The 72,089-nt window shown below is 41.0% G+C and overlaps 1 long non-coding RNA gene across 1 annotated transcript; it reads left to right on the forward strand.

Moving 5' to 3' along the window:
* The first annotated feature begins 4,880 nt into the window (after positions 1-4,880).
* LOC120752472 (uncharacterized) lies at positions 4,881-14,826 on the forward strand. The gene is made up of 2 exons (XR_005700718.2): positions 4,881-5,021; positions 9,930-14,826. It is a non-coding gene; the product is annotated as an uncharacterized LOC120752472 (long non-coding RNA).
* Positions 14,827-72,089: the final 57,263 nt, after the last annotated feature.

Consider the following 72,089-nt stretch of genomic DNA (forward strand, 5'->3'; position numbering starts at 1 on the left):
AAGGTCATCTCTACTTTGACCCAATCTCTTTAAACTACTTTGTGCCACCATCACTGCAGAAAATGGAGTGAGGGAAGAAGAAAGAAGAAGCAGGAGACAATGCCCAAAATCTTCCATCTTGCTCCCATCCACTTCCATACTAAAAACCCAAAACTACTGTTTTCTCACCCTGTGATAAGCTAAACTACTATCTTTCACACTCTTGTGGCTTGCAATCCATCCCGCAGTGCAGGAAGCCTTTCCCATGGACTGGGATCAAATCCAATGTCCCTCTGGGCTCTGTGCCAGGGTCCCAGACCCCCCTGTCCAGGTCTCTGACCCTCCAGGGCAGCCAAAGGAATGCCTTGGATTCCAACAGGGTGTTCCAGACCACATGGCATCATGCTCACATATACAGCTGGGGGAAGAAAGAGAAGGAGGAAGTGAGGGACATTTGGAGTAATGGTGTTTGCTGTCTCAGGGAAGTCTTGAATGTGATGGAGCTGAGCCCTGCTCTCCTGGAAATGGCTGAACACCTGCTTGCCCAGGGGTAGCAGTGAATGAATTCCTCATTTGGCTTTACCTCTGTGTGTGACTTTTGCTTTATCTGTTAAAATGTCTCTCTTTTTCTCAACCCCTAAGTTTTCTCACTTTTTCCATTCTCTCGCCTCTGCCACTGTGAGGGATTGAGTGAACAGCAGCATGGTGCTTAGTTGCTGGTTGAGGTTAAACCACAACACTGCAGAAAGTCAGGGGCAGCATTTCAGTGTGAGGCTAGCAGTGTGTTATTCTGGGCTGCCTTCAGTGTCCAGAGTCAGGTGGGATAAAGGAAAGCTTGCTGACAAGGAAATTGTTTCTTGTTTAGTATCACCCTCCTTGTCCTGAGAAGTTAGTTTCTAGAATTTTTTGTTTCCGTGACACAGAAATATTATCTACCTTGACCTTTTTTTTTTTTTTTTTTTTTCATTAAGCTTGTCTGCATGAAGATTGTCATACACAAACCCCTTAATTTATATTGTTATACTATTACAACAGAGATGGTTACATTGAATGAAGATTGTTTTATATTGAAGTGCTTTTCATTACATAATTTATTGATGCATTGGGTGCTACCACAAGGAACTCCTGAGAAAAGAAAATGTTTTAGCTTAATATACAACGCACAAACACTTCCCAAGCCTGTATGGCAATTACTCATCCTTGTGTCTGAAGCAACGGTCTTTTGGCAGAAGCTTAATGGCTGCTATTCTATTGGGCAAGCTAAGATTCTGTTATTCACTTAGAGAGTTACTGTCTAAATTCTTTGTGTCTGGATGATCTCAGAAGTTGTTATTAATAATAGATTGGAGATGAAAAATAAGAGGGTCTATTCATCAAAGACCTTATCCAAAGGATGTAGGAACTCTGGCCAGCTGGACCGATTGTTTTATGCAATGATTGTCATTTGTACAGCAGTTGTCTAATAGTAGCTTCTGAAGTCACTGAACTGCATTTTTCTCTGGAAGATGTAAGAATCTTATCAACTTTGCAAATTGCAAAGCTAATACATTTCCATAGATGAGGCTGAGTTTCATAGAGGAGACTGCTGTCAAGCAACTAAAGATGTCATGACTTAATTTTATTGTATGACTCTAATCCAAATGCAGAAAAACTGGAATAGAGAAAAAGTTTGTAGTAGAAGGCAGCATGAGAAGAAAGACTCAAAAAAGTTTTGCAAGTATTTTTATTATGAAGAGTTCTTCTATCATGCATATGGCTATGGTTCCTAGATTTATCTGAATGGGAGATATTTTTCATCATCTTTTGAAGAGCTTTAAAATAGCTGACCTTTTATATATTGACTATTTGCTTTTCTACAGTCAGTGGTGGGAGAGGATTTTTGTTGTTCTGAAAACAGCACCATTTTCTCCTACACACAGCCATGTATGATGGACTCACAAGAGGAGTACATCTTAGAGGTGGAGGAGTTTGGGAAAGTGTAGGAGTCAGACAACTGGTGTGCTGGAAGCAGCAGAAACCACAGGAAAAAACAGCATCGGGCAAAGTATTTTGGAACACAGTTTACAAACAGTTATTGATGTGAGCAAGGACTGATAGACAGTCCAGATTAGTGTATTAATGTGATGGGACTTCAGGCTCTACAAGATCAAAATAACAAATGCTCGATTATGGCAGTAATCAACTGGTAAAAGTACAATAGATGAAGCAGATAAAATACTTCCGTGTGCATTAGCTTCACTAGGTGGCAAATGTATTATAGGACACCATAGGCTAATGCTTTACCTGACAAAGAGAAAATGTTAATGGAAATGATAGAAAGATAAATTAGAAGGAAGCCAATCCATGTTCAGCCATTACAAATCCCACTCAATGTTCAGCCTAAAAATAGTTATTGGTGAGTCTGTGTCTTGTTTTTGAAAGACAGTTGTCTGCCAAGGAGAGCAAGAGCCTCCCTTGGAATGGAGAATGTAAACCCCCTTCCCTCCAAATTATTATAATTTTGCAATTAGGGGCTTTCAGGCAAAGATATGGGAATAGGAGTAGCGATTCTTTACTAGGAATATTTAAAAAAAAGGAAAATACAAACATAGTAGTACAAAAAAACAAGCAAGGAAGCAAAAAAAAAAAATCTTGGAAAAACCCTGACAGAGTCAGGGATATGACCTGGCACCCTGGTGGTCAGGGTGTTGGAAGCAGTCCAGATAAGTCCTCCTGGACTAACAGATGCGGTTCTGTGGAGTAGAGATGGTCCTGTAGAAAATCCAGTGATGACGAGAGGGGTCCAGTCTTCCTCTAGGAATCCAGTGGAAAAACCAGATACCTTGTGTCCTTCAGTCCCAGTTTTTATCTAGCTGGGAACAGTTGGCCCCTCCCCCACTGTGTGGAGCATCTCACAATGGGATGATGGAATGTGTCATGTCATTGGTGGCCCTAATGGCCCATTATCAGAAGATGTCCCCCTGGAGGATGGAGGGGTGGTGAAAGAGATAAGAAACACTGCCCCACCTGGTTTTAATGGCTGGGCCATTATCAGAAGGCATCTGCCCCCCTCCCCCCCTGGAGTTACAAGAGAAGGATAAAACATCTCCCAAAAAACCAGCTTTCAACAGATGAAATAGAATACACACTTTAGGTTACATAAGCCAAGACAGTCTGTGGTCAGCATCCAAAATTTTTCCTTCTGATCCAGGTGTTTGAGGGGATTTAGGTCAGGCAGCATCTTTCTTACAACTTGGCTTCTTGGAGCCAAGACAGAACCATTTTGATTTTTAACTCAGGGAAACAGATAGCTAATTCACTTGCCCTTGAAGAATATTGGAAGTTAAATAAATGATCAAGCACTGTCAAGCATTCTTCAGGGAAAAGCCATTTGTAATCAAGATTTGCAAAATGAAAGACACATATAACTTGGACTGAACTAAACTGCAGCTTTTTAACAAGAAAACATTAGTTTTACTTGTGTACGTGTGGGTCCCTGCCTTCTATCATAAATATGGCTTAAGATTTTGCATGTAACTATTTTACCTATATTTTAAATGTAACATTTTATTAAAGTAATTACTTTTTCTTCTTCTGAGGAAAAATCTTTTAGCTCATGAGGTACCAGCGGATTCCAATATGATTTTAAGAATTTCACCATTTCCCATACTGGCTGAGCCAGGATTTTAATATTCACTCGAAGGTCTGGGTAGAACAGAACGTATAGACTTTTACCAACACAGAATGCATTCCCACCATAATGGTACTAGATAACAAGCTGTAGAGAGGAATGTCTCCTTTCCAGATCTTTCTCAAATCCTTCCAAGCAAGTCCTTACAAAGCTCTAAAGAGCCCTCCAACACTTACACGCAGAAGATCTAAGGGTTCTAATTACAACCAAGTCTTCAGCACTGACACAGATGATGAGACAATGAGATCTCAGCGTGTTCCTTCTCTTTTTTATTAACCTATAGTGAGTGTTACAGACACAAATAGCTTCTATTGATTGCATGTGCCACCACAGGATACTATGATACTCAGGATACCAGCAAAAAAATTACACAAAAAGCTGATTGTGTAACTCATCTGAACTAAATTTGGTGCTCATTTCTAGTTTAGGGCCTCAGAAGACAGATATAACTGTACAAACTCTTTGGAGTTGTTACATTTACCTCAAGATTCAAGCCTATGTAATGCTGGTGCTCAGGAAAAATTATACGGTAGCTGGAGAGGAATAAAAACTCAACAGGATAAAACAGCACAATAACTGGAAAAAAATTAAGATGTAAAAAGGAATGGGTTGTTTTTGAGGTTAGTGGAATGGGGCTTTATGTCTAAACCCAGCTCGCCTGGAGGAAGAGAAAAATAGGCTAAATTAAAATGTGTAAATAAGAAGCACTGCCAATTAAGTTTTAACATGATTTGGGCAAGAAAGTAGCAATGTTTAATAAAAATCTAAGTGTTAACTGGCAGGGGCAAAGATATGTAAGCAGCGAGCTCTTATATAACCAGCACGTATATTTGGTATTGTCAGCAATGTATTTCTTCCAAGGAGAATTTCAAAACATATCACCAAAATTTCAACAGTTCTCCCATTCTCTAGACCAGATTTTCTTCCCTTTTTTGAATCTCTGCATGCTTTAATAGCTTCAAAAATGTTGCAGAGGGATAATTAAATTGTTCTGTAGCTAACTCTTCCAGACAGAAGTTAGGAGAGATCTGGGAGAAAGAAAAACAAATTTTCTGAAGAAAGAAAGAAAAAATAGTGATAGAGTGTGGGAAGATGGATAGAGATAGTGCTGAGGCAATCTTGCCCCCCATACATTGCAGCTGTGTTAATTATCAAAGTGTGGGAACAGCCTTGCCCTCACAGCTATGGGTGTGATAAAACAGTGAATTACCTAGGAGAAGAGTCAGTCGGAGTCTGCTGGCAGTGCTGTGAGAAGGAAGGGACAGGAGGTCGTGCCAGGGAAAGGAAGGAGCGAGCTAGAAATGCAGAAAGAAGAGAGAAGGAAAGAGCCAGAGCTGTGTGGAGCAACTCATGGGACTGCAACATAGAAAAGGTATGAAAGACTTTGAGATAACAAGGTACTGATACTTGGAGCCCTCTGAAGGATTTAAAGAAGCACTCTTGAATGCTGTGGCCATCTTGATGATGATGGCAGTAGAGATCGAAGTATGCTTTGGGGCAAGCAGTTCTTTATGATTGCAGCAGGTGATGTAACTTTGCTGTGTAGTGAAGGTTAGGTAGGCTACCGTGCATCATCCTGAGGTGCCTTGGCATATGAGTGTCACCTAAGCAGTATATACTCCCTTGCCACAGCTTGTAGGAATTGAAGAAAATAGTCTTGTGACAAACTTAGGTGTGACTAGTCTCTCTCTCACAGGGCCCTCCGGCTCTGTTCTTGCCTCTGTTAACCTGTGTTTGAGTCAATATGAAGCCAGTGCATTTTCACATACTTGGTGTCTGTTGGAACTGGTGGCTGGAGTACTTTTGTGCTCCCTCCTCTGTGCAGGGCTGCATAAAACAGGGCAATCAGGGTCACACATTCAGCTGCTTTTGATACATTTCCCCTACTTTAAATTCACGTTGTTAAGAATATAATCCACATGGTGACCAGTTGGCATGAACTTTAATTCTTCCAGGTGCTACTTTTAACTGTTTCTAATAAAAATAGCTCGTCACTGCTTCCCATAAAAAGGCATAAGCCTCCCCCCACCAGACCAGTTTAGTTGAAATGGGAGAGAAAGATTGCTATGAATTTTAGAATTTACTTTTAGGGGTCAGTAGAGTGTGATAAAGGCATTTAGAACATTATTGGTGAAGGGAACCCAAACAGAAGGACATTCTTTGTGAAACAAAACATAACATTGTGCTGTCTTATTATTCAGGTCATATTGCAAAATGCTTTTAGTGTGACTGTAACAGATTTTGCCATTAGCAGATTCATATGTAGAGTACATACACTTTGACCTAGGAGATAATTAACAGGAACAGAAAACAGCATGACCAAAAGCCCTGGTTACTCTCTACTGCATTGTAGCATCCCTTCTGGGTGTCATAGAATGCAGTATTATCAACTAGTATTTTAAAAGGGTTTAATCTCAAGCCTCAGACTCTGCCATCTTCTGCATTGCTCTATAAATCATCTTTTCTTCTTAGCAGAGCTTAGTTACGTATTAAAGAGGTGTTTATATCCAGGCTTCAAAGTCAGCACTTGCTGATACAATTAACTAATCTAGAGCTCTCAAAGCTAAAGCTAGTTGTTTATTTTTAGGTAGAACTACTTTTCATCTAAAAGTGTTGATTTATCAAAATTTGAGTGTTTTGTGGGAAGATATTTTAGCAAAAATTGAATAGTATTTTCTACTGAGGAGGCATGAGGAGAATCTGCCAGCTTGATGGAACAAAAGGAAATAGCAAGTTGAGAACATTCAGCTCTAGAGCTAGGCATGTGTCTTTGCAAACTTGGCTTTTCTGTTCTCAGCTTTTACAAACCTCACCTCAGGAATGCCAGGAGCCAGCAGTAGGGAAATCCTTGATGTTCAGCTCTGAACTGCCCAGCCACCCCAAATATTGGTGTAGCAAGGCTTAGAGAACCTGAGGGAACATTGTGGAAAGGTAAAAACACAAAGAGATCTGTACTTTTGAAAACCATGATTTTGAAATTTCTTTGCCAAGACAATTTGGGCTTTTAGTCTGAAAGAGGCTTTTTACTTTCTCTCAGCAGAAAAATTCTTGTAACTAGGCAATAATATCTGCAAATGTATGTATACAGCATTAGCTTCCCTTTTCCTCAGTTGTCTGCACAGGACTTCTTAAACCCTGCCTATTTCAGACATGAAAAGAGATGTTACGGGAAACACTGTTGGAGTCCAGGGCATTCCTCTGGCTGCCCTGGAGGGTCAGAGACCTGGACAGGGGCATCTGGGACCCCAGCCCAGAGCTCAGAGAGACACTGGCTTTGATCTCCGTCCATGGGAAAGGCTTCCTGCACTGAGAGATGAATTACAGGCCACAAGAGTGTGAAAGATAGTAGTTTAGTATATCACAGGGTGAAAAAACAGTAAGTTTAGGTTTCTAACATTGAAGTGAATGGGAGCAAGATGGAGAATTTGGGGCGTTGTCTCCTACTTCTTCTTTCTTCTTCCCTCACTCCATTTCGGCAGTGACGTTGGCACAAAGTAGTTTAATGGGGATTGGGTCAAAGTAGAGATGACCTTTTTAGTAATAGTGATAGGCATTGGTAAGAAATAATAAATAAAGAATACGTAGCAATGAGTATAAAAGATAACGACAGCCCAGTTCGGGAGGAGTCGTCAGATGCCTGAGCAGCTGCAAACATCTCTCATGGGGTGCTGAGAAAATTGTAAGATAAGAACAATAAACGAAACATGCAACCTTGAAAAATCAGAATTTGAAGACTCTGTCTCTTTCATCTGTTTGGCTCAGAGCTTTGCAGAGGGCAAAAAAGACTCTAGAAACCACCTGAATGTTGGGGAACAAACCTAACAAAACACAGCAGTAGTCACCGAGGGAAAACGCTGACAAGCAGTATGATGTGGACTAAACCAAATAGAAATCCCACATTGCAGTTATACAATTTTTGGAAGGAATTTAAGAAGGCATGCATTAGTAAATACTGTTCACAGTTAAGGGGTACATCACAGCCCTGTCCCACTCTCTCTATCTCTGGGTTGCTGCATTTAAGACTTGCAGTTTCAAATTGTTGTATTTGCCTTAGGACAAAACACAAGCAGAGCATCTTCTTTGTTCCTCTGAACAGTGACTCTAGAAATCTAGGGTCAGAAGCTGTAAAATAACTACTCTTAGTTCCCCAAACAAGCTTGCTATTGAACTGTCTCCTTTGTTCTTACCCAAGGAGAGTACTCATCTCTGTAATTTGCTTGGCAGTTGAACCACAGCCTCCTAATAGTCAAGGTATTTTGAAATTATAAAGCATTGTTTTAAATGTTATTTTATACTGAAGACTTGTATAAAATAAGACACATGCTTACAAAGGTAACTTAAATAGCTCTCTACACAATTATACTACTATAATTATTACACTGCTTAGGCAATATTTGTATGATTTACCCAGGATGAGATTTTTTTTTTTTTCCCTGAAGATATAACTCTCTTTTCAAGTGACACAATTATGTAATTCTTGGCTAGGCTACAGTACTGTTTTTACTAAGACTTGAAACTTTCAGTATTTAGGTACTCTGATCAGTAAAGAATGAAAATTTGATGGATACAGTATGGATCAATGGTCCTTCCAGACTTGGCCTCCTGTCTCTTATAAGAACTTGCTATAGTGTTCAGGACAGTTTACTGTTTTGGTGGCTATGGTCAAGATGCTTCAGGACCTGCTTCTGTTTATCTATAACATCCTATAAAGTGCCAGGAGGAAGAGTGCAGTGAGTAAGCTCAGCAGAGGAGCAACAATTACCAAAAGGAAGCTGCTCATTAGCCTTGTGCTTCTTTCCCAGTAATCACACTGAAAAATCCTACTGTGATTTTCAGACATTCTTCAAATTATGCTGAGCAATAACATAAGAATTTTAATTCTTGATTGGCCAAAATGTACCTGTTTGTACAGTGGGAAATTGGAAAGGAATGTGGAAAAATTGCGCATGTAGAATTGCAGTTCCTAATACATGTTCCTGGCTTCTGGTAATCTGAAGTTTATGAATGTCTAAAGACAGAGTTCATGTGATATTAGTTTTTAAAATAAGTATTCTTATCTTTTTACAAATTTAGGAGCCTGTTTGGAGAAGTAGAAGAGTGTATATATAGGGGTTCTTCACTTTTTATCTAGATTTTGCTTCTTTTATTGGATGCAAAATTTCCATAGTCTGTGTCAGACTATGGAAATTTTGCATCCAATAAAAGAAGTTCTTCTCTCAATCAGGAGTCAGAAAAGTACTTTTTCAGAAAATTTCTTATGATCCTTAATGACTATTTGTATGTGGAATTTAATACTGGCATACCAGGAACTAGAATGAATACCTTTAGTGTTCAAAATTTTATAACTTTCCCTTCTATCTTTCTAGTATTTAAATAGTTCATTTTCATATTGCCTACAATACTCCTGCATTTGTTTAAGTGTTGTTACTACTTGTCTTTTATGGCTGCAATAGTGAGAGTTTTATTCAAATTTTAGTTTAAATTTGGGATAATTAAACCGCATTTCTGTGTTTTTCTCAATACTGAAGGATATTTGACTCTCAAATTATAAAACAGTTGGACGTATTTTACTGTTTTAGTGTCACATATATTCCTTTGGTTATCCTTGCATGCAAATAAGTTTTTTAAAGAAGGCCAATGCTGTGAATACTACGTAATGTCATGTGAACTTGGCACTGGATATAAATAGAATGTGGTGACATTTCCACAGCTGTGGGAGAATAATCTGGAAAGGTTAGGCAGGAATACCTTTTTTGTTTGTTTGAAAACATAAAATGAATCAGTTCCATTCAGTGGAGGTCATCCATTTTGGGCTTGGGCTCACTGGACCACAGCCAAAACCAACTGATGTACTTTCCTCTACTCGCTTGTATCTGCCTGTGGGGACAGAAAACTCTGGTTGCTGAGTACAGAGGCCAAGCAGTGTTAGCTTCAAACTAGAATTTAAAACAGACGGTGCCCCATGCTGTCACTGACCTTCAGCACACTCTCGTGGTTTTTCTCATCTCCCTTGTGTGTTGCCTGTGATATGACCCCATGTACAGACCAGCTGCATTTCTTTGGTTTGTTCTGTTCTGTACCCTCTGCCTTTCACATGTTGCCTCTGGTTTTATACAGAAATTGTCTCTCTGGCTGAGGCAGCGTAGAGGAATTAGAAGGGTGACTGCCAACCTCATTGGCAAAATCTGGACAAGAATAGAAATCAGAGTCAATTAATGAATAATACGATTAATATTTTGCTAAATACACTGTATGTTCTCTGTCCTTTTACTGTTTCTAGTATAAAGCCCTTCATTTATCTCATCGGATGTCCAAAGCCCAGCAGCACCACTCCAGAGAGAAACAAGCGCTGTGGTGCTCCGGGGGCTGCGCAGACCCCGCTCCCGGTCCCAACCCGCCGGCCAGAGGCTTCCCGTATTTCAGCACACGGACACCCGAGCTGGACCGAAGAGGGGAACGGAGATTGCCACCAACACGAACCTGAGGAGTTGTGCGGGTGCGGGGGGACACCTCGTGGGCAGCGCGGGAAGCTCGCCCGCTCCGGCCGCTGGCAGCCCGCGCCTGCCGCCCTCCGCCGGGGAGCCCCCGGACGTGCCCGGCCTCGCTGGACAGAGAGCAGAGACCCCCTGCTCCCAGCTGGGCTGGGCGAGCTGCGGGACTCCAGGGCTTATGGAAGAAATCGCATTTCTGCGATGGGTGTGCACTGACAGAGACTAGTCTCGCTTTAACATACATCCGGGAGCCACAGCCTCCAGCCTCAACAAAGTTCAGACACGAAACTGAGTTAGGGGATGTTTAGGCTGGGTATCATGAAGAAACTTTTCACCCAGAGGGTTGTTAGGCACTGGCACAGGCTCCCCAGGGAAGTGGTCACAGCACCAGCATGAGAGAGCTCAAGAAGCATTTGGACAATGGTCTCAGGCACATGGTGTGACTCTTGGGGTGTCCTGTGCGGGGCCAGGAGCTGGACTCGATGATCCTGATGAGTCCCTTACCATTCAGCTTATTCTAGAATTCACAGAATTCTGTGAAAGTTGTTCAGTGTAGAGCGTGTTTTGTGTCAGCAGGGAAGTGGACAGTGCCTCAGAACTTGCCTCAGAAGACAGGGATAAAAACCAGCATTGGAAGCATAACCCAAAGCAGGGAACTCAACAAAGCCTCTCAAGCTGGATGCTGTTGCCATTCAGTGATTTGAATGGTGTGCCTCATAGACCATGTTCAGTTTTGGGCTCCTCTCTACAAGACAAAGAGTTTGAAGTTCTAGAGTGTGTCCGGAGTAGGATGCTAGAGCTGGTGAATTGGCTGGAGCACAAGTCTGATGAGGAACAGCTGAGGCAGCTGGATGGCTTAGCCTGGAGGAAAGAAGGCACAGGTGGCATCTTATTGCCCCCTACAATCACCTGAAAGGTGGTTGTAAAAAGGTAAAGATTAATCTCTTCTCCTAAATTACAGATGGTAGGACAAATGGAAATGGCCTCAAGTTTCACCAGGGCAGGTTTACATTGGATATATGAAAAATTTCTTCAATGAGTAGTCAGACATTGAAAAAAGTTGCCCAGGCAAGAGGTGAAATTACCATCCCTGGAAGAGTTCAATAAACATATAAATGTGACACTGGAGACATTGTGAATGGTGAACACGGAAGTGCTGGGTTAAGGGTCAGACTCAATGACCTTAAGGGTCATTTCCAACATTAATAATTCTGTGATTCTGTGGATTTGACTGTAAACCAAGAATGGAGCCTGCAGTGTGGGCCTTACCCAGGCTGGTCTTACAGGCCTTCGAGGCAAATGGGGCCACAATGAAAGGGGATCAGGCTGAATGGGCCCCTTCACAGGTTGCAGAAGTAACCAGGGTCAGGGGGCAGCTGGGACACACTGGAAGCAGTGCTGTGCGGTGGCCTGGCTTAGGAGAGATAAGCACCAGGTCCCTGGGGCTGTCTACCCACAGAGGTTGATCAGAGCTGATGGTGTCACCCTTTGTCTGCGTTTGTCATGCTGTCCTCACTGACACCTATCGAGCTCGTTGCAGCATAAGGAACAGGAGAAAAAAAGCAATAATCTGTCATGACAGACTATCATGTGCCTGCCTGGGATGTCCTCAGCAGAGAGAGTCTGGCAAGTGCTGTTGCTACTCACGGCCGACACACTGAACCTGCGCTGCACAGATGTCGCACAGGGACTGGCATGGTATGCTCACACTATGGGGAATCACTAAGATTACTGCTCACAGCTTGTACAGCTCTGTCTACCCAGACACATGGAATCCCAAACACAGCAAATCCTCAAAGGCGTCCAAGGGGAAAAGGAGAATCTGGGAAAACACACTGTCAAAAATGGCCGTCATTTTAACCAGGGCTATGGAAGGATGGAGGAAAAGAGCAAAATCGAGGAACAGCAATGAAAAGCATACTGGGCTTTTCTGGGAGCTGGTAGTATAAAGCCCTGCTCTGCACTTTAAAAGGTGTTTACTAAATCCGCACTTTGCTTTCTGAGGGCTTTCTCCACATTCTTCCTATGCCCTTTTGGGTTAAGGAGTAGCTACATTGTGTTTCTTCAAAGTCTACCACAATAAGGCTGATTTTTCTCAGTTTTAAATCTATTTCTAAAAATAAGTATGGTCAGCTGCCACATTTTGACACTACTGTAGAAAGGTGAAGGGCATGCTAACTGAACTTCATGAAGTCTGCTTTTTATGGATCTAACAAAGACTAATATGGAAAATGTAGACCCTCATGTTTTATCTCAATTTAATTCTGTAGATGGGGTAAACAGATGGTGTGCACCTTACTGTTTTAATCACTGAAATTAAACATTCATTTTGATATATCAGCTCACTATAATAGAAATAAATATTTTGCTACACTATATTTTTGCTGTCCAAAGGTATTTGGTTTAAACTTCTACACCACAATCCTGTTTTAAGCTCTTTGCTACAAATCCCAAGATTGGGATGACACCACTATTCCGTGCACACCTTTTATTTCAGTGAGCACTACCACCTAACTCTTTTCTTGCACCCTGTGCTGCTGCCTCTATTAACATGATATAAACACCTGACCATCTAATTTTCATATTCTTATACAATATTGAATGTAATGAAATGTCCTGAGGCTACAAGCACTACCACAGTAGGGAAAAAGTAACTACAGGAACGCCAGTAATGCAATTAGTAGCCATGAATTTTGCTGATGTGATGTACCCTTAGCAGCACGTCCAGCTCCTGTGGTATTGTGCAACTGAGAGTTGTGGACAGAAATGTTAAGATAGTTTCCTGATTGAGATTGCTACTGCCTAAGAGACCACCTTGAAAACTTGATCCTTACAGCTTAAAATAACCTGAACTTTTCTTCAGAATTCTGTACAGATTTAAGCTAGGCTGCTGAAGAAGTAGGAGCTGTTATTAATCTGTCTGGAAAAAAATATACAGGGATACTAATGAAAAAAGTTCTGCTCAGTCAACTTCCATCTAGGATTTAGTTTCAGTAGATAGCTTAATGAAGATGAAAAACATTTGCCTCTGATACTGGTATAGATACAGGAACAAGGACAATTTTGTTTTATGCTGTTTTATGGGCATTTTCTTCTAATTCCTGTTACAGGATTTACATATATATATACGTTTTTTACCCTTTTGCTACTGTTGGAACTCTTCATGTGACATTGAAATGTAACATTTTTTTGGCTTGTCTTTGATCTTTGAACATTAATTTTTGAGTTGCATTTTTAAAATTAAACTTTTTCAGTTTATTTTCCAGGTGGAAAGACTATCCCACTAACAAGTTCTTGTTTCTTGTCCTCTACATTTATTATTGAGTAGGTTCTCCAAAACCATGTGTGCTTTTCTCCATGATCAGTTCAAATTCCAGGGCTTCTTTTACTTTCTCCTTCCAGTGACTGTGTTTTAAACCATTTTCTTTCAATCTGTACAATTTGCTTCTACTGCAGGTTGTGTACATTCCTCTCCTCAGAGAGAGATAGTGTATATTTCACAATGAGACAAAATAAGAATAATCAGTAGGTGATTTTTTGCCAAGGCAGAGAGCAGCTGTAGGAGCTAGGTAAACAAATGTGAAATCAGGCCAAACTGCAATGAAACAAAAGTTCTTCTAGCTGCAGAGAATGCTGGATCCTCTGCTAGTCTTTTATTGCTTGATTTATTAACATACAGACCATATCTAACAATATCCACATATTTAACATATGTGTAATCACTTTTACAACAGAAAATAGACTTATTTTTCACAGTCATGGCCTAAATGTATCTTTAGGTTTGTCTCGTATCCCAGTACGTTTGGGAATGGCTTTCTTTGTGTCTCATACATTTACACTGAAAGGGATGCATGAAATTAGACAGATCTGTCTCAGGTTTTGTATTAACAGATTCTGTGCGTTTTGTAATATATCTTAACCTGTAAATCAAAGCTAGACAGAATTAAAATGTCTGCAGGCACAGTTGTATGCAGTTTGAGTTTGTGTTTCACAGAAAAAGCAATGTCTCACACTGAACTGCTAGTAAGGAAATAACTACACTGGTTCAGCACACCTTCAACCTGACCTCCATTCCATCCACCCTGTAGTCTTTGCTATCTCTTACCACCAAAACAGCACAGGAGTCTCAAGCATGAAGTGTTATCAGTGCCACAGCAGATGAAGCTGTTGCAGTTGTTCCAGAAGCATTGCCTGGGGCTGTCTGCCTTGCCCATGTGGTGTAGGAGCTGCTGTAGCCAGTGCACCAGTGGGCACAGTGTAGATATGAGTGGGCACTCAGGATTTGGTATGTTGTGGCTCCCCAGCTGGTTTAAACCTGACACATTAGTTTGCACAGTTTGAGTTCAGTGATAGTCGTTTAAGCTGCTGTACCAGAGTCTGAGGTGCAATGGCAGAGAGCCACCACACAGCTGCTGCTGTTGCGTCACCTGTGGGCAAGAATCTCCCAAAAGTTGTAACACAGATCTATGAGAATGAAACTCCCCATGCACTGCAAATATGCCTTTTGGTATATTTGAACCTGCAGGGTATTTTTTCAGGAGTTGTTTGCCATGGCTGCTGGTCCCAGAGTACTGACTGAATGGGTACGGATGGCTGGAAAGGACCGCTGACCAAGCTCTTCTTGTCCATTGGTGGTGTTAACGTCACCAGAACTGTGTGAGGCTGTTTTGTAACAAAGTGCTGCATTTCAATACATTTGTTTTATTTCTGTGTATGAAAAATCGGTTTTTGAAATTGAAGCCTGCAGCGTATTCCCCCTTAATACAAATGAATCACTTTGGTATTCCTTTTTAGATTAATCCAGTAGTTGTCATAATGACATTTTTGAAAGTGGCTGCTGCCTAATGCTGTGTAATTTTTTTTTAGCAACTATTGATCCATAAAATAGAATTCATTCTATTCTTAATACACATTCTAACTAAAAGCAGTGATGGTGTGTGTGCAAAGCAGGCATATCAAGAATTGTCTGAGTCCTTGTTTCATGGGGCATATTAAGGCCCTGGCTGCAGCAAAAGTAGGTATTCTCCTTTGGCTGGACTGGAATTTCAGTTGTTATCAGCTACAGAGAATTCAGTCTGTGATCTGAACAAGAGCCAGACTCCAAAGCAAACTATAGGAAATTAAAAGTAGAATGGTATTTTGTGAATACTTTACTGTCTGTTCTAGACAGTGAATGAAAGGTCAAGAGAAACAGAGACAGTGTGAGAAATTCCCTGTCTATGCCTGGGGGGTTCTCTGTAATAAAACAAAAGGCAGTTCTGGATAGCTTTTCACTTGTAGGATCTCAGGCCAGTGTAACACAGTTTGAAAAAAACCCCTCAATTGTGGCAAAAGTTTATAAGTGAAAAGAAATATATATGTAACTTTTTATTTACAAGTTGTCTTAATAAAATGAAGACCCATTTGGCTCAAGTTCTTGTATACAGGATATGTTTGAAGGTAGCTATTATTAAAGAAAATATAAGGAGGTTAGGATGAGTCAGAAGAGGAAAAGGCTCCTCTTTAGTCTTGAGATGAGTGTACTTCAGTAAACAGTGCCTTTGTTTTTTGCTGGGGGGTGGAGAAACAGCACTGTGAAATATCATGTCATCTGCTGTGACAAAGGTGCCTATGCAGGCATTTTATTAGCAGCACTGCTTGGCCACTGGGACAGCAATTTAGGCCAGTTCCTGCCTATTAAAGTAACATTATTCCAGCTGTGTCTTTTCAAGAAGTTCAAGATTATCTTTTCTCTATTACTGGTCCTTGATGGAAACTACATTTTCCTAGCATCCAAGGATCTAGTCAATACAGGCATTATTTTTAATTTTTGCATCTGCTGATTTAAACACTTTTAAAAGTTGTACATTAGGTCTAATTTGGTATATATAAGTCTTAACAACAGTTGTGTTTTAAAAGCAACCTGTTCTACTCAGTACAATAAAGTGTGCTGTCAAGAGCTGGTAGGTCCATCGGGCTACAAAGACTTCCCTGGACTATGACATTCTCGTCCATTAGCGTGTGCTCTGCTTTCAGAAGGCTGCCAGTTAAAAGGGGTCAGTTCAGCTGTGACCTACTAAGCGTGAATGGGACCCAGTCCTTTATTTGCAGGCAGATGTTAATATCTGAAAGACCAAAGCACTTGAGGGCCATTACCAGTAGAAGAACAAAGGTGGGATTTGGGTGGTTTTCCTAATTTTTTGGTTGTTGTTTTTAGAGTTATAATGAAAGAAAACAAATATAATCATAGAGAGTGTTACATCTCTAACATTACTGCTATTTCTCCTCTATGTACTCCTGAGGGGCCTTCCTTAATGAGGGACCCCAGCCCTGAAGGCCCCAGCTCCAGCTTTGGTTCTGCTTTCTGGGACACTTGCTGTGCAGCAGGATCTCTGCAGGTAAAAGCAGTGCCTGCAACTTTATAACAGATGCAGAGCCAGCCTGGATGGAGAAACTGATGATCCCAAGTCAACAAAGTGGAGTTTAGTAGAATTAAGTGTAAAAGATGATAATAAGATGAAATCAAGCACAAAATATCCAATGCCTGGCAAGGTAGCAGAGCTGCAGAACAGGATCTGGTGCTTATACTGGGTCACAAACTGAAAAAAAGCCAGTCAGTGAGATGCTGTGTTATAGAAAATCAATCTCCCTCTGGGATGTATTAGCAAGAGTGTCACCGAACTGAGCAGAATTTGCTCTTGCAGTGCTGGTGTGACATTATTTGGAGAGGTCAAAGCACCAGACATTGAAAGGAAGATATGCCCAAAAAGCGCAACAAGAATAGTCAGAGGCATTTTAGAAGTGTTATTTGTGAGAAATGAAGGAGGAAAGAATTTGTTAACTTTTGGAAGAGAAATAACTATGACTGAAGAGAGGTAATGCTGATAACCTTTCAACTCAGTGAAATTTAAAAGATTATTATAAGGGAAGAGACCAGTGATCAATTGTTCTCACTGCTCATCACCACAAGCCAAGGAAAATGGCAGCCGAAGCTTCAGCAAACACTACTTTGGATAAGTATCAGGAAAAAATCAAGGTTTTTCAGTCTACCGGGGTCAGTCCCATGATAAATGGAACATACAAACAACTGTTTGCATGACATCCCACTTCTCTCTGAGACACAGCAATACTCCCCTGTATCCTCTTCCACGGGATGCAGACATGGACTTGTGGCAATGAGACGTTAATTTTGAGGAACTAAGGATTTTTAGGAAAGTTAAGATAATAAGTTGCAGAATTAGCTGAAGTAGATAGGTAATCTTTGTTCGCGGTTAACAGAAGCCGGATCTTAGATAAGCTACCTTGGATTTAGTAACTCATTGCTTGTCAACTTTATGTTTATGTAGCTGTGCCTGTAAAGAAAACCAAAATGTGGTAAATAAGAGATAAGATAACTGCAGACTTCCTGCTTAAAGAACCCATTCAATGCAGTAAACTATAAGTTTTACCAAGGATTCTTCATCACGAATGCACTGAAAAGGTAGAAAGGTCAGGATGAGGAAGACTCATCTTACTTCCTCATTTTGGGTGACCCCTCCCCAAAATAGACCCCCGACTCATTTTAGGAAACAAAGTACGCATGCTTAATAGCCTTTTTGCCAATTAGCATACGAAGCGAGGAATGGGAGGTGACAGGGGTATGAATATGCATTTGTATTTTGGGTATTCAACATTTTTGTAAATAAAAGGCTTTGTAATTACCTGTGAATTTTGCAGTGCGAATTAGGGAAATATCCTGCTGTGCTGCCGGCCGTAATGAACATACACTTTCTAACTTTAAACTGTTAAAGAGTTTTTGTCCGTCACAGTTGGGTATCAATACTAGATCGATACCCATATTTCTTTAATAAGTCAGCATCTGGAACTGATAGTGAATGCAATAATTGTTTTTCCAGTTTGTTTGTGTCTTGACTTCTTTTTGAAAGTCTGCATTTTTTTCCTACCTCCTGGATTGTATCTAAAGTAAATAGAGATGAGTTGAAGGACTTAATGTTGGCAGCCTGGAAGGAAAAGAATTCTGTGCCTGGAACTGTAACCAGGCAGCTTAGTCAATATCAACTTCAGTAAATCAGTAACACTCACTGCTCTCAGCAAAAATCACTTCTTTCTCTAAAAGATCACATTCTTGGAAATCTACACTCAAACTCCACTTCAAAACATTCCAGAGAATTAAATTGCATTTCTCTGGCCTTAAACTCCCTTTCCCCCACTCCAACAGGTCACAAAATTTTGGCTGCTTAAAAGACCACTGTAGCAATTGCAGGAGCAAAAGTAATTACTAGAAATCCTTCTACTCAAAAATAATTATTTTTGAATTAATAAACTAGGTGATGGGGGTTTTTTGGGCCGGGAACAGAAGAATATGCGATACTGTTTTGATGGGGTATAATATATATGAGAATAATTTGTATGTAGTGATAAACAGGCTCTCAAATCTGTTATTACTCCTGTTTCTTTGGCAGGCATAAAAGTGGGGTGCTGTACAAACAAGGAAGATGTTCAGGTGTATATTTTGAATGGTATGTTGGTAATACAGGAAAGTCTTGGTTCTGCCCAGGATCTGTGCAGGTGAAAGATGGCTTTTTACAAGTCATTATCCACACTTCTGCTGTCATCTGGGGATCCCAGGGCAAGTAAACTCTATCATCTTTGACTGACTCTTAAGAAGATATCACTAGAAACTGAAACACACTATTTCATGCAAGAAAGATTTCCTGCATTTTGGATTTAGAGAGTCTTGACTGCTGAAATGTTGCTTTCATACAGCCTTCTCTTCTAAAAATTGGTTTTCCCCAAATGATCCCAAACTTTCTGAAATAACCTGACAAATCCTAATTCCTGCTGAACTTTTTTTCCTCATTTTTGGTGTTATCATTGGTAAACATACCTCTAGGCTGGTATTAAGTGGCAAAGTTGATGTATTTCTAATAATTTTAACCCTTTTTTTTTTTTTTTTTTCACGGCAGAGTAAATCCTGCTGAAAAATATTTATAGTGATCATCATTTCAGATGCCTTTACAATAAGTCCAGAGGACTTAAGAAAAAGTGTTGATCTTTTCTGTGGGCCTCCATAACCGCAGTGACTCTGACTGCAGTAAGTCACAGCTCCCAAAGGGATTTTGATTATATAGAGTCAAATGCAGAGAGAGCAAAGATAAGCCTAGGAGCTAAAAACCACTGAATCCAGCCTTAAAATTAATGATCACAAAAGCTGTATCTATTTAGAGCTTTGATTTAACTAAGTCTCTCAGAGTACAGATCAATCGTAGCCATGGCATTGAAGCCAATCACCATTATGTCTAAGTGAGGATGGTTATCCCAGCCTTATTCTTCCCTGCATTAGCCTAGACACACAGTGGGATCAAACTCTCTTGTTAAACACTCAGCCATTCCTCCCTTTATATCTACAAATGAGAGGCAAGGGACAGAAACAGATATGTCTTGCAGTCCACAACAGCATATCAATATCCCAATCTGCATAGCACACAACAGGGGTCACCTTGCAGATGGATTAGTGTGCCAGCTCCCTGTTGCAGCTAGGTAATACAATGAATTACATAAAAGTTAATTAGCAAAGCAAAGAAAGTAGAGAGCCTGAAAGGCTCTGATGTTTTGTTTAAATACTGTAATCCTCTGATCTTCAGATTTACAGCAAGACTCATGGATGCCTCTTCTTTATTGGAGGGGATGGGTTTCTGCTTGGTGAATTTGATTCTTTAGATGCATAGCTGAATAATCTATAAGGCATATTTATAAGACAGGGTAATGCTTCACGAATCAGTCCCAGAGCTACATGTTATTTTGTGTCCTTTTGATTTATTCTGTTAAAATAGCATTTAATAGGATTGTCAGATTGTTCCTTAGCTTGGCTAGCCAAGGCCAGGCTTCCAAAAGGAAAAACTTGAAACAGTTTGGGAATTCAGGACTATTTAAAAGATTCTATTTTCTTTGTTTTACTTGCCTGGGTATTGCAATCCTCTAGTTACTTTTATTTTTAACAAAGTCAATTACATTTTTGCATTAACCCTCTTATCTTTAGTAATAAGTGTAAACTTTAACTTAGCTGCCATATACAATCCAGCCTGGTATGACAGAGAGACAAAATGTCTGTTCTCAAAGGTCTTGCGTCCTTTTGTAGCTTCCAGTCTGAATGCTGCAACTCTATAGAGCTGAAGAACAAGCTCTAATATTCTGCTACAAAGACTGCTTTTCAGCTGGGTGAGATAATGGTTGCACTTGTGGGTATCAGCTTTCCTTAATGGGGATCAGGTCTTCACTGTCATGGGATTCCAGGCATAGCAACAGGCCTAGGCCACACAACCTGGTGGACATCAGATGAATGTGGTGATAAGAAAGTAGAATCAAGTAGTTTATGGATTTGGAATAGGAGCAGAGCTTCTTAATTTCCACCTTGTGTGGGCCATGACTCAAACAAACTGAGTCATTGCAATAACTAATACAGCCACACTCAATCTCATTTCCTTTCGATTAGCACTCCATTGCAAAAATGTGGCTACTGCTGCAGATGCTTTTATAGATAACCAGCAGTGTTCTCCACAGAAATTAAGCCCTTAGTTGAATTTCTGCAGCTGTACCTTGCTCTGGCCATCTGAAAATCCCAGGGTAGCAGAGGGACAGAGGACTTGATAAAGACCAAAATTGTTCTCATCAGATCAGTGTTGAGCGTGAGTGACAAGGTGGCAGTAGAAAAGTCACTATCAGTCATGCTCTAGCTCTTTTTTGGTAAAGCAGAAGTTAGTTACCTAAAGCAACATGTGCAGCTTTCAAAAGTTTCAAACCCCTATAAGGAAAAAAATTAAAGGTGGGTCTGTCAAGAAAGGAGGAAATACCAGGACACCCAAGGCACAAATAGGATGGCATAAAGGGGAGCAGCCAATTTCATTCACTCAGAAAAACAACATTTCCTTGTGATTTCAGGATCGGGGCTGCATGGCCTTTGATGTTTTCATTCCTTTGGGCTTTTACTCCTTAGTTGCAATCTCCTCTTTTGATGGATACACTGCAGATACAGTAGTGAATTTTTTTTCTGAGACATAAATGTTGATACCATGCTTTGTTGTAAGAAACAAATATTTACTTAAAATGAAAACTTCGGGGAAATTCAGTCCATCACTCTTTGAATTTTGTGCCTAGAATTGTGATGCTAGTTCAGAGACCACCGTGGTTTTTTAAAAGAGGAGAGGAATGACACAATCTGCAATATTTTTCTTTTCTGCAAATGTTCTTTGTGGTAGGTTGGAAATTGTACAAGCAGCCACTGGATGGCAATGTTTCACACACAATTTCAGTCTCAATGGTTTAATAAGACTTGGAGTGCAGGTGCTCATCTGATTAAAACTTTCATCCAAATCCTAGTCTAACACTTATTTCAATTCCATGTTTGTGTCGCTGACAGAAATTGAACTGACAGTTGTATTATGGAGAGGCTACTGGCTCTGCATTGCTAAGGTCAAAACTTGTTTTCCAGTATAAACCCCATCTTGGCCTCAATTTTGAAATTCTCAGTAAAGACTATTCCTCTTTCACATATTGGGACCACAATGAGCAGCAAAGAGATGTTTTGTTCCCATTTCAGGTAAGTTAAGCAGGATGTTTATTTGGTTCAGGTCTGTGGACTCTCTGGTGTTAAAATGTATAAAACTTTTTGCAGTGCCTCTTGTCTGAAACTTCCTATGAAATTCATGACCCCCAAAACAATACAGGTCGGATCTGTAAGACATATTGAGTAAAATGGGAAGTGGAGTTCCTCCAGCTGGATTCCCTCTTCCTTCCTTATCTGCTTGCAGTGAAATTCACCTAACATTTCTGAACACATTCAGAAAATGAAAATCTAGTGACAAGTAACACAGTGACAGGTGCAGGTGTTCTGAGGAAGCAATTTTTTACACTCATCTGTCAGTATTCATGCTGAGAGCACTCACACCTGGATTCTGTTAGGAAACAAGCACAGCACAAATTGGGTGACTTGGTTCGCAAATTAGAGCTGACCAACACGGCTCACAAAGAAAATGCTGAACGCTTAGAGAATTAAGGTGGCATATCCATACACTTGGATTCTTTTACTCCTTAAAAAAAAAAAAGTAACATTGGAAGACAATATGAGCTAGGAAAATTGAAGAATCCTGACTGTTACAAGTATTCATTGTGAAAAATCAAAACACTAAAATCACTGATGATATTATTTACTTTGCTTCACTCACCACGTTGCAAAAGCCTTCTTTCTCTTCATACACCTGCTCTTGTTATCTATTGCTGACCAGCACATATCTGACAGGTATGCCATATGCCAGGCCAGCAAACAGAAAATCACTGTGCAAAAGAAATTATCCACAAATCTTTGTTTCTTGTTTTGGTGCAGGTTTTAGTAGTAATTGTGGGAATCATGTTTGCAGTACATTCTTTCCTGCCTGGGTCAATTTAGTATCGTGTTTATGGCATCTGAGGAAATCGGCTCCTTTGGAAGACAATTGTCTCTTGAGATATTTCTTGATGCAACAACCATCCAGGAATGCATACACTTTCTACTCTGCTACTGGTTTTGAGCAAGAAGCTTTTTACACCTGCCATCAGAGAATTCACAATAGCTCTATATGGGAAAAATCCAATCTCATTCCTATATTGGCACAATGTTTGAATCCTTTGCTTTACTTCTACAGATCATAGAGAATGCTCCTAGCGCTTTTTGTGTAACAGATAAAAAGGTACACAGAGGGGAGGACTGAAAGCCTGGTATTGCTATGGAAGAGAGCTAAGATTAGAACTACACCTGAAGATCATTTCCACTTTCAAGCATTCTCAGTTTAGTCTTACAATGTGTACCCTAACACGGTAATGTCTCTCTAAGAGAGTTAAAGTGCTCTTATATTTTACTTCTCTGATACTGACAGGCACTCTCACACTGTACACAAGCTTCTGTCTGGGAAGTACACAGCTTCTTTTTCTTTGCAGCTGTGTACAGGTAGATTCAGAAGGTAAATCTGTATTTGACCAAACTTTTTCAAATTTGGCGCTTCCACATTTTTTGATCATATACAGTGACATGCCAGAAAAGTATGCTATAACACAAAACTGAGCTATTACCAGGCAGGAAGGCAGAAAATGAATTAGACTTACATTGCCTAGACCCTTCTGAGAAAACGATGTAACCTAGTCCTAGTAGTAACATAGTGATACCATTTGCATCACTGAAATTCATTAATAAGGGCGCTATTTCTCTAAGGAACTTTTGCTTCAGGTGTTAGTAATCTGAGCATGAATATTTGACAGGACTTTCATCAGTTTGGATATAATTAAGTAAATTATTTGAAAAGGGAAGTATTTTAAAATTATAAAAAAGCAATGAAAGCAGATTGTCAAAACCCTTAACATTTTACCAAAATATGTTTTACAGGGTATATTATAGGGAGTTTTTGTTAACAAGTATCTACTGACAGCCTCAGAGCTCAGGTTCTTGGCTGATGCAGTAGGTGAAAGTAATACAGAAAGGGTAAGTCCCCATAGCCCTCAACAGCCACTTACATACCCTGCTCAAAATACCCAGAGCCTGACTTTTTTAAGATAATGATTTTATTGAAATGAGTGAGTTCAAGTTTAATACATAGCTGTAGCCATGCATCCAAATCTGGCCCAAGGAATTCACATTACACATTTTGCGTATGTGGAACAGGTAAATAGTGATCACCTACAAACACTTTAGTCTAAATGCCCTGCCCAAAATCAGATAGGACCCTTTTGTCAGGGACGTGGGAATGCTCGGTGGTACTGAAATAACAGAAGATTCAAATTAATTTTTTTTTTTTTCTCTTTCAAAAACATCAATGTTTGCATCTCTGGATAAAAATGGATTCTTTTTTTTTTCAGGCCTTGACTCAGGACAGATTACACATTGACACAAATCACAGTTAGAGTTGACCCAGTATACCCCTTCAGGTATTAAAGGGTCCCTGAATTAACTGTGCGTATGTTTGAAGCTAATCATGTAAGTTTGTCTTCAGCACCAAGCTTTTATGTCAAGTATGTTGTGAGGGGCTCAGATTAAGCAAAATTCTAGAAATGGTACTTTAATTTAACATTTCAGCAAACCTCTTATGGAAGTCATCAAGACTTCTCCTGAATTAAAAGTGTAACATTTTCCCCACAATTTGTGGTAAGTCAAACAGACTAGTAATTTTCTCCTGTCATCAAAAGAGACAGTTCTAAAATACTCTCCCCACTGAAGCACACAGTCAGCTCTCAGGAAGAAAATGAAATTAAGGAAATCAGAAAACACTGAAGAACAATACTTTCACAAGTAAAACTTGAGGGTGACTTCAGGATGGAAAGAAAGAGGACACTTAAATCTGGATATGAGAACTCTATTTCCTATGGAATTGCAAAAATTAAAGTGGCTTTGAGATATCAATGTCCCTGTATAAATATTCTAAGAGACAGAAGGAAGATTTTCTTAGAGAGAAACCCTCTGTAGCACATCATCACCAAACACAGAAGTGACTCAGAAACACTGTGAAACAGTACATAAAATGAGACTGGATTTTTTCAGTATGGTAACTTTTATGATGCCATGAAGTCAGCTTAATGTTAGAGAGATAGACTGACTTGAAAATGCAGCAAAATCATCATATAAATTCTTACTATTAACTTTCTTTTTTTTTTTGACAATATTAATGACATCGAAGCGACTTGAGAGATTTCATTTCTTTCTTATTGAATATGACAATATCCTGATACTTCCTCCACATCAGATTTGTGTGTGTACTGACTTCTGTTTAGGGATAATAGTTGTCAAATCCAAGACTCATTAAATAATGAGAAAAAGCCAAAGAAGAACCAGGCTGCATGGAAGGACACATAAGACCTTGGATACTGTTAGTGATGTGTGCTTGCAGAGCTGAGTGGACAGAAGGACTGCCAGAATGGAGATTCAGCTGTTCCAGGAGCTGACAGCTACTCCAAGCCTGAGGCTTTGGGGGAAGTTTCAAGAAATGTGATAAATGGGGAACAATTTAACTTTTAGACAAATGTCTTCCTTTTCTTCACCAGTTCTTAGCTCATCAGTTCTTAGCTCATCTTAGCTCTGCAGAAAGAATGTGATTAGAAGACAGTTATCCTCTTTAATGCAGGAATAGTGTTTCCCCTCCAGGCTGCTTTAGGAAAATGGTGCTTTTTCCTCTAAGTGTGACACCCCAGAGAGGAAGTTGACACTATCTTCTCAAAGCAGACATGTGTGAGAGGAAGGGTGACCGGTGAATGCCAGCCAGCCCAGCACCCTGGCTTTGAGGCTGAGCAAGGTTGGAAGGTGTCAACAGGACATCAGACCTGTGGTCCTTCAAAATTGGCCAGCAGGCTCCTGGCTACTGGCTCCTTGGCCTGCCTTGCACCTTCATCCCCTGTGTGATGGCATGCACAACAAGGCAATTAGCGCCACCCCTCACCCAGTGTCAGATGGATGCAGGCAGAGCAGTGTTCCTGTGGCTTTTCTTCTCTTTGACCAGATAGGAGGCTGTGGGCAATGAGGGCATTTAGGAAATATGTCCTTTCCCTGCCTTTTGATGGTTGTGGGAGGAATAAGAACATCTCAAAAGCAGATAGGGAAAACAAAAATCCCTGTAAATAGAAGAGCAATAGAGCTGGAATACGAAACCTTGCAACCACTGAGGTCAGAGGGAAGTTTCTTAGGAAATCTGTGAGACCAGTCCTTCTGTAACAAGATTGGAAGGCAGAGAGAGACGGGAGCTTGAAAATGTTCAAAGGGAAGCTGGCTTTTTTTTTTCTTAGTTGCACTGCAAATTACATGTGGGAAATATCAAACACTTCATGCTGTGGCAGAAGCTTGTTTTTTCCTGTGGGAAAGGAAATAGAGAAGAATTTGAAAACTTCTAAAATGGAGAGGATGTTTTGGGGTTTGTAAGCCAAAGACCAAATGTCTTGAAGGCTGATAAAGGAATATTTTTTGATTTTGTTATTTTGTCAGCAGCAACTATGTTTTTTAGTAGGCAACAAAAGCCTTCAACAGCTATTTTATGCACTTTCATTTCCCAGTAGAATGTCTTCATCCATTTCTTTTCCCATTCTTGCCATAGTCTCCATTAAACTCTTTATTTTGCAATTTCCTCTTCTCATTATTTTGGTTTACACCAGAGTTTGCCAAGTGGACCTAAAGATTTTTTTTTTTTTTTTTTTTTTTTTTTTTAAAGAGGAGCTCTGTCAGGCTTATAAAGAAAAGTTGGAAACAGTATCTAAAGTGTCAGAGAGTCAAATGCTAAATGGTTGTATCCCCTCTCTCACTGCTGCTTTCCTGCCTATAGCTGTGATTTTGTATTCACATTTGGTTTTCAGGGTAGACAAGATTTCTGGTTGCATTTTGCAATGGTAATCTGTAGTAGCTGTTATACCACTTTGCAGTTGATATTTTTTAAAACAATCCCTTCAATTTGAATCCAATAAATGATTTCTTGTAAACACCCTGTGCAATTGTATGGTTTCTTAGCTTTGTTTGGCAACATCTTGAAAAAAACCCTATAGCTGTAAATCTATAAAGAAGGCCTAATTTCCTCCTTAACTCCAGACACAAGAGAATAAATAGAAAACTAGAAAACTATATACCTGTTTACTGAAATCTGGGACAGACTTGAAGGTGGTAACCATTGCAGAGATTAATTCTGCATTCTCAGCAACTTTGATAGAGAATAGAAACTTTAAAATCACCTGCTGCAGCGTTTTCAGAATCTGAAAAATACTGAAAGTGCAAAGCATCTTTCAGTTTGGAGCTACAGAGAACAGCATCTGTATGAATAAGAGAAAAAAGAAAAAAGATGTTCATATATTTGGGAAGGCTTTATTTTGGATCAGAAGAACATATTTCTCATATGAAAAAAAGGAAAATTACTATATCACATCCAGGAAATTTCCATAACCTACCTAATTATTTTCATAATAGAATAGTCAGGGTTTTTTTCCTTAAACAGAAGAGGATTGGTTCTTTGGAGAACCTAGTCTTGGACTTATTTAGTGTATAGATTCAGAGCCTGATTTTGGATGCTTAAGTGGCAACAGAATTTGAATGAACGGCCTGGGAGAGTCACAGGTTAGTACTCCGGTAGTTTCCAAGAGCTCCATCAGCAAGAATCTTGATTTCTGCTTATATTTTTCTTTTTTTTTTGTGAAGCGCCAGATGTCTGTCATGCTGCATAAACAAGCTAAATTCCTCCACTGATGAGTACAGTGAGAAGTAAAAATGCATGTTGATAATACTGAAATGCTAGAATGATTTTTTTTTCTGTTGTGCTAGCATTAACCTGTCTGAGCAGTGGTTGGAAGTGGTTGGAGTTTTTTTCTGTAGTGCTAGCATTAGCCTGTCAGAGCAGTGGTTGGATGCAAAGTAATGAGAGGCAAACCTCTTGAAAAGTCCTACTCTATGTAAGGAATTTGCATCTTAGTTCTTGGTAGCAATTCCAACTTTTTGTACAAAATTATACTAATGGTGAATTTGTCAAGAGTTCTGTTGAAGACACTGCCAATTGCCTGGATAACTCTAGGGCAGCTCTGGTAATCATACTTGTGTAGTTATGGGATTGTGAGAGAAATATAATTAAGAAATATAATTTAAAGATAAGATTATTCTGTGCAGGAAAAAACCATCTTGTTCAGTGAATCTAGACCTCTACTACATTTTGCTTCTCCTTTTCCTATGATTCTGACTTTCCCATTCAAATTACATTGTTTATTTCCACCATTACTTTTATATTTGCTTAATTGCTGGGATCTGAGAAGGGATTAGTAGGTGGCTGATTTCCCCATTGAAAAGTTTATATCAGCATGTCTGGACTTCAGTGGGTCTAGGGAATTTTGGTCACCACACATCTGCACTCCTTGTCAGCAGTTCTGTGAAAGCCTCACAGGAGACAGAAAATGTTTTAAAGTATTTCTCAGAAGAAAGTTAATATTTCACTGTGATTATGGTCACAGCTAAGGCACTCCAAAGACAGCTCACTCTTCAGATCAGCATGTGATCCTTGCTGGCTTTGCAGGACAATCCTTTGATGCCTGTAATTAATAGCTCACTTTTCCAGGAAAAGGTTGGAGCGACATTAGCCCAACAACTCGGGAAAAAAGACAGGTGAAAAGTTCCTCTACACAGCCCATTTTCCTTTCTGCAACTTATTGTTTTCATTCCAAGCTACTGACTGAAGTCCAGCTACACACTCCGGAGCTTGTCATGTTTGCATAATGGGATCAGCTGGTCATGGCAGGTTATGTGATGCTGGCAGCTGCCTCTTTTCAAACAGCTTTAGTGTCTCCTAGTCTCTGCGAATTGCAAGACTGAGATGCAGTCTTTTGGAAGCTCAGTCTTTATTATGCAACATAGAGAAACCCTGTTGTTTTAAAAATTTACAGCAAATCAGAAGGGTGATCAACTACTTTGTGGCTATCTCTACCAGCAATTTTGCTAATTCAGAGAAAGATCACTGAACAAAAGGGAATAAAGTGGGTCTACTTTTCATATGTTTTAAATGTTTAAGAATTTCTTCCCAAATATGTTTTTACCACTGGAACAGCACAGAAAAAGGTTTCACAAACATTTACTACTTCCCAGCCAGGTGTTAATTATATAAGTTGCATGTATTATTTCTGTTCTCTGGTTGAGTGACTTAGGTAACCATTCATTTCAATAAAAATTATAACAATTAACCTTAAATGTGGGGCTTTTTATTTGCTTTCCAAATAACTCAGAATTCAAAGGTGAAAATCAATGTTTTGAACATCAATGGAAGGGAAGCTTGACAGTATTTGGCAGCTAAGATGTCAGATTGGCAAATCGTATGAATCAAATTTGAGGTTCCTTGATACTACTGTTGATAATAAGTGGCTGTGGGGCAGTATTACTTAATATTCTTTCAGTGTTCAAAATATAGCAAAAGAATACAACTAAGAGAGTGTGAACTTCAAAGAAGTTACACAGTAAGCATAAAACATAGGGGGCTTACTGTCTTTGGAACAAATGTTTGCAAAATTTCCCCCGTATTTTCCTTGTCTCTTTTGTCTCTCTCTCTTACAAAAATACACTATTTTCCCAATTATAAGAGCCACTATGAAAAAATTATTTCAAATTACCATTGCATATTCCCCTAGATAGGGCCAAATAAAGCTTTTCATTTCTCTAACTTCTACAAGTGCTTTGTCTTAGAGGGAGGAGAGGAATCAAACCACACTGATCACATTTGTGATGTCAAAAGATTCCGTTCTAATTCTGATGCACTTTTATAATTCTTTCTGCAGAGGAATATATAAAAAACTTCTCTCCCTTAGTGCCAGAATGGAAACCTATCAGTAGCTTGTGTACTTCATATAAGTAGGAGGATTTGATAAATATCCCTGAAACTTTTTTATGTGCATTGGCAAACTTAGTATTTAACTCTTTAGATGCTGTTTAAAAACTTCTAGCCAGATTATTTATTCAACAAAATTGAAATTCTGGCAAATCAACTGGTAAGATTGCGTATTGAAAGCCCATATCTTAAGTAAATTTTCATAAAATGATGAGTAAATTAGTAAGTAAAAAGTAAAAAAACCCTCTGGACCACTGGATTTAAACAAAACAAAACAAAAGTAAAAAAAGTAAGCATTTAAAGTAGAAATACTAGTCTAAAAGTTATAATATGTCATGAAGGCATAAAATAATGAACAGAAAACTATATACTCAGTCCAAAGGGTTAAAACATGACATTTCAAACACTGAATCCCTTCTATGGATTAAGCATAAAATGCAGATAGGAATTTACTTTTGAGTAAGCCATCAACATAATATTTGAAATAATGCATACGTTCAAGAAATCCATAGTCAAATAATAACAGGGTAAAAAATTCATATATCTTATCACTTGCAAGAACAGTTTGTTGTTGTATTCTGTTGGAATGGTTTATTCTTGCTTCCCCCTATATTTCATGTGTTAATGGTTTACCCCAGATTTGGTATACTCCTTTTTGTTCCCTATATAGTTATTCCACACCCTTTGTTCCAGCACCTTCCTTGTCCATCACCTAAACCCTGCCTAAATTCCCTGTCAATTACTGTAAAACCTATCCCTTTTATCCAGAAAGTTCTATGTCTGTTATGTACCCTTTGAAACCCCACTGGACTGTGTAACACAATCCCTCCCACAGAATAACCCTATTGGTTTCCCAAATTATACTATCCTCCCTCTTCTCCTCCCCGCTTATCTCCCACTGGTTAATTGTTTATATCAACCCCTGTTACACCCCCTGCATAAAATCCCATGCACGAGTGTGCCTTGGCTTTTCTTCCCTCACGGACCCATTCACAATAAACACATGGATTTACCCAAGAGAAGAAGGTCTCCTCGAATCTTTTACCATGGTCCTCATGGATTCCAAAGGCTCAAGGAATGTGCCTCCTCTCCTACAGGTTCTGTGCATCCTAAGACTTTGCTGTGGGAGCACAGTTCCCCACTCCTGTGGCAGCGCTGGTGTGCTGAGCTAGCCTATTCACCCCAAAAGCCAACGCGTTTCCACAGTTTGTCACTCAGAGGCAGAATCAGCCACAATTACCAGCAAAGTGAAAGAAAGCTTCAGCAGCCTTCACTAACAGTGGCTAGCAAAATGCATGCTCCTAAATTACCTGATGTGGTTGCAATACCCTGTGTGTAAGCCAGGGGTGCATCCATCCATTCAAGGATCAGCTCAGATTTTATGATTTTATTTTATTTTATTTTATTTTATTTTATTTTATTTTATTTTATTTTATTTTATTTATTCATTTAATTCCATTTATTTTACCAGGTAGTGAAGGGTAGTGAAGACCCTCATAACAGAGGCATGCACTAACTGCAATGTTAGAAAAGAGTGAAGTTCATAACCCCTAGCAAGATTACAGTAATGCACCACATGAAATCAGAGTGAGAAGAGGCAGATGGTACAGAGCTTGGTCAAAAGTCAAAGGAAATCAATGGCAGATCATCTGCAGGCTTTAGTGGGGTGGGATTGAAACTGAAGCATCTAATCTCAAGTCTGATACTCACTTTGCCTGTAAATTTGGACAAGGTCTTTCTATTTTTACAGCCTTCATTTCTTTCTGAAATGGTTGTGAGGCTTTAGTTAGTGTTTCAGAAGAGTGCCAAAACCTGAAATGAAAATACAAACAATTACAGAAATATGAACCGTTGTCAACAAAACAAAAATATGTGGGTTTTCACCTTGATTGGAAACAAGTAGCAGCAAGATGAGGATACGTATAAAATGCATCTAAACTTCTGATTTAACAAATTCAATTAGAGAGATATTGAAGGAGTATAGATGAAAGATTTAAGAGTACCAAAGAAAAGCAATAAAGCATCCAAAACAATGCAAATATCTGTCATACAAAAACTTAACCCGCCTCTCCCCCACCGAAAACCCACAGGTACTGAATATATTGGCAAAACAAGGAGAGAAGTGACTTTCAAAGCAAGCTGGCACTTGCAAAAATAAAACCGTTCAGGGAATCTTGATGAATAATAATATGACTACTTATCACTTATATAATGAAGGAAACATTTTTGCCAAGGGCTCAGTGCTAGTGCAATTTTGGAAAATTGTGGGTGAAAAAAAGGAGTCTTGTCAACATGCATTTCAAAAAGTTATTTGATTTCATTTTGGGATATTAAAAACTTCCCTTTCTGCATCTGGACCACCCATATTTTGAGCTCCATGAGAGTGTTTTACTAAGAGCTAATTAATCCTTCTGATTGTTCAAACATGTATATATACATAACTGCACCTTTTTGCATCATTTTAGCCTTACCATTTTTGCAAATTGGAAATCGTTTACTCAGTTTAAGCCCAAAGGAAATTTTAATTGAATTGGCATGATGCTCAGAATTGTATTTTACAACTGTATTTTACAGTCGTAGTGATCTTGGGAAAAGCATTCTCTGCACTTAGAGAAAATTCTGTGTTATTCAGAACTGACTTTATATCCTGAAATGACAGTTTTCTATAAATTTTGCTGAGTTCCCAAACCATCTCTTTTCAGGCATGTTTTTAGGTGTCCTCACAAAGGTTTTATGTACTAAACACAAAATATTCTTGGGCCAAAAAGTTTTTTCGCAAGTATATTTTTGCCAAGTGTTTTCATACATGCAAAAGTACCAAGGCTTTTGTCCACTAACTGCAGTATTGTAAAAATTCAAATTCAAAAAGATCAATTCTCCCTATATATAAATAATAGATATTTTAAAAATTAATTCCAAAAGTTAAATTAAAAATATAGTTCTAATACATGTAATTAAGTATAGTGTAACATAATCTATAAAACTACACTGATGTGAGCTAAAGTCACTGTGGTACTTTCCTAACATTCTCTGACAGCTATATAATAAAAAGCATGAATGACGATAACATTTAACTTTTAAACAGGGTTAAATTCTCTCTGTGTTAATGAAAACATGAAAAATGTGACTGATGTATTTCAATTTCACATGAAGAGAGGCTGGTTTATCTATGATAATGTTATATAACTCAAAAGAACTCCATCCACAGCAGTTGAATAACATGTAAAAGATGGGATGTGGGAGCAGTCAAGTCCATTATAACCTATATTGATGCCCCCCTTTGGCAATTTTACTATAGAAATCAAGAATTAGTGTGCCTGAAAATAATTACCCTCTCCTCACTAGAGATAGTCCTTCTGTACGGGGATAATACTATGTGGACAATGGCTGTGGGACTGCTTTTGTCATGCTCCTCATGCAATCTGTATCTGACTGACAAACAAAGACTTTCAAGGGCAGAAGTTCAGGTTTTTACGAGTGCTAGTTGTAAACCCACAAGGTAAAATCCTCTTCTCATAAGTGTCAAGATCCTCTGTTCTCCCTCAGGTATGAGCCATCTCAGAAGGTGGGTAGCAGAGAATAATGACTACGAAAGTACTGATGTAGCTTTGAGATGAGACTTTTGCTGTGAGAACACTCAGTTCATTTAAGCAGAAAAGGACTCATTATCCTGCCTTCTGTGACAAAACTTTAAAGGCTAATTTTGTTTCAGTCCTTTTGTCTGACTGTGGAAAACTAACCATTCTATATCCTGTTTGTTTTCATTTGCCTGAACAAGGTAATTTCAGGATTCGTGTTTCCTGATTTTAACAACAATTAGACATTTGGGCATTGCTAAAGCAGTTTGAATTTTTACAGCTAAACCTTCATACTTTAAGGAGTGTGGAAGCCTACAAAAATAAAAACCATCAAGTATCTTCCCCCATGTGGGGGATTGCTTAAGCTCACTGCTATTACAACATCCCCTGCCCTGATGTACATTCTACATATGTTTTTTTCTCATTCTGAAAGGGTAGGGTGTGAGAGGAAGTTCTTAAGGAAAGTGTAGGACCCAAAACACAGTACAGGCTAGGAAGTCGCCTGCAGGCACATGCAATCCGGGCTCTTTGCCTCACCTGTGCTCCATAAACCCTCTCCAATGCTCTATAACAAAGTTCAGTAGAAAGAAGAGAAGGCTAAGAAGCTGTTCTTTGCCCCAGGATGGGAGCAGGCACATCAGAACTGCCTCGCACTTTTTCAGTAGAGTTCATGGAGTTCGTCGGTTGAGGAAGTCTCAATGGTTGTGAAAGAGGTGTGTTCCCAGAGGTACCAAGGCAGGTAAAAAATAAAATACGTCATGTTTTATCTTTGCGCCAATTTGTCTCTCCCCAGCTTCAGACTGACACACCCACCCGATCTTTTCAAATGCTGAAATATTTTGGCAATCTCTTCTGGCTCCCAACAGACACGACAACTACATGTTTTGGCAGGCACACCCTGGATTGAGTGACCAATAGGACAGAGCTCTCACTGGGAAGAAGTGCAGGCATTGGAGCCAGTATCGTGTTCCTGCTGAGGTGTGGGAAAGAGATCAGGTACAACTTATGCTAGCTTAGACTCTTTCAGGCCTCAAGTCCTATTCATTTGGATAATTTCTGGAAATTTTAGCACCCGTCACTGGGTTCTGTTTTTCAAACATGCTTTCAGTTGAGCACTGAAATAAACATGTGGAGCTCAAAAAAACTCAAACTCTTGGACCAAATTCTTCTGAAATTCTGGCTGCATTTGTGGATATTGACTATTTGCTTGAGTATTTGAAGACCTTGCCCTAAGATCCTTTGAAAAATGACTGACTAGATTAAGAATTACAACTGAAATTCATTTTTGCACATATAAGGAACAGTACAGATGGATATTTGAAGTGGCTCTCTCTCTCCCTCGGAGCCCGTTTTAGCCTCACCTAGCTTGAGAGAGAGAGCCCATGCCATAAGGAATTCTCTTTCAGGGTTCCAAAAGATCCCAGGGGCTGCTGGAACCTTTTCCTTTAGAGAGAGCAGGCAAATGGCGAGTCCGTCGATGACAAAAGGAAAGAGTCTGCTCTTAGTCTGGGGGGGATCACGCCTTTATTCTGGGGTCCTGCCCCCGCAGTCCGGAGGTCAGTCCAGTCCCCATCCCCATTCCCGGTGCAAGAGAGAGCCCCACTAGATCCCAAGGGCTTTTACCCAGGGGGGAAGGGGCTAGCGGCAGGGACAAGCTACTATCCAATCAGAGACAAGGTGGGAGTGGAACAGAGTTAGGTTACATTCCAGTGTGGGAGGATGGGCGGGGCCGGGCAGCAGGGACAAACCTCGTGATAACATTTTCCAGGGGAACAGGGTGGTACAGACGAAACCATTACAAAACCCAATATAAAAATGAAATACAATATAAGCTCAGTTAATGTACTACAACAGATATTGTCTGAAACCCTTCCTTTCTCAGACTGTCGATAACTTGACTCAAAAGTAATACAGAAGTTCGTCTATCTGTGTCTTATTTCATCCATACAGCAAGCTACATCTAAGATGGTCTGCTCAAATAGTATCTGAGCTGTTAGCTCAGAGCCTCTTGGGAACTTAAGTGCCATTTTTATTCTGTTCTGTAAACACAGGCATGAGAAAACTCCTGGAGTAGTTGCTTGTTAGATACCCATGAATCGTCATTTTGGTCTTGTCTGGGTCAATAAAAAAACTTCTGAAAGATCTGCTAATATGCTGCAAAACCTGTTAGTAGAAGATAGTCATTTTAGTGTCTCCCCTCTGGGTACTCATCTCATTCTTTGAAAGAAGGGAATCATTCACACAGAAAGATATTAACAAAAATGAGAGACCGATAAATGCACCTGTCAGTGTTCAGCAACAGCTAAAATTAATTCACAAATCCAAACAATCTGTAGAAAACTGAACACAATTACATAAGAAATTAAGTTATACAGTTGCCATGACCTTTAATCAATCATTCCAGCTGTTAATGTTAATTTTCTGATCTGAAAATCATAGTTCTATTTGCATTTTAATGGCTGTTAAATGAGAGTCATCAGGAAGAAACAGTGACAGCTTGGCCTTTTGATACCAAGTTCTTCCTTCCTAATGTGGTTTGGAAGACTTGGAATTCCTATTCAGAAGAGGTTTTGTTTCAAACCACAGCAGGCACACAGAGACAATTTTGCAGAGGGAAAACTGGCAATTCAAAGCTAAATACCTTTTAAAATCCATTTGTATCTATGAAAAGATCATAAAAAAACAGGTGAAAAAGCTGCAATGGCAACTTCATTACCTTGAGACTAACAAAACCTCTATTGTCTTTTAAAACCCTTTTCACATATATATGCCAGTTTAATATTTTTTCCATGAGTGGGGGTCTTTGTACTTAATGAGCAGAATTTTCTGTCAAATGGTTAATGAAATAAAGCCTAGAAAATGCAGGAAAACCACTGAATAATGATGATTTTTAGGATTAGTTCAATTAGTTTATTCTGCATTTACCTGGCCAAAGTGTTACATACAGAACTACCTTACAACATGAATACTATTCATTGGCTTATTTTGCAGGTAATGATGTTAGTGGTATTGCATTAGATCAAAACTCTGTTTAAATCCGATTCCCATTCTGGACTGACTGTCAACTTGTTGATCACTTTAATTATTAATAAGATCTAAATGTCTGCCAACCTCTTGTGCTAGTATCTTCCATTTTATCATTAATATATTTTCTTTTTAATAGGAAGACCTTCATTGTTACATGACAATTTATTTGTATGCGAAGTGCACAGTTCTGATTAAAATATGATGTTCTTCTTAAATCTTCATCTAAATATCCTAGGAGACAGTTCCCAAGTGAATCTTCTTTGTTTAAAAAAGGAGATCTTGGAACTACATGTTCAGAAAAGGAAGCAGTGTGCTGCAGACAGATTTCAGAAACTGGAAAGCAAAGTCAGTATTAACAATGGAAGAAGAAAATGGTTTAGCTCTATCCAAAGTCCTTTTTATTTAAAGCAGGTAAATTGTAAGAAGAAGAGAGTTTCAGCAGATGTTTCCAGGGTGAGTTTCATAAAGGACTGAATAGCAAAAGGGAAGAGGAACATTGATTAATGTCCTGCCTTTTATCACACAAGCAGGACTCCTGTCCATAAAGGCAGTCTCATTTGAATGCAATGAAGAGCACACCCTCTTCTTTCCCCAAGCACACAACCTATGCATTTTCTGCTTCTACATTACTTGTAGAAATAAAACTTGCAAAGCTGTTTTGCATGCTAGTGGGTCTGCATGTTTGCTTTGCATGCTAGTGGGTCAGAACACTGAAGTCAGAGTACCAACGGATGCAGGAAATTGTAACACGACAGAAGGACTCCCATGCTCATTGTGACCAGCCCTGCCCTTATGCAGACATACTGTTCTTATGCAGCAGTACTGTTGCTATCCCAACTTCCTATTTTAAAAGCTAACCTGGAAAGAAAACTTGGCTGAAGTGCAAATCAGAAGTAACAGTGCCAGGATGCTGATATTCTGGTTCTGCTGGATTTCAGGAAGTTTGCTTCCTCAGAAATGTAAGGACTTTTCTATCAGGCCAGTAATCCTCCAGCCTGTAGTACAGCTTTGTACAATGACAGTGCAGCCATTTGTGTGAGTGCATGCATGTGTGCACATGTATAAATGTAAGTAAGCAGCATTGTGCAGTGCAGGAATGGGAACAGACATCCCTAGTCTGAAATTCTGTTTCCACAGAACTCAGTGAGAGTTTTGCCCCACTTTTGCTGGAACCAGGCCATCATCCTGCAGTCTGAAGTCCTTTAGTTCTTTAGAATAAGAATGGGTGAAGTGCAGGGCCCTGAGGGCTTCTCCATGCTGGACAGAGTTAAGAGTATCTGGTGTGAAATGTCTCTTCTTGTCATATTTCAGTAGCAAGAGAGAAATCTCCAAAGCTTTGGAGGTTGATTTGGCCAGATGTTCAGAAGGTCTATGGCTAATTCTATTGCTCTTTTCTGGACCTCTTCAGTAAAGTCATCAGATCATAGACCTCCTGAGCACAGGCTCTTTTATAGCATTTCTAGTAATTTCAATTCTGATCAGGTAAGAAGTAAGAATGATTTTTTTTTCCCCAGGTACCTTAGGGGTTTTGTGCACATCATGTAAATGGATATTAAGTATTTTTCAGGAAGAATGGCATGTGAAAAGGATTCACCTAGATTCTTTGTTGGAGAATCAGGCTTCCTTTTTCCCAGCCATACACATCTGTCCTGAATTTCCATTGCTGGATAAAAGGCATTAAAGAAATCCCAACAGAGTGATTACTTATTATTTTCCACCTGTTAATAATCCTTGGCATTTAAAACGTTGCTATTCTATTTTTGAGACACAGCTTTCTTAGGAAACCCTCTATGTGGTGTTTATCATGCAATAGCTATCATGTTCCTCAACAAACCTCAGGAATCAAGCCAGCAGATTAGCTCCAGGAGAACAGACAAATCTCAAAGGTAATCTTTATAGCTATATTGCAGGTCAGAAGCTCACTGCAAATGGGACCCATTTTGTTGCTCAGAAATTGCTGAATTGCAGGAAATGTATGTATTAATATTCTAAACAAATATATTCTTCCTATTATTCTTGATCATATCTTACTTGTCTTGCCCTTTCAAAATATAGGTAATTTAGCACTAAACTGAAATGGTTTCAACAAATCAGACCCTAGGGTACTGTAGGGTTGGTTTTGGTTTGCCTTTTTTTTTTTTTCCCCCTCCAGGTAGTCGGGGGTTTAAGTAACCTGATTTCACTTTTTTTTTTTTTTTTTTTTTTTTTTTTTTTTTTTTTTTTTTTTTTCTTCCCTGAACCCATCAGAATTGCTACCTGCCCCTTTCAGACAGATTAGAGTTTTGGAAAAAAAAAAAACCAAAACTTTTCAAAATATTTTTATCCTGGTTTAAGATATTTATAACACTTGATAGTCAGGATTTTTTTTTTTGTTTTTTTGTTTTTTTGTTTTTTTTTTTTTTTTTTTTTTTTTTGATTATTTTTATTTTTTTTTTGTTTTTTTTTTTTTTTGTTTGTTTTTGTTTTTTTTTTTTTTTTTTTTTTGTTTTTGTTTTTGTTTTTGTTTTTGTTTTTGTTTTTGTTTTTGTTTTTTTTTGTTATGATGAAGCCTGGGGACTTGCATATGATGATAACTGAAAAATCTTTGTGCAATACAAGCCAGATTTTGATTTCCTTTTTTTCCAGACACAGTGATAGATGGTGTACAGTTTTGGTGTCATGTACCTTCCTTCTCTTCATGAATATGTTCTTTTTTTACTTCAGGAAACTCTAGCCAACCTTGTTGCATCTTGTCTTAGTTTGAAAGACAGGTGTCTACCAGGGAAAGCTGGAGCCTCTCTTGGAAAGGAGAATGTAAACTCCCTCCCTCCGAATTACTATGATTTTGAAATTAAGGGGCTCTCAGGCAAAGGTATGGGAATAGGAGTAACAGTTCTTTGCTAGTATGCATGGCAAGGCAAACAAACAACAATAACTACAGCATTAACAACAAAACAGAACCAGAAGCCTCATGACAATCTTCTTTGCTGAGATGGGAAGGGATGGAGGAGAGGCTTTGCTTCACAAAACCCTGAAGCAGTCTGATCCCGGTGCCCCTGCAGGACTCTGAGGAGCACCAAGCCGGAACAGCAGGAATGAGCGGAAATCCCGGGCTGGTGGATGAGATGTACCAGAAGCTCCGCGGTGGCAGCTGGAACTGCGGGATGTACCGGCAGGATGGGGGTGCGGGAATACAGCGTAAGATACCCAGAGCGGTGCCAAAGAAGCGGCGGGGGCGGGACAGCGGCTCCCGCAGGGCAGGAAAAAAGCGAGCTCAGAATTTCTGGTTACACGAGCGGATGGTGGTAGGTCCCTAGGACTGAGCTCCAGTGATGATAGCGGATTCTCTCCGGAGTCAGTAACAGTTTGACCATACTCCCACCGATGCTGAGAGCAAGAGAGCGCAGCTGCCCCCAGCCCCATCCTTTACCTGCCCCCACAACTTGCAGTATCTCCCCCCTTTGATAGAAAACTCCCAGAGACAAAAGAAGGGTAGCCGGGTGCTATACTCCTCTTCTCTGGCCGCTTCTTTTGTTTTTTGTTTAAGTACCAATAAGTACCCAATAATTAGTTTCCTAGCAACTCATGGGAAAAAATTCTATATGTAAAAAAGAAACAAATCTAACCCCCAACACATCTGATCAGAGGTATTTTTTAGAAATCTTATGTCATTAAGAGGCACTGATAGGAGATGTGAAAAGGAGTGTAATTTCTGTCCCATTACCCATTTTGTCAACACTTATACTAAAATACACTTAAAGGCCATCTGGCCCATGGAAGACTATTTTCATACAAATAGGTTTATGATAAGATTTATGAATACAAAGATGAGTAAGAAGACTGTTGAGATGTGTCCTAGATTACAATGTAAAATATGCCCAAACATATTCTATCACCATCTACATGAGCTGTTGAAACTAGGTTGGGCAGTGTTTCCCTTGCCTCCTCCCTCCAGACTATCTTCTGTTAATGGCCCATCAATGCCTTGCCGCATGACTCATAGGTAAATCCCTCCAGGAGCTATCTCTGTTTAATGGGCAATCAAGGACCCATTGCATGACTCATAGAATGATATCAGCCCATTGTGAGATGCTCTGCCCAGGGGGAGGAGCCAAGCTCAGCACAGGCAGCCTTACCCACTGGATTCCCAGAGGGCAAGAGCTACCAGACCTTTCTACAGGATCACTGCTTCAACAAGACCACTTCATCTGGACTGCTACCACCACCATAGGGTATCAGGTTGTATTCTGACTCTGTCAGTGATCTTTTGTACTATTGAATTTATTTTATTTTATTTTACTCCCCCCCCCCCCCCCCCCCCAAATTAAATTGTTTTTTCTGACTTGGAGTCTCTTGCTGGTTTTGCTTTCAAGCCAGCACAAGATGGAAGGAAATAACTCTTGGTAAAATACTGACTACTGGGGGCTTTAATGTGGCGGAAGAACTGTGTTTGCCCATATCCCCTTTGGGAAGACAAGCTGATTGTAGACTTGATTCCATGGTTGGAGAGGAGAGATCTGGGGATGGTCAACTTCCTGGCCAGGCAGGGCTTGGGATGGGATGATGGGGAAGAGTGAACAGAGTGTCGCAGGTGACTCAAAGAGTGGAATCACAGTGAAACCCTGAGGGCAGTGTTGCTGTGACTGTTGAGCCTAAAGAAGCGAGAGGCAAGAACTGGCCTTTTGGCTCATGGGCAGCTCCTCCAAAACTGCTTTGGCAAATCTCTGTTGCAGCCCTGCTGATTTCATTATTCCTCAGCCGCCCACCCTCCCACCTTTTCCCAAGAGGGATTATTTACAAAGTTAGTAACATCATGTTTTGTGGATTATAATCCCAGCAGGGATTATTTACACAGTTAGTTACATCATGTTTTGTGGTAACTATGAAAAAAGGGTAAATGTTTACCCTGGACCATGCTACCACATCCCCCAAAGAGGAGGTAACCATTTCCTTAGCCACTTGGTGGAAGAATTTATCATGTCTTTTCAAGTAGTAAGTTTGGAACAGTTTTTGGTGTCCTGGTTGAATGATTTTCCAGATAGTAGGTTTTCTCATTTGCCTTAGGAATTAACCTTTGAAGATGGGTTTGGAATTAAGTCTGAATTTGCAGACTTAATGGCAGTAGAAAAAACTCCAAAGAATGTAATAGAGTGAACAACAAAGTAAATGGTAGTGAAATAAGTGACATAAATCCTCAAAGAGAAAAAGTCTCAGCAGAGAACCAAATTTCATGGAGGAAAGAAATTTAGCAGGAATTTAAACAGAATCTGCAGGAAGGAAGGTTGAAGTCAACTAATCAATAAATGTTTAGAAAGTTGCCATTTCCCCAAGTCTCCTAATACTCTGAAAGTCCTAATCTCAGCTTCTTCAACTGTATAGCAGAGCTGAGGTAGCAGGACAAAATAGTATAGCTGGCCTGGTGCTGGCAGACTGAAACAAAGTATCCAATATTTTCTTCATCCCTAGGACCTACAAGTAGGTTAAGCTGATTTACCAGGGCTAAACTGACAGGATAGCCCTGGAGGTTATAAAACAAACAAAGTTTGCATTGTTATTCAGAAAACTGCATTTAATAATTAAGAATGCAGATGATTTCAGCTAGAGATATATTTGAAGTAACTTTCTAGCTTTTGGTTTTAGACTAATGGATAGGAGTGCAGCACAAAATAAATATAACTCTGCATTACATGGAGCATTATTAATAAGTTGCTTCTACTGGCAATGTTATTGCTTCTTATATGTGAGAACATACTGCAAGTGTCACAGGTAATTTCTTAAAGCAATGTTCAGAATATTTACTGATAACCCTGACAGGATTATTGTTTTGGATGGGAAAAATCAGAAATAGTCTCTCTTCTGAATTTTATATGACTGATCATAAAGGAGTTAACAGAAATCCTCCATCACTGCAGAAGTATTTACAGGTGCAGTTTTAGCGAGGTGCAGTTTTACCAGCACAAGAATAAGTAAAATCCATTTTATACTAGGCTAACATACAGCACACTGTATGTGAGCTTTCCTGCTTTGGAAACTTTTGCAGTATGATTATGCTCCTGTTATACAACCTGAAACATAAATTGACAGCTTTAGGAGGAGCTTTTCATTCATTGGCATGGTGGTTCAATATGTTACAGAAATAATTTAGATTAATTTATATGCAAGGGCTTTGGAAGGACTTTTATCTAGAAAGGTGCTCAGATGCAAATTTTCAGCATATCTAAATTCACTTGACATATTTTTCTCATAAAATGAATTATCAAACACTAGGATAATATTATGGGGAAAAATGCACATTTTAACCAGAAACAGTCATCTTATCATGGACTGGTATTCACATATGTCCTATTACATTGAAAATGTCAGATATTTTCTGTATTTATTTTGCATATATCCAAGAATATGTGTATGTTTTGTTGTACATTCATTATTTAAAACTTCAGTCCTGCAGCAAGACAGTTACAAATAGCTCCAGACCTAAGTCTGAGATCAGTCCATTAACAGCCAGCTTCTGAAAGTGATCTGAAATCCAAGTGCAGAAATTCACCATCCTGAGAGCTGCTGCATTTTATGAGGATGTGGGGCAGAATTCAGCATCCAAAGCAGAAGTCAGAAAAGTTTGCTTTCCTGGAAGATGAGTGGATGCTGATTAACATGGTGTCTGAAGTGTCTTTATTATTGCCATTGTGTGATGCCCAGAAAAGGATGGTGGCCAGCTACAAAGTCACTTAGATCAAAATATCCATACTGTTTTCAGCTGTAAAAATTGCTGTAATGTCGATTCCCTGTTTGACCCTTATGCTTCACTGCCATCAGGAAGCGCTGGAGCCTAGAGGTACCTGCCCCCCTCAGTCTCCATTGATACAAAACCATGCTTTCATCTAGTCAGAAATCTTCAGAGATGATAACTACTGTCCTCTTCGATCTTCCTAGTTAGAGACCACAGAAAACATCTAAATAAACAAATCTACCTCTAGAGAAGTCTTAAGCCTTAATTTTTTTATTTTTTTATTTTTTTTTTTTTTTCACTAGGAAGTCTTTAAGAAACATTGGCACATGTGTCTAGTGAAGATACTGCCTTTTCATTAGAACAAGCTTCTGGTCAGCCAACCCACTAAAGCTATCACAGGATGGAAAACAATTTGATGATAGGTCTTCGGACTTATTCCACCACCAACTATGATCCACTCATTCATCATGGCCTTGAATCCACAATCTGGATTATCCAAGTCTCTTGGAGATTTCTGAGAGCTTACTAATTGTTGATGTTTGTGTACATTTACAGAAGACTCCAGTGAATCTGTGAAACTAATTAAAGGTAAATGGGTCTCTATTTAAAGAAGTAAAAAATGTAAGTGTGAAATTGGGGATCTGTTTCAGTCAAACAACCACAAAGAAGAAAGAAGGGAAACATAATAAGGCTCTGGAAATCCCACTGCAGAAGAGCTGACTTACAGCCAGGACAGGAGAAAGGAATGAATTCTGAATTTCTCTCTCCTGAATGCTTAAATATTTTCAATGTGAGTCTAAAATAAACCTTTAAATGAAACTTCAAAGTACCACTGAGTAGTTCAAGGAAGTTACTGTGAATATAATAGACCACAGCTAGGATCCAGAGTGTCAAATTCAGTCCAAGGGTCTGTGCTACCACCACTACAGCTCAAAGAGAAGTAATGTCCCTCAGGCACTGGCTGTGTCTCGATCACACCCTACCTATATAGTACCAGCTACTGAAAGCCAACATGTAGGTGGCCAAAGAAGCAGATATGGGTATCACTTTGAAGGATTTCCTTTTTGACAGCTCAACAGCCTACCCAGGAACCTCCAAAACACCATTTTCTCAGGTCCTCATAATGACTCAGGTTCCTAGGAAGTAATACAGACCCTGTTTACCCCAGCAGCATAGATGTGTGTAGAGCCAGCAAGTTCTTACTCATCTACCATGTTTATTCTTGCTCTGCTTGTGCTGCTCAGGATAAATCACAGGCACACGTCACAAATCCTCTGGGATTCACAAACTGCAAAATTTAAACACTGTAGGTTCAATGTGCCTCTGCTGAGGAGGCAGCCTTTCTGATCTCTTTTGTGCAGACAGCAGCAGAAGTGGAAAGACATGAAGAAAGGGAAGTATTTTTCTCCCAAGACTGGGTTGGTTGACTGAATTCCATGGTCTTCTGCACAGGTTTGTCCTACCATCTTTTCCCTCTAATGATTAGTCCCTGATCCCACTCTATTCAGCTGCCTTGAGGCTCCCTGCAAGTTCCCCCATTGCTTGCTTATGCAGGATGTAAGATTTACTTTCCACTTTTACACTTTCCACAGTTTCCCAGGGGATGCTTCTAATCCCAAGTGGTTTATAGTTGAATGTGTATTTGCAAATTGATAATTCTGCATCATGCTGCTTAGCCCAGGGCAGTGCTGTATTAGGGATTAATTCCCCCATGGGCTTCTGAGCAGAAACTACAAAGACTGGAAGCAGAGGAGAAGGATGGTGTTGGCAGCCTCAGAGGTAGCTGTTGGCAGCCCAGAGCAGCAGGGAGGATTCAGGGTCCTGGGACGTGATGGACAAGCTGCTACAGCCAGCTGAGACATTCACTTTCTTCTCATTCACTACTAATGAAAGGAAGAGTCTGACCTCTGGGACTGGAGCCTCTCCTGAGGATACAGACGGCCACATTGCACTCTCAGAGCTCTACTCTCCGTGGAGCAGCCCAGCATAGCCAAGTATGTCATGCACAACATTCAGCCTCAGCAGGAAAGCATATCTAAAGGCATTGACCTGCACTGACAGAGTATTCACCAGCTTTGCTACCAGGAAACCTCCCAAAACTTTCAAGCAGGGACACAGGCAACTCTTCCCTGTCTGCTGTGGAGCTGCTCTCCCACAGCCTCAGGGCTGCAGTGCTTTCCCCTCCAGACAAGAAAACATAAGAGAGAGGAAAGGGATAGTCTAAACAGAAGAGCAACTAGGAGGAAGTGAAAGATGAAGGATACTAGGAAGCAAAATGTAGTTCAGCCTCAGGAAGTCACATTTGTACTGAGTAGTGCTGGAGCTGGCTGGAAAGAAGAGCAAGTGAAGAGTCCATGTGGAAATAATAGCTGGGTAGTTATTGTGCTAAAGGACTTGGAAATGATCACTGATGAGAATAGGTCTGATGTAGCTGTCATTGCAGTGCATTAACAGGGTGATTCATGTGGATGGAATCTTTGAAATCAGTGTGTAGTTCTTGTAGGAAGGACTGAGGGGGAGGGATGGCACCCTGCACTACCCCCTTTACAATGATCAGTAGCTGGAGGAGTGTGCAAACATGCAAATGATAAACTCCAGAAAGGATGTTGCGGGAGTGAGGAGTAATGAAGTGATGAGATCTGTTACAAAACACTAAATCAAACCAGAAAGTAGGATTAATCACTCCTGAAGCATCTGTCTGCACCGAAGGATAAAAAATGCATTATTACAGAGAATTTAAGTTTGGAGGATCTCATGCAACTGGTAATAAAACATTGCAAGTTTTAGTTTAGTTATTTTTTTTCTTTCCATGAAAGGAGATTGCATGTGACAGCAATCTCTTTTTGGAGACTTATTCTAACATTAATACTACGACTACAAATTGTTGATCACCTAAAGGCTTATGTGATCTGGTTACATTATTATGAACAAAAGACAATTCTAACTAGTCGTATTTATATTTGGAGCTTCACAGAACCTAACTTCTCATCCTTAATGAGTATTAAAGAGAATTTGACCAGAGGTTGGATAGAAGGCAGAAAAAAATGCCTGAAAATCAGGAGCTGTTTAAGAAGTTTGCTAGATGGATAAGAAGCCATGGCCCAGAGTCAAGAACAGACACAGCTATGGCAGAAAGCTCAGGGTAGTTGAGAGAAGAATCCCATGACAACAGATTTCTTAAAGCACAAAGGGCTATAAAGGGACAGGGAACTGTTGCACAGAGACAACCACAGTATATGGCTTCTAGCACAGAACATGGATGTCCTTGGATATTGGCAATTTTTCTACTGCTCATCACGCCTTTCAGAGGGAACTGCTGTAGAAGTCCATCCTCTAGGAGGATGGCCCTGGCTGAATGACAAGGATAACCCATGCAGCAGCAGTGTTGAGCTGGCCTCAAAAATTTACCAGTTGCTTTCAGCCTGACATAAAAATTCTGACACTGGATAAGACAAGTATCTTTGGTGTCCCTTGAGAAACTACACTTTCCTCTTTGTGAACAACAAGCCTGTGCTTGAAAAAAAGGAAATTTAAACGGAGGAAAGGAACTTAAATTTAGGAAAAAAGACCCCAACCCAACAGCAGCAGCAAATCAAGGAGTCCTCACAGTTCAGCTGTACAAATAACATGTGAAACATCTGATTACAGACTAACCTCCAGGAGTCTTTTGTCTCACTCTTCTCATGTGCCTATCTGGTCGACAAATGATTGCCCTTTCATGGGATGATTTCCTCCCACCCTGTGGTTTTTTGAAGCCTCACTCCGAGTCCAGCATCATTAGCTGACAAAGTCCAGAACTCAGGCAGGCGCTCCTCCAACCCTGCGGAGAAATGACATGTTTCTGTAACAAGGCTCCTATGCCATTTGCCAAAACCAGTGACGGTTTTCCAGGTGACTCTAGAAGCTCCCTTCTTCCAGCCTGGCTCAGTCCCGCAAGCCGAGCGCTCAGCACCAACCCACCGGCACGACCCGGCCCCGACGGTGCGGGCTCAGCCACGCCGCCCGGAACGCGCCCCAGCCCCGGCGGGCCCTGAGGGCGGCGGCGCCGCGGAGCCGCTCGGCCGCCAGGGGGCGCTGCCGCCCAGGAGCCCCGGCGGGCCGCGCCCCGGCCGCACGTGCGCGGGGGCGGAGCGGCGGCGGCCGCACGCGGTGGCGCACTGCGGCGTCCGCGCGCTGGCCCTGAGGGCGCCCCGCCCGCACCGCACCGCCCCGCCCCGCACCGCACTGCCCGCTCCGCACCGCATCGCACCGCCCGCACCGCCCGCACCGCCCCGCCCCGCACCGCACTGCCCGCTCCGCACCGCATCGCACCGCCCGCACCGCCCGCACCGCACCGCACTGCCCGCTCCGCACCGCACCGCATCGCACCGCATCGCACCGCCCCGCACCACCCCGCACCGCATCGCACCGCCCGCACCGCATAGCACCGCATCGCCCCGCATCGCACCGCCCGCACCGCATCGCACCGTCCGCACCGCACCGCACGGCACCGCACTGCACAGCACCGCACTGCCAGCACGGCACAGCACTGCACTGCCAGCACCGCACCGCACTGCCGGCACCGCACTGCCTGCACCGCACCGCATCGCACCGCCCGCACCGCACCGCCCGCACCGCACCGCACCGCCCGCACCGCACCGCAGTGCTCGCACCGCACAGCACAGCACCGCACCGCAGTGCTCGCACTGCACCGCACCGCACCACACCACATCGCACCGCACCGCACTGCCCGCACCGCACCGCAGTGCTCGCACCGCACAGCACCGCACTGCCCGCACCGCACTGCCCGCACCGCACCGCAGTGCTCGCACCGCACAGCACCGCACTGCCCGCACCGCACTGCCCGCACCGCACCGCAGTGCTCGCACCGCACAGCACCGCACTGCCCGCACCGCACTGCCCGCACCGCACCGCAGTGCTCGCACCGCACAGCACCGCACTGCCCGCACCGCACTGCCCGCACCGCACCGCAGTGCTCGCACCGCACAGCACCGCACTGCCCGCACCGCACTGCCCGCACCGCACCGCAGTGCTCGCACCGCACAGCACCGCACTGCCCGCACCGCACTGCCCGCACCGCACCGCAGTGCTCGCACCGCACAGCACCGCACTGCCCGCACCGCACTGCCCGCACCGCACCGCAGTGCTCGCACCGCACAGCACCGCACTGCCCGCACCGCACTGCCCGCACCGCACCGCAGTGCTCGCACCGCACAGCACCGCACTGCCCGCACCGCACTGCCCGCACCGCACCGCAGTGCTCGCACCGCACAGCACCGCACTGCCCGCACCGCACTGCCCGCACCGCACTGCCCGCACCGCACCGCAGTGCTCGCACCGCACAGCACCGCACTGCCCGCACCGCACCGCAGTGCTCGCACCGCACAGCACCGCACTGCCCGCACCGCACTGCCCGCACCGCACCGCAGTGCTCGCACCGCACTACTCCACATCGCACGGCCCACACCGCGTGGCTGGTCCGGCAGCGGAGCCGCAGGTGCCCTGGTGCGCTGTGTGACTCCGCTCGGACTCTGACACCTCAGCTGTGCTAAAGTGCCACAAACACGCGTGTTTGTGGTGCGTCCGGACCAGAGGCAGAATTCCCTCACCCTATCCCGTTGGATAGTGGTTTTAAGATACAGGGAGTCCTGACACCCTGCTCCCTGCCTCTGGGGTCAAAACTGCAGGGCGCCGATTTCTTTAAGCCTCTGTATGCTCAGGAATAGTTCTCTTAAAAGTACTCTTTTCTCGGAGAGGAAATTGGTCCTCCTATTGGGATTTTTTTGAGTATTAAACCCCGAGTTCAGAAATGTTACAACTTAATGAGTGTGTACAGTGATGTGAATAAGTTTGGGTTTCTTTTTGGAGGTGAAATATTCATCATACTCCATTAGAATTTGTTTCAGATGTACTTGCTCATTTTTAACATTTTTTTCCTTGTCTGAATATGATACATATTAGCTGGCAAGAGTGATAGCTGAAAAGCAAGTGACATTTTGAATGATTGCAAGAGAATTCTCATTGAAAGTAATTTTGGGATTAAAAAGCATTAGAACTGGCATTGGAAAACTGTAAGAATGTCATCTAATCAGGGAACAGAAAACTATCATCTGATATGCACTATCAATCAATATTAAGCAATACAGCTCAACAAAGAATGTTGAATGCTGCTATAAATTTCTCTGAACAAACTATAAATCAAGAATATATGCTTGAATTATATGACAAATAGATTCTAGCAGTGAATTGCATTGAGGTGAAAAAAAATTTCCACAATTCACAAAACAAGAGCTAAATTCATGTGGTCATTGTGAAAAATCCAGCTCTTACTATTTCTTGTACCTGGTTTTGCAATTGCAATTATGTTTTCTGAAACATAGTCTCCATTTTTGTAGTCAAGTAATTTTGATTCTATGAGATTCAGGCTAAAAGCCGTTTATTCTTTTGAAAGTTATTGCTGTGTGCATGGTGATGTTGCAGAGTTCAGATAACTGCCTTGTTGAATGCAATTTGCATTAATATTAATCTGATGATATATACTGGTGGTCGTGTAGGTCTAAAATAATCACCTCATACAGACAGAAAAAAGGGAACATAAAAATGTTATCCAGCATTCATAAAATGGACATAACACCGACAGGCTTTCAAAACCCTATAAGAAGTGCTTCTGGTGCCAAAAAGTGTGCTTGAGGATCACAGCCTAGTCACCTTGCTGCATTCCCAACATCTGTGTTAGACTCTCTGTCCAGCCTATGAAAAGATGTGCCTGCCTCGAGGTGGAGTCCAAGGAGACTGTGTCTCTCTTCCCTACTGTGTCAGGATGAAGATAGGCAACAGCTAACACTGCCAAATAATGTACATGTCTAAAGAATGTTTGTTCCTTGGAGGCTTTCAGGAAGGCTCTGTGCATTTGGGAAGGCTCTTCCTTTCTGGAGATGGACTAATGTGAAAAGCACACTCAAGCTTCTGAACAACAGGATGCGCTGGGTACCTTGCTCCCAAGCTCTTGGGTACTGACTACTAAATACTTCAGAGATAACTGGGATCTCAGACCGCATATTTTCTGCTTTCAAAGAAGAGCTGAATCATACAAAGAGAGCATTGAGTTCCACCTTTCCCTCTCCTATTTCCAACAAACAAGATTATTCTGTACGGAACACAACTTGCCCAGAGCAGTTAGTCCAAACCCACCTTGGGAGGCAGTCCAAACTGCCAGGGTTAGGGCATCCTTGAGCCTGTCAGGCAGTGCAAGGGTGTTAATTCCTTCTGGTACAGATGAGTGATAGCAACAACTCAGTTGAATCCATGGTAGAAAATCCCTGGGGTACCTCCACAGCAGCAAGCCCTGCAGAAGAGCACAGCCCCTAGTCTAGGGGTTCTGCCTGTGCTCCCTGTCTGAGTCAGGGTTGAGCCGCCCCCTGAGACTGGGAGAGAGACTTCTCTGTATGAGTCAGAGTCAGATACCGGACCAGAAAAAGGTCATGTTTGAACTATAAAATACACAGAGCCTGCAGGTGCTTTGGAGTAAAAGGAGCAGGGTTTACAAATATCTGCATTTTGGAAGCAGAATTTCAGCACTAGTGTGGACTTAGTCCTCTGCTTTCTAGAAAATAAAAGAAATTTTTTTGTTGTTGTTGTTCAAATGTAGGGGTAGCTTATAAATGGAAAGGTGACCTTGATCTTACAGCTGAAAACAAAGGGAATAAGAAGGGTTAGGAATTTGATGATTAGGAATTCCATTTATACCTAGGCCAATCCCCTTTAGATTTTTTATAGATATTTCCAGAGCTCAGGTGAGATGAGAAAAGTCCATAGGGAACAGCCCAAACTCTACTTAAAGCCACAGAGTAGGTGAAAATGCTTATCAGAGGGAGCAAATCTGAGTATGTAAAGTTGCTTGTGCAGTCAAGGTGTCCTTGTTTTATTCCCACAGAAAAAGTCTACATATCAGTCAGAGATGACATGTTCTCCCCCACCTTAATTTGGCTGTGTGAAATTGCTTCAGGGTATATCAGTGCTGTTGTAGCTCTGCTGCAGGTACAGGTGCTTGCCATTAATAAATACACTAATAAATACATGGGGCTCTAAGGTCTTCTTAGCTATACAAAACAAACTTCACAGAGAAAAAAAAAAAAACTTCTTGGAAGGTTTTTATCTCCATGGCACTAGAATGGAGCCTCTTAAAAAGTTTTAAAACCAGAACCAATATTTTAAAAGTGGGTTTGAGATGCTGTGTTGAATGTTTTTTCTGCACAAGTGCTCTAATGGACACATAAACAGTGATTGGTCAGACCCTAAATATTTTATTCAACAGATTTTCGTTTTGCAATTCATGGAAATTTTGGCCTGAGCAGTCTGATAGAATAAAAAATGTTGAAGAATACATTTAGTGCAGGTAGCTTGGTGTGCAGCTGCACTTTGAGCTGCAGATTGAACTCTAGGTGGCTGGAGCCCCGGGCAAGGGGCTGTAAACTGGTGCCAACCCTTTGCCACAACAAAGGGCACAAGCGACTCGGGGCCCAGCTGGGGGACCAAACACAGACATGGCAGGAGATGGGGACTCAGCTGGAAGACCCCAGACTCCCTCACACAGACTGCTGAGGGTGTAAAAACCCAGGGATTCCCATGTTCAGGGTCCCTCCTCGAGGCACCAGCTCGAGCTTATGCTGTTGTTGCACCATGACTAAATTATTTTAAGGATTGGGATGTCTGAGACACTGTTTTGGGAAACCTGGGGTTGAACCGGTAAGGAATCCTGGTCTGACTGTGAGTGTGCTGCGTACAGAGAGTCAGGCAGGAACCCTGTCAGGTCATTGGAGCCGTGAAGGGATCTCAGGCCTAGCTCAGATGGTGTGGGTGTGATTGTTGGCATCAGGGAAGTTTCTGTTACAAAAACACAAAAGAATTTTCAGTTTATACTGAGAGAGAAATGGGCTCTGTCTTCCTCTGTTTGTAGGCCCCTCATATCAGGGTATCTGTTCCTCTGTGTGTTCCTCATATCCTGGCTGGAGGCAGCAGGCAGGGCAGCTCGCTCTCCCGAGCTCTGCACTGGGGCTGGGAAGAGAAGGGAATTCACTCCAGATTGTTGCAACCTAGGGGCTGGCCCTCCTGGTCTGACATGGGTAATCCTCTTTACTGCTCCCAGGACTGGCCCAAGGTATCTCTGCTTGAAGGAAAAGACAAAGAGGGGATTGATCTGAGATTATTTGAATTACAACATAACCCAATTACAACATAACCCAATTACAATATTCCACGTAACTGAGTTAGGACTTCAGTACTCAGAGGTAGAGAGTGAGGTGAATTCTCACCCTACAGGCTTCAGAGAATTTGAATATATCAAAAATTAAATAAATTATTTAAAATATAGATACAGCAGATAAAGTACAGCAGATAAAACTGAAACCATAGCTATCTGGCTGAGTCAGTCTGTTTTTCTGTACACACACATGGCAAATGCAGAGAAGACATTTGCTGTTAAGACAACACAGGAAAGCTCAGTCGCTAGACACTCCAAAGATATTACAACAGTTTCAATTCTGAAGCAATGTTCTACCAATTTTAAAAGCTTTTGGAAAAAAAAGGAGTGAAAGCCCTAACAGTAAGCACCTATTAGCTTCTGATATGAGGGCTTCAACACTTGTGACGTTTTAAATTTGCAACTGTAAACAACATTGACAAGTGCCAAATGTGTGTTGGTGTGTACATCTATTTCTTCTTGGCATTCTCCACACCTACTAAGAGAAGGAGAATTTTCAAGAGCCCACAGTCTACCACAACATTTGAGAGAACCCAGACAGAGCTGATTGTTTTAGGCATGCCAGCTTTCCATGCGGGAGTCACCACTGCAGTCCTTTATGGCTCTTCTGTCATTAGACACCACGATGTGGGTCGGGAAAGTCTCCTGCATGACTGCTGTTGGATTTGCATTAGACTGGTTAAACATACAGGTCCCCTGTGTGATCATTCAGATAAGCTATCACGTGATCTTGATTTAAGCATCTCGGTACAGAGCAGAGTGTCCAGACTATTGCTGATATTTGTATTTGCGGCTGCTTGTGATGGGCTTGCTCATTACTGCCTGTGCAGTGCCATTAGCGGGTAGAGTGTACTACTGACACAAAGGCACACTTGGCCCTGAGGAGTCTGCAGTCAAAAGCAGACACCAGGTCAGTGAAGTCTACAAATATTCAAAAAGTGCAGGAATGAGAGAATGAGGGCTATAACAACTGAAAGATTATGAGATATGCTTGTTAATGTTCACCTTTTGCTAGTTCCTTGTTTTTTTCAGTCTGTGCTGACACCTAACCTGAATGATCTTGCAAAAGAATCATGTTCTGAATTCATATAGCTTCTTGTGATAAGCTGTTGATGTGCTTGTGTATTTTTAAGACGCAGAGGAGACATGTGAGGGAAACAGAAGCCCGATTGCACTGCAGATAGAATATTCTAATCAGCAAGCAGCTTATCAGCACACTTACTGGTAGCAAATGCTTCACAAATCCCAAAGAATGCCAGCTGAAAATCCCCATCATTACTGACATAACTTTCTCGATAAGCCTCCTCAACAATATAAGCTATTGTTTACGCTGAGAAGCACTGCTGAGGTTCAGTGGAAAGGTGTGCAGAGCTTTTTCCCCCAAACAAATTAAGCGCTGGATTCATGAGTGGAAGCAGACCTGCTGGCATTCACTGTTCTTACTCTATTCAATGGTCACAGCAAATGACACCCTTTCATTTTCCCTTCCTGCACTTCATAGTACAAAATAAAAACTTAAGCCTAAACCAGCTATTTTTATTTTTGATTAAATCTGTTCCCCCTCTCCAGATGGTACGTGCAGGAGCACATTAACCTGAAACAAAAATGAGCAACCAGAAGGAAGTGTGCCATTAGCTCAGCTCAATGTCTGATGTGTTTATTTTCAGTGGATCTGTGAAGCAGGCTGACAAGCAGAATCTTTTGCTTCACATACCACTTACAGAGCTCCAGTAGAGCAGGCACCATATGAAACAGTCAGTGAAAAAAGCTTAGCAAGGCATAGCTATGTTTTTGGGGGTTTTCTTTCTTTTTTAGGCACAGATGCAGTCAGTCAAAACCTCTATTTATGAAAGAGACTCATAAGAGACAAAGTTAAGATAATTACATTGTAACTACAAATTGTCATAGGAGAGGTTTTATGACACAGTTTAGCTGAGTTTGATGCTATTGACCTCAGAGAGGTTTATCAAGACAGGAGGAATGCATTAAGAGATAGGATTACTCAGAATACAAATGGTGAGCTGTGTTTTCCAACTTCTTTGAGGTAAAGTGAGATACTTATATTTACAGTTGCCAAAATGAAAAGTTCAGGTTTTTAAGCTACTGATATTATATGGCTTTGTTTATGGCACTGAACCATGCCAGGGTATGGATCTGCATATTAGCCTGGGATTATTCATACTGAAATTTACATTACAAGGTCCTTGAAGTGGTTTTGACCTGTGTCAGTTATCATCCCTTTCAGGTTTCAGACACAGTCCGAGAGCTAGCACCGGCTAAGGACCTGCCTTATGGCAGGTCAGATGTGACCCCCCATTTAGCAAAGAAATGTAGCCATACAAATGAGAGCGATGCTGTGCCAGTAGGTCTCAGGGCTGGAGAATGATCCCTATTTACTAATATGGATGCAGTTTGTAATATCAGATAGGGAAGGAGAGATGTCTGTCTTGCGTGGCAAAAACAATGTTCCAGTAAATAGCATTGACAACTGAACTTTCTGGCTATGTTTGAGCTCTCCACACTGGTAAAGCCTCTCAGCAGGCATGGCTAATTATGAAATAATGCCTTCCTTTGGGCTAGTTCTGAACTGGATGTGACAAGGATATACGCTTGTCAGATATGAGCCAGCTTGTACCCAGAGATGATGTAGGTGTGCCATGGTGTTGCATGTTCATGGGAAGAGCCTTAGCCCATAAACACTGACATCATCCCTGTGTGGAAGTTTTGGTGTGGGTTTCTGCTGGTGGAAAAGACTGTGTGGTGCACCACCCACCAGCACACTCTCTCCCAGGACTTATGTGTTAGCTTAACACATAAAGCGTGGTGAGTTTTCTTAGGCATTTGCGCAGTGAAAAGCACAAGGGTGAGAGAGTGCTGCTCAAAGACTTCAGCTGCTATTGAAGTACAAGTATTAGATAACAGGAATCACTAACAATGAAAAATAAATGAGCATCATCAACATGAAAGTCCAACTCACCTTGAGAAACAATGCCTCAAACACAGGCAAAACTGAAATGTTCTTTGCCGCCTACAACTTCATTAAGGTGACATTTTCCACAATATGTACTTGGCAAATACAACTCACCCTTACTGAGTTCTCCGCTGCTTTCAAAATGTGGCACCTCATGGGACCTGGAATCTGCTGACACAGATGTTATAAAAGACTTTTTGTAGGATTGACGGCAAATAAGATATTCTGCTGCTTATTGCAAGCTTTTTGACGGCATAATTATGGGTATCCTTGCTCCAGGCTTCCTGACTGATTCTCACCTGACAGACAACCTCATAGATTTATGCATTCAACAAATGCATTGGCACTTTCCCTCATATTTCTGCATAAATCCAGGAATGGAACAGTCATCAGGTGAATGCTTATTTTGAATCTGTTGTACAGCTTTTCACATTCCTGTCTTTACTGTGTTCTTACAGTAAGTCTTGCTCTTGCCTCTCAGCTTACTAAAACAAAAGTAAAGGGCTGTGTCACAAACATAAGAAACAAAAGACAAGAAGCATTGCTCAGCCAGGGTCCTGTGTGTGTACATTACTTTGAACAATTCAACATTATTTTATTAAAGGTAGCTTAAAAGTGAATGGAGAGAAACCAGAAAACTAGAGCCTTCTCTTCACAGGTGTTGAGTTCCTTAAACTTCCATTAGCTTTCTAAAAGGTCTCAAATTTTTTTTAGGTTCAACAAAAAGCACTTAAGAGAAACATGCTGCTTTTTAAATGGTCATGGCCAATGACAGACAATAACAATTTTTGGAAGGACAAGGAAAGCTTTTCTGTAAAAAGACAAGAGCATCTCTGAAGAAAACAAAAACAAAAAACCCCAAAACAAACAAACAAAAAACCCAACAACAACAACAAAAAAACCACACCCCCAAAAACCCCAACCCTACCTGAATTTCTTTTAGCAGAATTGTCCAGAGCAGACTTTTTAAAAGTCTCTACTAATCTTATTTCCAAGAAGGAATGGTATAATTTCTAATCATGCACACCATCTTTAGTTTTGATTTAAAGAATACTAAGCTGCTTTTCCCTTATCCTTTGTAACTTTGTTTGTACTGAAAAGTATTCTTAGCCTCCTCATGCAGTATTATGCTAGCAGTCAACTTCCTACTGTACAAGTCACATCTTCAGCTTTTCTTATCTTTCTATAGTTATTGAATCTTGATATCACTCTCATTTGTTATAACCTCTAGTCTAGATTTCAAAAATCCCTCTCTTTTTAAAATAGTTTTTATACCTTGTCATCATGAGTTCTCACAGGTTACTTTCAGAGCAGCAAATTTCAGTGCTAACATGCAAAGCACAACTCTTTGCATTCTGTGATCTTGGCTGAGATCCAAGGAGGTTGTACCAGTGTCATACAGGTGAGTTCAGATCATTATATCTGTAGTCTCAAAGACCTCCTTGCTATTTCTCTGAAGTGTGTATCCTCAGACTTCTTTCTTGCTCCCACTCACCACGGAGCCCCAGGGAGTGATCCCTTACCATGGGTGTTGTTTAAAGTCAACAGCTGAGAATACAATGAAGAATAGAGGCTTTTCCCCTTCTGATCTTGCCCCCAATACAACTCATACCTTTACATTTGTAGTTACTTTCTCCTGGGTAATGTAAAAGCCTGATGGTGGACTTTGTGGTCCCAAGCCCTTCTAGTAGAAGGTTTCAAAAATTACTTTTAATATAATTGGTGTACAGAAGACAAAATACTGTAATTTTGCACCCTAGGCCTGCAGAAAGCAGGGCTAGATGCCCTTAAATCACACCCAAATTTCTAATGTTGTTAAGGGGGTGGAAACATCTTTAATTTTGACCCTTCAGAAACCAACAGGCAAGCTACAGAACTGTTGTGAATATGGCCTGGAGGTGATAAATAACATAGAATTCACAGTTCCAAGTTTATTTCTTTACACTGTACTGTGAGGTGTTTGATAATGTAGCTGTCAGTTCTCTTCCCATAAAGAACATTATTTAGGAGAGGTGTTGTCTAAGCAGAAAGCCCTGAACTCACATCTCTCTAGGGCTGTGGAAGAGGGCTCTACCCATGCTATTCCACCTATGTTGGTGCAAACAAAAGTTGTAATAATCCCTCACCTTCATCCTGAAAGAACACACCACTCCATGAGGATGAAAAGGAAGGAACTATTAATTGAGATTTCTTCTGTTATCCTTCATTTTCCATGTTCTAATTTTACTTCGCCTTTCTAATTGTTAGAAAAGATTTTTTTTTAAAAGAAAATAAATTCCCAGGTACAGCAAGAGGATATCTAAGAGAATTAAAGACTTTCACTTGGCATACTACTACTGTAATTTTAATTTCCTATTTAGGACTTGGGCATTACAGTCCAGAGCTCTCAATACCCAGGAATGAAACTTGCCTAATCACAGTGATCCCTGTGCACTGCACTCACTGTGAGACCTTTGGGTTCCTAAGAGGAGGTTCCTGATTTTGAAAGAGCTGAAGTGATACCCACATTTATTCATTTTGAAGAACACTGCAATACCCTCCTGGAAATAGCATTGTCATGGAATAAGTAGAAGATGGGGTGAAAGGGTAATACCTCTGCTCCAAGGCTCCAATATTTCTTTTGGGAGATGCAGTGAATCAAGAATTTTATCCTGTGCGAGCATGTTAGGCTGCGCAAAAACAATTGAGTGATGTTTAAGGAATTTACAGTGAATGAAGGAAGGACTAAAAGAGCAGAATAAAAATTAGTCACAGATAACTAAGGTGCTTTACCAGGCTATAGTTACCACCAGAATTGCACTGAGTGGTAGGTCAAATAAGTAGAAAAAAATCCAATACAATTCTGCCAGTTTTAACTGCCTGATGTAGCACAATAAAGAATGGCCACAAGCTGTCATTTGAGATTTGATACTGCTCCTTAAGACCAGCGCTGATGTTTCTTTAGGGCATCAAAGTAAATTTGTGCAGAGGAGCAACAATGTAACACCTGGCCAGAAAATGCCACCATGGGGGCTATCAGAAGCAAGCTCCCTTGCGGAGGGAGCACCCAGGTGCTGTGGTGAGGAACCCAAAAACTAGTGATATCACTGTCTCCATGACAGTCCTAAGCCTGGAAATGCTTCTCTGCACAGGACCTCCAATTTGATTTCTCAGTGCTGTTGGCTAACACGCCCAGCAGGTATTTGCCATGAACAGTGTGTGTGTGGGGGTCTTCTGGGTGGAGAGTGAGAATTAAAATGTATCTACATCTACAGCCTACCAGAAACATTGGCTTTTTCAAAACCAATGAGACAAGGAGGCAGCAGGGAAAAAATGGGTAAATGCAGTTCATTTTGGAAAGAAGCAGCAATGACCACGACACACCTGAACTCTTTCATCAAAAGCAGAAAGACCCACTGAAGAGAGAAATCATGGATGTCCAACCCCATTAAGTGAGCTCACAGTAGGAGTAACTTTTAAAATGAAAAGCATGCCCACTGTTCAGAGATACTAGCAGAAGAAAGGCCGGGAAACTACAAAAGGAGAAGGGTGATGAAGAGACACAGCAGGAAATCAAGCTCCACTGAGAACAGCAACCCACAAACTTCTGGTGCAGTCCAGCCTGCAAAATAAGTAAACTGTCCCCAAGACGGATAAACTGCTTGCTAAATGCACTGATCACAAAAGAATGAGTTGTACCTCACAGCCCTTTAAATGGCAACAGTTAGAAGTCCAGATGTGAATACAAGCCTCCTTTCCTTTCTCTAATTCACATTATACACACTTTTGTTGCAGCAACATATGGAATAAGGAGTTTGGTAACTCAGAAAAATCATTATATTCGAAACAACCTATGTCACTATTATTTTCATTTTCTTCTGATGTATTAACCCTTGGCTGAAGGGGGTGTCAATTAAAGATCCAAATAACTGTAAAAAAATACCCTCATATTACATTTTCATGTAGGTATAATAAGTGAAGCCAAAAACTAGTGTAATCTCTACCTTAATCAGAAATTGTCTTCTTCAGAAAATATTCTTGATTTGCAGGTCTTGTCATTGCCCAATTTTTTTTCTCAGGTGTAAAAATATTTTCATTATTTTAACTTGGGATAAGAGCTTTTCGAGAAATAATCTTGCAATGAATTGTCTATATTTCACCTCTGAAATATCTGTAGCATTTATGTCAGATGTACCAAGATTTTTTTCAGGCAGATAAAATAAGGAGATTTATTTTTAGACTTCTTTCAACTTTATTGCCCTCACCAATTTTAGATGTAGCTACTGAACTATTTTTCAAAGTTTGAGAAAGCCTAAACTCGTTAGAGATGTGAGCTTTGACTGGTCAGGCATAGTACGTGGTTGTAAGGACCCAATTAGGAATTTAAAGGCACTGCTCAAAACAAGACAGGTGGGTTGATTTCATTAGTATTGGCAGGCAAGTCATTGAGAAGTTCACCATAGGAAGAACTCATTTAGATAATAATGTTTACTAGGTAAGGTTTACTTCCTGTCAGAAAGAAAAGCTACCCCAATAATGAAGGCAGCTTTAGGATTTTACACAAACATATTGGATTATAGGTTTCACTGGAAAACTTTGGATAAAATACCTAGGCAGTAATTTACACTAATACAAGCACACCAGTCCAGCACTGATGTGTTGCTTGAGCTTCAAATGCTAGATGTTTCAGTGCTGGAGAGAACATCAGGAGTGCAAGGCAGGGATGTGTTTGCTACAGGTATTTGGGGGTTCTTCCTGACCCAAAGGCTTGGATTGATTCAATAGTAGAAAACGGCATTTAACTTATTGCCTCAAATTAATTTGTGCAAATTGCTTAGTAATCCTAAATCATTACAGTGGTTAGAGTAATGACTTTAAATTTTTATTATGGAACATTTTTCATTAATGCCATTTCATTACTGGTTAGAGAATGCTTGCAGGGAAAAAAACTATGCTAAGATGGTATTTTCTTCAGTTCCCATAAGTGTGGTACTTTAGGTTGGTGTATGTTTGTAGGTGTCCTCTGTAGGTGTATGTGAGCAGCTGCCTCAGGATGTCCATGCAGTGTTTGGGGTGGTCACTAATGAAATACTTTGCAGCATGTTGACCAGGATTCTGCAGAGTTGACAGAAGTGGGGTCAAGTCAAGAATAAATCTCTCCTCTGCAACCTGTGAAACCCAGCAAGGCCACCGTGGCAGTAATTGTGAATCTTGCTGATTTTTAGTCAGGGGAGCTACCTATTTGGGAAGCTCTGCACTCTTCTTTCAAACTGTTCCTCTTTGTGTTGCTGCTGCTTTAGCTACAGGAGCTGGCCGTTTCTGATGCAGATGACTAATCTGCCACTGCTGCTCTGCAGCAAAACCAAGGGTTGAATATCTCCTAAGACTGAACTTCCAAGTAGCTAAACCATGCACCCCAGTTTGGGGACACTTTAGGAATGCTGCAAACACTAATCTTTTGAGATGGTTTCAAATGGCACAGGATGAACTATCTCTACAGCTGAAAGTGACTGCTCTGGTGTCTTTGGAATATGGAAATTAAAGATGTGCTGAACTTTGATATTACTGGCATCAGCAACTGTACACCTAAGGATATTCATGACAGTTACACCAGTTTAGAGTGTGATCAAGATTTTGAGATTGCTATGATTATCAGGTTGGTAAGTATATGTCCAGGCACGTAATATGTCTGGCTTTAGAAGTAGGCTGAGCATGCAATTAAGCACTTTTTAAAATCCCTTACTTTGTTTAAAGCATCAGAGATCACTAGCGGTACTGTTCACGTTAATAGGTCGAGTAGAGCTTCCTTCCTTCTCCCTGCCCGCCCGCCCTCCCCTACATCCCACAAGATGTAGCTAATGAGGGAAAAAAGTGTGCATTCATACCTGTATTTGTACAAAAGACATATACATATATCATGTTCAAAAGTACACATTAAAAGGATATGATTGTTTACAAAAGTAAGCCCTTAGAATTTAGGGAATAACAGAATCAAGTTTGCCTGTGCACATTTAATTGAGTTCTGTTCACCTTATGATGAGTGATACATCATACAGCTACACGTTTTTTACCCACAGGTGGCTGGGATGGATTAGGATCACTTGCTGGGCAACTTTTCAATATTCTGTTTTATCTTCATAGTTCAGCACATGGCCCCATGTCTCGGGTATTAAGCTCTATTCAAGCTGTGATCTGGATATATAATTATTAATTCCATCCGCAGCTTTTTGGTGGCAGGCACTGCTATTGTTTTCAGGTGACTCACAAATAGCATTGAATTCTGTTTTCCCTCTCTAAGATCAGGGGACATTATTTTTTCAGGTGGAAAAAAAAGAAGAAACTTGTGGTCCAGAGGTGCCACTGATTTCAGCCACCAAACATCTCTGCTTATTACCCTTGTGGAAAGCTGATAGAGTTAGCCACAGCTTTTATGTGGTTCAGTGCTAGCAAAGCCTTGGCAGCAGCCATCCCAGCCACTTGGCGACAGGGAAAGTGCTGGAGCCCCAAGTGCCTCCCAAACTCTTAGAGGCAAATACACCATAGACAGACATGGCTCATCTGTCACCCCCTCCACAGCCAGTGGTCCGTGGGCAGCTCACCTTGGCTCTAGCTGAAGGGGACAGATTCATCACTGAGAGTGAGCCAAGTGGGGGCTCTGCTGCCAGCCCTGGTCACCCTCTCGAGCCTTGGACAGCAGCTGCTGGGCAATGCCAAAGCACTCCAGTGAGGCCCCTGCCCTGAAAGCACGGACTCAGGAATTTAACTGCTTTCCTGTGCTTGGACTGTGATCTCAGGAAGGCATGTAACATGGTCAGATTTGGTTTGATTTGCACAGGAGTAGCAAATGTGCTGTTAACCTTTCAAGATGAGGCTAGGATATATATTTTGTCCTTAAATTTGTTCTTAGGAAAAGAAAAAAACCAACAGTGTGAAACTGGATATTTCCCTAAGTATACAGCCTGCAGGAAAATCTGCCTAGAATAATTCAGTCCAGCAGGTTAAAGTCTATCAAAAATGTTTGCAGATGAAGCAGGATGACTGGATGACTTTACTATTAAGTAGTTCCTGTAGTGGCCTTGCTGCTAATAAGAAGGCAGATACATGAACATATACACCCACACACAGACTGTGTATTCATGCACAAGCACAATAATTAGCAGGATTCTGGATGCCCTCTCATTTGTTTTACTTGTTCTTTTTCCATAGAGCTTAATCTTGCAGACAGTTCACTTTAATCGTGAGCTGGTGGAAACGGCAGGAGTTTGTATAAAATTGGTGTAACTTTTCAGCCGCTGAGAGCAGAACCCATCAGAAGGCAATGCTGTATAAATCCAGAAGAACACCATGACATTAATTGTGCACCGTGCTGAGCATACCTACTGTGGCAGAAGGTGACTCCCACCCCAGTGATGGATGGCATCCTGAACAAACTAGGGCCTCCTCGTGTTTCACCAATGCAAAATTGCTTAAAGCTGCATGCTGTAGCCTAATTCAAATTACTTGAATTGAAACACTAAACACAGAATCATACAAAAAAAATTAAGTACAAAGCAAAGGAACCTACTGCTGTCATTCCTCCTTTGAAATGCATTAACACCTTTGGAGGAAAAATCTTGAGACATGGAGGAAAAAAGAATAATTTGCTTATGAAAAAAGAAAGGCATTAGGTATTTTAAAAAGTGACCTGCCTTTTTTTTTTTTAATATATTAATTATATATTAATGCATAATATAAATGGGGCTAATGTATGTATTATTAAGGGCTCAGATTTACAAGGACTGTGAAACAGTAATTTAATGCTCCTGAATTATGTTGTCAGTGTTAGTCCCATGCTTTTTATACATGTGCAAAATTAGGTGGAAACCACCTTAACTGTTTTCCTTCTTATTAAACAGTCTTCCAAAAATCTATAATTCAGTGAGACATTAAGCAGTTGGCATTTGTTGCTATACAATCCAGTTCCACATGTCCCACTGTGAATTCAGAGGGGCATTCGGCACTAGTCGGCTTCGGTTATAAGTAACTCTACATGAAAGAACTTGCATTTTCCTGCTAATGAAACAAATGGAAAAACAATAAAGTTCTTCAGTGTTTTAAAACCTTAGTTTGAATTTCAGTTCTGAGATTTCAGTACTGAGGACTGCTGAGATGTCTCCAAGTCCAAGAGTATCTCACTGCTAAGTGCCTGCACACTTTTATCTCCTACAGATGAACATATACAAGTTATCACAACTGTTGGACATCAATGAGATAACATCACTAAATTCTGATGAGGATCTCAAATATTCTGTGAGCTGTAGCTGTATTAGGGAATTACAAATTGAAAAGACAAACTAGACCCTTGAGTCTGAGGAGAGTAAGCAATACAGGCTTCAAACAGAAGGTAGAAAGATCCCTTATCTTCCTTGCAATGACCATTGCTTTTTAGGATTCATATTATTGAAGAATGGTAAGAGGTTTTGCCCCTTACAGAGTTTATTGACTAATAAGCCTGTCAGCAGCTCTCCAGTTGCAGGCGCTGACCTCAAATCATCTTTGGACTTAAAAGCTTCTTTTGGCCACCTGTGTGTTTGTGTGGTGCCTGCCCCTGCCTCCCCTGTATGAACCCAGTTTGGCTTGAGGAGCCAGGATTTTTTCAGTGAAGTGGCTGGTGTTGCTCCTGAGATCACTCAAGGTGCTAAGGGTGAAGTGTCTGGGCTGAACATGGTGGCATGGCGCTTCAGCACGTGGGAGGTCCTGGTGTGGCAGGGATCACGCTGGGCTGTCATTGGAGCATCCCTGGTTAGCCCCTCTGGCTTCTGAGGAGAGCTCAAAAATAAGATGATGAGTCAAAGCTATTTTAAACTGTGATCTCTGGCCTGTGCTTAACTGTCCTGTGCTTCTCAGGCCATCCCTGTACTGTCACTGTGCTCAAGGCAGATCTCTCCATTCCCTTTTTTGATTTCTGGTAACTTGCCTGAAGAACAGCTTATTTGCCCTCTGTTATGGTTAGGAAACCACAGCCCTACCCCACTTCCTTGAATCTTGTCTGTCTCCATCCTACTCTACAGAAGAAGGTGTTAATCAGTATTATGGGAGCAACATGACGTCTGTCATATTAAGCTGGAGAAATTCTTTCAAATGGGAGAAATTTCAATTTAGAAGATAAAATACCATTTCGGGGAAGCAAGTGCTCTGAGTTTGGACTTTGCCAGTGGAGGAAAGTCTTACACTGATTGTATCCCACAATCAGTAATTGGATGAGTTTGCACTGCTGACCCCAGGACAAGTTTTGCTGCTTATCTACAGACAGGCAGTCCAGAAAGTTGTGTTTTTCTGCACTTGTATTTTTCAGCTTTGTTTTGACCAGATTAATTATTTCTGAAATAATTGTCAAGAAAAACATACAAATATTTGCCTTTTACAGGAAAATGCTCTATCTCCTTCCCTTCTACACCCATAAATTCTACTTCTAGTCTATCTGCTCTGCTTGTCTGTAGACATCACATCAGAGCTAGGAGCATAGTTTTGCAGGAGGAGGGAAGGACCAGTCAGCAAAGTTGCAAAAGCTGTTGCATGGGATTTGTATTGCCCAGCACAGCATTGTGATTGCAGAAGGTTTCTAGACTATGCAAAAATTTGCAAAACATTAATGATTCTGATTTCTAATGAATTTTAAAATAACTTTTGCTAGTAAAATCAGTTTTTCTACCTGCTGAGCAACAGTACTTTTGTTCATTGTTAGTTGTGGAAGTACAATGACAGACATGCAAATAGAAGCTGTATTTAAACCAGTACATTCCATTTAAGTACACGGCTGATAACTACACAATTGGAGGTTTGTAACAATGGTATTGTCAGGAAAGATCAGACAGGTGTTTGAAGACACGGTGTGGAGGCAATTTTGAGTGTTGAAATTCTGCACTCTCTGATGTCTGTGAGAAGAGCGGGATCTTTTCACTGCGAAAACCTAGACTGCAGGGGTGAATGGGAAGTAAGGAAAAAGGTCATGGACTTCTGACAGTGAGGATTTTAAGGACTCTAAATATGCCAGAACAGCAAGGTCTCAGGGCCTCGATTTTGTTCCTTGGTCTACAAAAAGGACTTGTTCCAGTTATGGAATACTGTGAAGATTGAGCATCAGCCCCTTTGTACAATAATTGCAACTTTGAGCTATCCTGTTTGGGTAAGTCTTCTTAGGAAGAAAGTAGTTAAAGTGTATGGATTGCTGAGGATGGGGCAGAGCATTGTATTTTAGGAGGTGTCAGTTCCTGAGTCACTTACCAGGTTTCTGCTGCTGTGAAAGGGGACTCAGAAAACCCTTTGTGATTTCCTGATGTTGAAAGCCAACCTTGACTTCCCTGGGTAGCAGAGTTTGAAGACCTTTTGGTAAGTTGTTCACATGAGTACGATCATATTTCCTAGCCAATGAGATAGAAAGAGTTTCTAAATTTTATTAGAAATCTTGGGGCAAAAATGTAAAGAGATATGTAGAGGAGGGAGAGTGAGGGGTCCTTGGCCCCTCCAACCAGCCCACAATTCGTAGCAGTCAGCATGAACATCAGAGGACACTTGGAAATACCCAAGACGGAGAACGCACTGATCTCTCCTCATCTGTCTGTGTATTCATCAGCGTGTAACCAGCAGAACACATGGAAAGCAGACAGTTTATTAATTCTTCAAAGAAATAGCTATTTCTTAGCAGGGAAAATACAGGCTGAGACACAGTGTGATACTCCACACCTGCAAGGAGCAGCAAGGAGATGGGCTTGGAGCAATGTCCACATCCAGCAGTTCACGTCTGTCCTGGATGCTGGGATGGGAGGATAGGTCTAGGGGCTGCCTGTAAGCTTGGCACTGGGCAGGACTCCTGCTGTCTGCTGCCTGTCCCCAGCCAGCACTTCAGGCAGCCTAGTCCTGCTTCGGGTGTGCACAGGCCTCCCAGTGCTGGGATGAGAGACTGTGAAGGGGTCTTGTCCTCTGTAATCCTTTGAAACAGGGATTATCAGTGCCAAAGATGCATAGTAATTCTTCCGGACAGCTTTTCCATTCCCATTTTACTGCTTCTCTGGAGGAGGTTGCGCACCCTGACGTAGTTTCTGGGCTGACTGCAGTTGTCTGACTTGCTCATTTTGCCAAGGGCTGAAGGGAGATCGATTGAGAAGAGTTAAGTCATTGTGCTGGTGATACAGACTGGATGGAATGGAAATGGCATGGTGTGAACAGTACAGAAAAAAACAGAAACTATTTTTAGAGCTGATAGCTGCTTCACCACCCTGTTCCCTGGCCTCCTGATCTTGAGGCCTGCTCATCTGCTGTGGCAGAAAGATCGAGAGAGGTTAACTGTGGAATTAACCACTCCACATACAACCAGGACAGTTTCTGCACCAGAGAGACATAAACAGCAAAATGTGCTATTTTCAAGGAAAAGTGCTAGTATGGATTCCTGGAGGAGTGGGGGAAATAAAGTGATTTTAGTGCCCTTAGCCTGTGGGCTACAGTTAAGTGCCTTTGGGGCACTTAGTCTTTGTAAAAAGGAAGACTTGACACAGAGAGATGTGGAAGGAAGGAATTATTATTAATCAGGAAGTATTATTTAAATATCAGGATTACGTGACAACTAAACAGTTAATTTGTTGTTCAGAAAAAAGAAAAAAAATGATAACCACCATGATTTTAAGAACCGTCTCAGGGCCCTTTTCTTATACAGCTTGAGAAAACATCATAGAGACCTTTATCAAATAATTGCATAAACAACAATGGTATCACAATAGCCAGACTTCTACAGTGCCTTGAGGTCCTCCCGAGGAGCCCACTACAGGGCAGAGGGGAAGCAACTAGGGAGACATCGCCCATTCTTACAAAATTCTCTGTGGTTAAAAATTTTGCTGCTAAAGAAAAATAGACCAAGACAGAACTAAACTTATTCAATATACACAAGGCTATGTAAGTCGGCTCTGCACTTGCTTTGCCTTGCCTGTCCTTCCCTCTACACCTCTTTGTCATTCAAAGTATGCTCATAGGAAACTTCAAGAGAAGCTGCTAACATCATTATCAACGTCAGGAGAGACAGACAAACCAATGACAGGATGTAAGTGAAAGGATTCCACTGAGAAAAGCTACACAGATGGCTTTAGAGATTAAATAAGCTGGCATTTCTAAAGCTCTGGATGGTTAAAAACAGAGATAGATAGAGGGGGAGAGGGTGAGAGCGAGGAGTAACTTACTTATTCAATCCTTCTAGTTTGGTATTTCTGTAGGCCCCATCTGTACTTTGCAAGAATGGGTTTGTGCTCTTGATTGCACTCCCAGCTTATTCTTCTTGGTGTTTATGGACTATTCCAAATGTCAAGTTTTTTTTCACAAAGCAAGCTGGTAGCTCCTCGCAGTGAGAATTGTTCTGTTCTGGGACTGTGCCAAGGCATTTTGCATTTTTAAAGTGATTTCCAGCCCAGAGAAATCCTGTGAGTAATGACTTTGCTGTTCCTAGGGCAGATGAGCACTGGATCTCTCTCTTGGCCTGCCTGCCTTTTAGCCAGAAAAAATTCTTATATAGTTATAGTCTTTGTTCATTCATTTTCTCTTCTGCCTAAAATCACTTATTCTAGTAGTTCCCAAACCACAATCTCTTGTACCACATCAAACAATGCTTTCTTAGGCAGCTTTCCACTGCAGCCTTCAGGAAAGGAATGTCTTCTAAGAAATTTTGCTAGTGCAATATTTGTAAAAAGTTGTTTTGGAAAAACAAACAGCCCTTTTCTTTTACAGAAGATTTATGGGATTACCAGCTGTGAGATTTTAAAAAGAATATAAAAATGGTAGGAGGGACACCACAAGCCTTCTAGAACATTTGTTCAAAGTTGTGCAGTTTCAAGAACTCTCACTTCTGAATAAACCACCCCCAAAAAAGCTATCTCCTTCTTGCTAAGTAACTGACATTAACTGGGTGTTCCTTCTGGGCACCTCATGGGCACCATCTGTCCCCTGCGTCTCCTGCCAGGTTCTGCACCCAAACACACCCCAACTTCCCTGTGCATACCTCATGTCTTACCTACAGACCCAGCCAACAAGAAGGCAACAGAGATCCTGCAATATTTTCCTCTCTCCCAGTCCACTGGCTAGTTTGGCTTGTGCTGAAGTTTCTCTTTTACACCTATGTGACATTTGTGAAAGGCACAAACTGTCCGTGGGTCATCTGCAGCATCTTGCAGGAAAGGGAGGCTGTACCAGGCAGCCATTCATGGCATACCATTTAATAACCCAGGCCAAAGTAATACTGCATCTCTGTCAGGGGCTGTTTAAGTGATTGAAGCTGTGACAAATGTTTGGTGCAAAAAACACTTTTAAGGAAAAAAGAAGTTATTTTCTCACTGAGGACTGGAATGAAATGAGCTTGAGAGAAGTAAATAGACAGACAGAAATGTATAGACAGAGAAACGGGCGGGTGATAAAATTGGTCCTGTACTCTGTTTCTAACATATTTCAAAATAGCAGCATTGGAAGATGGCACTTCCTTCTACTGTCCTTTTCAGAAATAATAAGTACAGTTTGCTAGAATTTTGGTCTCATCACACTGCCTTTAGCAAAATTTTGCCTCCCATCATTAAGTAATTCATTCAAGGTAAAAAGTGGAATAAATCCAGGGGGATGATGTGGTAGTCTCAGATGCAAGCTTTATATTACAATAAAAACCAGTGTGGTTAGGCTTTTTCCAGGGGATTTTGTTGTGTTTTCTCGTTCTGCTATAGCTTGCAGAAAGCAGAGATTACAGTATGTCTCTGATGGTCAATATTAAACTAGCAGACTAAAATGTCAAGGAGAAAAAATCTGAAATCATACTAGATTTCAACACCAACAGAGAAAATTCCAGCATTTGTGAAATGGCAGCAATAAAACTAGCAATTGTTATTTAGTTTTAGGTAATGAACCACATAAAAAATACAAAACTTGCTACATTGCCTCCCAAATGGAGCTTATTACACTGCTGCTTGAATGCTTGTACAATCTTTAATTTAAACATTTTCTCTTCAGGTCTTAATAATAGGCATGGGTTGTTGCAATTTACTCTGTCTTCAAAGGCAAAAGAAATGAAAGGAAAACAAAATACTTTAACTCACATGTGAACAGAATTGACTCATTCAGCTAGAGGAGGGGTTGAAAGTCAGAAAATTTCACCCTCCAATTTATCTTTCAGCCAGGTAAGGGCAGGATTAGTATGTGGGCACTCCAAAGCTGCTCCCACAGTGAGAAGGAAGAGCCATTCATCACTGTTTACTGGGCTTTTGTTGTGCTGCAAACCCTCACAGAGAAGAAATATAAAGAGTAATTTGTGTTTCTCAAAAGGAGACCAACATGCAATCACGCAGATACTTCAAGAAGGTTTTTTTTTTTTTAAATTATTATTATATTTTTATATATAAGCTACTGAGAAAAGCATTTAGAGGTGAATGTTAATATATTCCATTCCTTGTGGCCCACAGGATTCTCAATTCTCCGTTCAGTTTTTTCATTATAATTCTGGAATTACTGTGATAGTTTACTGGTTTGAAGGATTTTAGAGTCATAAATAGCAGCAGATCTTAACCTTGAATCTTGAATGACAAAATAATCCTATTTGAAACAACAGTTGAATGGCACAGGGAAGAGAAATAAATAAATAAATTTATTCAATTTTTTCCTGTTCACAACTACTTCAAGCTCAAGCTGCTATTTAAATTTGGTCATCTGATAAAACATCAAATTTTAAAATGCCTGGCTCTGACTTTTTATGAAGGAGCAGAGGTGGGCTGCAGTGTTTATTCCTGGCCTTGGGATCTGTGGATGCATGACCCTCTGTTTGCCCCCTTCCTTTAGGGCACCAGTGCTTACAACTTTATATGCAGAAATAATTTTGAAAAATTTGGGTTTGGATGCTCACCTGAAATGTAAATAAGGAAATTTTTCTCTTGGGCTTCATTTGATTTCTTCACAACTTTTTTGTTCTTTGGGTTCTGGTGTGCCTTTGCAGTGAAGCATGGCTCCTTACTCAACCCAGCATGCCACAAGCAGGACCCGAATGGAAAGACTGCTACTTTGCAGGGATCACAGTCACCCTCTGGGCATCTGCCCAGCATCTAGGTAGGTGTGATGGCCAGGTCAAGCCTGGGAAGGAGTATTTTGGGAGGCTGGAGGAGCAGGAGAACCCTCTTTAACATCTGGTGTCTTTGCTCAGACATGGCTATCGGGGGTATTTCTCTGAAAGCATCCTTCTCCTTGTCCATCCTGGGTAGCTGTGAGACCTCAGCCACTTCTCTGTGACCCACAAAATGGCTTTCTGTGGGAAGTTTAAAGCTACAGTCTATGAGCTTTCTACACACCACTGGAGTGACATTTAATAGGCCACAATATACAGAAGGACAGATTAGAGACCGTTGCACAGAATTTAGTGCTAATTTTTATTGTGCTGGTAATCTTTATCCTTCCTCATGGGAAACTCTCTCCTGATGATCCCATCGGTACTAAGAATTGAGAAAACAAAAATGTTCTTATCACAGTAAAGTATGACACCATGAAAGAAGACGTTCAGACAATCAGGCTCTGCATTTTTGCACCTCAGCAGCAGGCAGAGAAGCCAAGCACTGGTTTGCCCTTTTAAAAGACAACAGAGGACACACTGCTAAATTCTGGTGTCACTTGGGCTGAGATCCTACAACACACTCCTGAATATTAACATTTAGGGGTCCTCTGGAGCATGCTGGGACAATCCCTATGCTTCAGACTTTGATATCCTTTTCCAGGTATGTGTAAACCTTCTGGACAAGACACATTTCCAGCATATCTGTGACAGCTGATGGAAGAAACCAGGAACAAGTGACAATGACATCTGGAAAATGCATTCTGAAGTGTTGTTGCAAAGAATTTGGATTTGGCTTGCTTTGGCTAGGGAACTAGAAAAAGAATATGTGTTTAGTAAGGAGATAAGGTTTAGCACAGCTATGTGGTACGTGAGATAAGAGAATATTTTATCAGTACTTGCACCTAAATTGTGCTGTACATCCTTTAGAAACTGTTACAGATAGACTCATACAACCACTGTAAAACATAATGAAATTACACTCTTTTCCTCACAAATTAGTCTAAGAAACAGCTGGGAACATCATATTAACTTCTGTCTTACTTATTTTTTGCATTGAGAATTTTTAACACATTCAAACTGTTGGTCAGTCAGAAATCTATAAGCCGCAAGGCGCTGGCCATAAGAAATTAGGATAGGAAATTATTTTCCAAATTATGCCACAATTTTTCCTCATTTACAATTAAATTAAAGGGAAAAAGCAATTAGAAAGATATTATTTAAGCCTGAATATATACAAGGCAAAGACACAGTTCTTGCTGCCAACAATGAGGATCTATCAAATGTTGAATGTTGGAGATAGACTCTTGTCCTAGGGTGACTTTATGATGCTTGTATCCCCAATCGTCTGTTTTGTTTGTGCTGTATATTGAATTCTGTGCCTTTAAGACTGGTTCTAAGGGCGAGGAGAAGTGCGGAGTTTGTTTTGAGAAAGCTGCCTGACTCCTCCACATTCTTCTGCGGACGGGGTGTTTGGCGGAGGCTTGGAGAGACTGCAGGACAGAGATCCTTTTGCTTTTAGTTAGTTTCAGCTAGCTAGGGCAGAGAAGTTCCCTGGACTGTTTTTTCCTTCTTTCTTGGAACTGTTTAAACCCGCTCTGGACAGAAAACCCAGGGGAGCACTGGGGGCTGCACCTGCAGCCCACGGGGGCCTGGACCTCAGCATTTTCCAGCAGCGCCGGAGGGACTGGGACTGAGGAGAGACTGAGAGAGAGCCGAGCTGAGCTACATCCACGGCAAGAGCTTTCTCAATTTGCCATCTCACTCCAGAATGAGAGTGAGTGATATTATTCACTCTTTATACTTGTATGCACTTTGTTTGTTAAGTAAAATAGCTTTTTCTACTTTTCTCCAAAGAAGGTTTTTACCAGACTGGTTGGAGGGACAGGCCATTTGGGTTTGCTTCCTGGAGGGATCCCATTCAGGGGTTTTTCTCCCAAATTTGTCCCTAAACCAGGACAACTCTTTAAAATCTATTTTACCAATTTTACATCCAGAGAAAATACAATTTAA

This window comes from Hirundo rustica, chromosome 4 (assembly GCF_015227805.2).
Source record: "Hirundo rustica isolate bHirRus1 chromosome 4, bHirRus1.pri.v3, whole genome shotgun sequence".
Classification (NCBI taxonomy): Eukaryota; Metazoa; Chordata; class Aves; order Passeriformes; family Hirundinidae; genus Hirundo; species Hirundo rustica.